The following is a 72,089-nucleotide window of genomic DNA, read 5'->3' on the forward strand; positions in this document are numbered from 1 at the left end:
GCGTATCTCAATCCCGCCGAGGATGCTAATGGATGCAAATGGGTCATTCGGCTACTCCAGGCCGGCGTGATTCTTTGGTCTTCTGGGCCTTGAATCACGTGGGAGGATCACGACTGGTATTTACCAGCATGGCCCTGTTGTGGTGGAGCTCGCAGTAGGCCAAGAGGGTAACTCCTTAAGGAGGTTGCCCCAGAGACCATCCAAGGGCCACCCTTCCACCCCCCCCACAATGCACAACCTGCCCACCTATCCTCTAGCAGATCCTCCCCACCACCTCCTCCCCAGAGACCTACTAAAATGGGAGACCACCCACAGAGACCCACTAACTAAAGGAACCCCCCCCCAGATACCCCCTAACTAAAGGAACACACGCACAGAGACCCCAGTCTGGAAGCTTGTGCACAGTGAAAACAATTACTGCTTTAACACTCACCTGGGTGTACAACTGCTGGCTCAGAAAGAGGGTGCACCACATGTCCATTTCTGGAAAGAAAAAATCAGTGACCTGTGTTCAAACCCCTCAGATCCTTTAGCTGCAGGCCATTCATTCATTTCTCTTTGTGGGCTGTGATTGACAGTTTCCACAAACACAGCTGTCAGCCTTGCTTCATTCAACTCCCTTCATGAATGGGTAACTGGCATCTATCCAGCAATGTGCAAAATTGCCCAGAAATGTCCTGTACACAAGAAACAGGACAAATCCAACCTGGCCAATTACCGCCCCATCAGTCTACACTTGATCATCAGTTAAGTGATGGAAGGGGTCAACAAAACCCACTTAGAAATAACCTGCTCATTAATGCTTAGCTTGTGTTCTGCCAGGGTCAATCAGCCTCTAACCTCATTACAGCCTTATTCAAACATGGACAAAAGAGCTGAACTCCAGAGGTGAGGTGAGAATAACTGCCCTTGACAGTGCCGTTGATTACACTTGATGGCAGCATTTAGACGAGTGTGACATCACTGCAGGAGTTCCTCAGGGTCGTATCCTAGGTCCAACTATCTTCAGCTACCACCTCCTGTGGTAGTGTCACCTCTGTGTGTATCGTGACTGCCCATTGGTCGTGTCCTATCTTACTGACCTATTGGTTGACTGTCTGTGTGTCATGTCTCTGGTGTTCCCTCTAGTGACTAGCTAGGTGTAGTGTACGTACATTAACCCTTTGTGTACTTACAGTGATGTATATCACCACAGATAGCAGGTTAAAGATGAGGTGGGAAGGGGCATATGACAGTAATGTTGGCTGGTACAGACTCTGCCTCAACATTATCCTTGTTGTGTAGCGCCATCTCCTCCAATGAGCTCAGGTGATGAAGGTGGACCAGTCCTGCAACAGCTCTGCTTTTCCCCTTTCTATTGTGGGAAACATTACCCCACAAGAGGGATGCCAAAATGCCAATTATTTGTTGCACTGTGTTAGATCGATTCATCGGCCATAGCTGCATATCTGGAGGAATGTGGAGGGAGCAAAAGATGGATGTGATATTGGAATCATTTGAATTGGTGTGAGGGTGAAGTGAACAATGTGAATATTAGTTGTGAGTCCAGACTGATGAGGTGTGTACCTAAGAGGCTGCCAGTGTGGTTAATTTAAGATTCCCTGTGAAGATGCATTCCCTGATCCTGACTGCTTAGGAGAACTCAGTAAACTTCTCATAGCACTGTTACCAGGTCTTTGGGGCCAGATTTGTTTGCTACCAGTTCTCATTCCCTATGGAGTATGTTCTTTGAGGATCTGTTGGCCGCAGGTGGAAACATGGCAACCCTCCTCCGCTCAACCTCTATACCGAAGGCCTCTGGCAATGCATCCTATCTCTGCCCTAGTGCTACAGTTCCCTTCTATCCAATTACAGCACCGCCAATCAGTAGCAGCCTCCTCCCATTCAATGCAACTGCCTTTTAACGGGACAGACTGCATTTAAGGACTGGAGGTTAGCTAGAACATGGGCTAGCCTTGCACACTGTGAGAAACATAGAAACATGTAAATAGGTGCAGGGATAGGCCATTCGGTCCTTCAAGCCTGCACCACCATTCAATATGATCATGGCTAATCATGCAAATTCAGTATCCCACTCCCACTTTCTTTCCATACCCCTTGATCGCTTTAGCCACAAGGGCCACGTCCAGCTCCCTCTTGAATATATCCAATGCATTGACCCCACATGCTTTCTGTTGTAGAGAATTCCACATGTTCACAACTCTCATCTCAGTCCCTTATTCTTAGGCTGTGAGCCCTAGTTCTGGACATCCCCTACATCAGGAACATTCTTCCCCACATCTAGCCTGTCCAGTCCCATTAGAATTTTATATGTTTCTATGAGATCAACCCTCATTCTTCCAAACTCCAGTTAGTACAAGCCGTTGATTCAGTCTTTCTTCATATGTTAGGTACCCTGTTGATCATGCAGCCAGTCAGCAGCATGAATTGCACTGGTCTGCACCCTAAAATCATTTAAATGATTACTCAGTACAAAGTTTATATGCTGCCTGCCATACAGGAACAGCCATAGGCAGACTGCAAATAACAACCCCACACCCCCCACCACCATTGTATCTGAAACACCTTGTGCGGATGCACATCTGGCCCTTAGACTATTTTCCTTTGGACAATATCATTGTAGCCTCCATTCTGTGATTAGGCATCATAACTCTGCCAACAATGCACTTCTAGCCTTGCTTTGCTATTGATGCACGCTCAATTACTGCAAAGACGAAGTTAAAGCATAACTGAAGGCTTTAATAGACTAGAACTGTTCCCCAGCAGCTCAGGTACAGAATGAGGGCTGCTGGGAAGGCACCGACTCTTATACCCCGCCTATCTGGGTGGAGCTACATACTATGCAGCTAATGGTAAACCCCCAGGTTTGACCAATGGACTTCAGCCTCTCGGGTGCTGCAATACCTGATAATACCACATTCACCCCCTGTTAAAAAGAGTCCGGCGGGGTTGGTGGCCAGCGGCTACAACTGTATTCAACATGGTATGATCAGATATGGAGGTACCGTGATACCTCCTGACAGTGTTTAGAGGATATTTACAGTCATGGCAGATATATACAGTCAGTGTTTATTATTTACAGTTACAGATCGGTTAAGGTGAAGCAATCAGTCGGTCGGGTGCCCTGGTCGTCCTCTGGGATCGTCTGGGCCTCGGTGGTGATTCCGGTGGGGGTCCAGCCATCTGCGTCTCCGGGAGCGTGGCTTCGGCCTCCATGGCATCTTCGTCACCCCTAGACGGCGCAGGTGGGGAGAGCGGTTGACCTGGGAGGGGGGCGCCTGTAGGGGGCGTCGGTGGGTGGGTGGGCCCAGGCAGGAGTGGCGGGAGGGCTGACCGTCCTGTGAGGTGCTGCGGAGGGAGGGGGTGGGGGTGATGGTTGGAGTGCGCATGGGGTTCCGGCGGGCGCCAGGTCCCGTAGGGAGACCGTATCTTGTCGGCCGTCAGGGAACGCCACGTAGGCGTACTGGGGGTTAACCCTCTCGACCAACAGGCCCGACTTGTGCGCCCGCACGTGTTTTCGGAGCAGGATGGGTCCGGGTGTCGCTGGCCAGGTCGGGAGCGTGGTCCCGGAGGAGGACTTCCTGGGGAAGACAAGGAGACGTTCATGAGGTATCTGATTGGTGGTCGTACAGAGCAATGACCAGATGGAGTGGAGGGCTTCCTGGAGGACTTATTGCCAGTGGGCGACTGGGAGGTTCCTGGACCGAAGGGCAGTAGGACGGTCTTCCAGACCGTTCCGTTCTCCCTCTCTACCTGTCCGTTACCCCGGGGGTTATAACTGGTCGTCCTGCTTGAGGCGATGCCCTTGCTAAGCAGGAATTGACGCAGTTCGTCGCTCATAAAGGAGGACCCCCTATCACTGTGTATGTAAGCGGGGAACCCAAACAGTGCAAAGATGCTATGGAGGGCCTTGATGACGGTGGTGGCGGTCATGTCGGGGCAGGGAATGGAGAAGGGGAACCGGGAGTACTCGTCAATCATGTTCAGGAAATACGTGTTGCGGTCGGTGGAGGGGAGGGGGCATTTAAAGTCCATGCTGAGGCGTTCAAAGGGACGGGAAGCCTTTACCAGGTGCACCCTCTCTGGCCGGTAGAAGTGCCGTTTGCACTCCGCGCAGATTTGGCAGTCCCTGGTGGCTGTCCTGACCTCCTCGATGGAGTAGGGCAGGTTGCGGGTCTGAACAAAGTGGAAAAGCGAGTGACCCCCGGGTGGCAGAGGTCCTCGATGAGGGCTCGGAGGCGGTCCACTTGTGCGTTGGCACATGTGCCGCGGGACAGGGCGCAGGAGGCTCGTTTAGCTACCCGGGACGATACAAGATCTCGTAGTTGTAGGTGGAGAGCTCGATCCTCCACCGCAAGATCTTGTCGTTTTTTATCTTGCCAAGTTGTGCATTATCGAATATGAAAGCTACCGACCGTTGGTCAGTGAGGAGAGTGAATCTCCTGCCGGCCAGGTAACGCCTCCAATGTCGCACAGCTTCCACTATGGCTTGGGCCTCCTTTTCGACTGAGGAGTGGCGGATTTCGGAAGCATGGAGGGTACGGGAGAAGAAGACCACGGGTCTGCCCGCTTGGTTGAGGGTGGCCGCCAGAGCTACGTCGGATGCATCGCTCTCGACCTGGAAGGTGAGGGACTCGTCGATGGCGCGCATCATGGCCTTTGCAATGTCTGCTTTGATGCGGCTGAAGGCCTGACGGGCCTCTGTCGACAGGGGGAATGTTGTGGACTGCATCAGGGGACGGGCTTTGTCTGCATAGTTCGGAACCACTGGGCGTAGTAACTAAAAAACCCGAGGCAGCGCTTCAGGGCCTTGGGGCAGTGAGGGAGGGAGAACTTCATGAGGGGGCGCATGCGTTCAGGGTCGGGGCCTATAACTCCATTTCACACTACGTAGCCGAGAATGGCTAGACGGTCGGTGCTAAATACACATTTATCCTTATTATACGTTAAGTTAAGGATTTTAACGGCCTGGAGGAATTTTCGGAGGTTGGTGTCGTGGTCCTGCAGGTCATGGCCGCAGATAGTGACGTTATCGAGATACGGAAACGTTGCGCGCAAGCCGTACCGGTCAACCATTCGGTCCATCTCGCATTGGAAGACCGAGACCTCGTTAGTGACATCGAAGGGAACCCTTAAAAAATGATAGAGCCGCCCATCTGCCTCAAAGGCAGTGTATTTGCAGTCGCTCGTGCGGAGGGGTAGCTGGTGGTAGGCGTACTTGAGATCCACCATGGAGGTGACCTTATAATGTGTGATCCTGTTTGCCAGGTCGGATATGCGGGGGAGAGGGTACGCTTCCAGCTGCGTAAACCTGCTGATTGTCTGACTGTAGTCAATGACCATCCTATGTTTCTCCCCGGTCTTTACCACCACTACTTGGGCTCTCAAGGGACTGTTGCTAGCTTCAATGACCCCTTCCCTCAGTAGCCTTTGGACCTCCGACCTAATGAAGGTCTGGTCCTGGGCACTGTAGATTCTGCTCCTGGTGGTGATGGGTTTGCAATCCGGGGTGAGGTTCGCAAACAGGGAAGGCGGGTCGACCTTAAGGGTCGCGAGGCCGCAGACAGTAAGGGGGGTTATAGGGCCGCCGAATTTGAAGGTCAGGCTTTGCAGGTTACACTGGAAGTCCAACCCCAGGAGTGTAGCCGCGCAGAGGTGCGGAAGGACATAAAGGCGTAAATTGTTGACTTTCCTTCCTTGGACTGTGAGGTTTGCTAGGCAGAACCCCTTTATCTCCACTGAGTGGGAACCGGAGGCCAGGGAGATTCTTTGATTTACAGGGTGGGTAAAAAGTGAACAGCGCCTTACCGTGTCAGGGTATATAAAGCTCTCCGTGCTCCCAGAGTCGATCAGGCAGGACGTCTCGTGGCTGTTGATGAAGACCGTCGTCGATGCAATTGAGAGTGTCCGATGTCGAGTTTGGTCCAGAGTCACTGAGGCCAGACGCAGTAGCTGTGAATTTTGATCGGGCAATGTATAGTCGGCCGGGCTGGGGTCCTGAGGCCCCATCCAAGATGGCGTCTCCCATGGGTCGCACATGGTGGTCGGAGGTGGACAAAATGGTGGCGCCCATCCGTCCAGCGCGGAGTCCGGGGAAAAAGATGGCGGCTCCCGTGAGCTGCATGTGGCCCTAGGATACGGGGGTGGCGGTGATTGCTGGCCGCCTGGGGCCCGAGGGGAAGTTCGCTGTGGCAGCCCGGAGTCGCTGCTGGAGACCGCGGCCACCGCTCGTGCCTGGAAGGCCCCCACAAAATGGCCCTTCTTGCCGCACCCTTTGCAGGTGGATGTGCGGGCTGGGCAGCGACGGCGGGGGTGCTTTTCTTGCCCCCAGAAGAAACAGCGGGGCCCATCGGAGTTGGTGGGCCACCTTACAGCGCAGGCCTGCGGGGACAGGGGGAAGGTCTGTGGGGCTGCCACTGCGAGATTCCACGCTGCCCAGGGGGCCGCCGCGTGGTCGGGCATGTAGGATTGTGCGTTCCTGGAGGCAACGTCCATGGACCCTGCCAGTGCCAGGGCCTCCCTAAGTCCCAAGGTGTCTTTCTCTAAAAGACGCTGGCGGATCTCTGAGGAGCTCATACCTGCTACGAAGGCATCCCGGATTAGGAGTTCCGTGTGGTCGCTCGCTGAAACTTGCAGGCAGCCACAGCTTCTGCCCAGCACCAGTAGTGTGCGGTAGAACTCCTCCAACGATTCCCCGGGGCTTTGTCGTCTTGTTGCAAGCAGGTGACGTGCGTAGACCTGGTTTACTGGGTGGATATAATGTCCTTTTAAAAGTTCGATTGCTGCATCAAAGTCTTCCACCTCCTCGATGAGGGTGTAGATCCCAGGGCTTACCCTTGAGTGCAGGAGATGCAGTTTCTGCTCCCCTGTGGTTGTGCCTCCAGCCGTCTCAAAGTAGCCTTTGAAACACGCCAGCCAGTGTTTGAAAATTGCCGCTGAGTTTGCCGCGTGGGGACTGAGTTGCAGACACTCCGGCTTGATTCGGAGACCCGTCTTCTCTGCTTAAGTGTAGTCTATTAAATTGATGCACGATCAATTACTGCAAAGACGAGGTTAAAGCATAACTGAAGGCTTTAATAAACTAGAACTGTTCTCCAGCAGCTCAGGTACAGAATGAGGGCTGCTGGGACGGCACCGACTCTTATACCCCGCCTATCTGGGCAGAGCTACATACTATCCAGCCAATGGTAAACCCTCAGGTTTGACCAATAGACTTCAGCCTCTCGGGTGCTGCAAGACCTGATAATACCACAGCTATTTCCTGCCTGATCCAATTTTTATAAGGATATGAACTGAGCCCAGTTAAGTGCTGTACTGCATACCGATGGGAATTTTTCAATATTTACTAATGAGACTGATTTCAAATTAAAGTTTACTTTAAAATCACATTGTATATGCCCAGCTTCAGGCCTTTGAATTCAAAAATTAGATTATCTGTGACACTGATGCATGACTCTTTGGTGTATTTGTCAGGCACATTGTCTACAGGGGGTATATTAACCTCTTTACTTATTATTACAGTTTAAGGACGTTATAAAACTATTTGCTCTTTCAAAGTCTCATTGCAGCATCTATAAGCAAACCGTGTCCCTAGATTCCAGAAGCTGCACATCTTTCTATTCTCTGAACTAACTATCCCCCTGAAAAGAGATCCAGTTCTAGTCATCTGTTTAGTTCAAAAATCATCTTATCCTACAGCTATCAAATTCTCTTTGAAAAGACAGATGTTACCATACAGACCAGGTGATTTGTGTGTTGGTAGCACTCTCATTTCTGAGTAAGAGGGTTGGGGATACAAGTCCCACTCTAGAGACTTAGGCACGCAATCCAGACAGACACGTAAGTGTCACACTGAGCGAGTTACTGTTAGTGCTGCTGTCTTTGAGATGAGACATTAAGCTGGAGTCCATTCTACCCTCTCAGACAAACAGAAAAGATATCACAGTATTACATAAAGAAGAGCAGTGGAGTTCTCCTGGTCAATAGAACATAGAACGATACAGCGCAGTACAGGCCCTTCGGCCCACGATGTTGCACCAAAACAAAAGCCATCTAACCTACACTATGCCATTATCATCCATATGTTTATCCAATAAACCTTTAAATGCCCTCAATGTTGGCGAGTTCACTACTGTAGCAGGTAGGGCATTCCACGGCCTCACTACTCTTTGCGTAAAGAACCTACCTCTGACCTCTGTCCTATATCTATTACCCCTCAGTTTAAAGTTATGTCCCCTCGTGCCAGCCATATCCATCCGCGGGAGAAGGCTCTCACTGTCCACCCTATCCAACCCCCTGATCATTTTGTATGCCTCTATTAAGTCTCCTCTTAACCTTCTTCTCTCCAAAGAAAACAACCTCAAGTCCATCAGCCTTTCCTCATAAGATTTTCCCTCCATACCAGGCAACATCCTGGTAAATCTCCTCTGCACCCGCTCCAAAGCCTCCACGTCCTTCCTATAATGCGGTGACCAGAACTGTACGCAATACTCCAAATGCGGCCGTACCAGAGTTTTGTACAACTGCAACATGACCTCATGACTCCGGAACTCAATCCCTCCACCAATAAAGGCCAACACTCCATAGGCCTTCTTCACAACCCTATCAACCTGGGTGGCAACTTTCAGGGATCTATGTACATGGACACCTAGATCCCTCTGCTCATCCACACTTCCAAGAACTTTACCATTAGCCAAATATTCCGCATTCCTGTTATTCCTTCCAAAGTGAATCACCTCACACTTCTCTACATTAAACTCCATTTGCCGCCTCTCAGCCCAGCTCTGCAGCTTATCTATATCCCTCTGTAACCTGCTACATCCTTCCACACTATCGACAACACCACCGACTTTAGTATCGTCTGCAAATTTACTCACCCACCCTTCTGCGCCTTCCTCTAGGTCATTGATAAAAATGACAAACAGCAACGGCCCCAGAACAGATCCTTGTGGTACGCCACTTGTAACTGAACTCCATTCTGAACATTTCCCATCAACCACCACCCTCTGTCTTCTTTCAGCTATCCAATTTCTGATCCACATCTCTAAATCACCCTCAATCCCCAGCCTCCGTATTTTTTGCAATAGCCTACCATGGGGAACCTTATCAAACGCTTTGCTGAAATCCATATACACCACATCAACTGCTCTACCCTCGTCTACCTGTTCAGTCACCTTCTCAAAGAACTCAATAAGGTTTGTGAAGCATGACCTACCCTTCACAAAGCCATGCTGACTATACCTGATCATATTATTCCTATCTAGATGATTATAAATCTTGTCTCTTATAATCCCCTCCAAGACTTTACCCACAACAGACGTGAGGCTCACCGGTCTATAGTTGCCGGGGTTGTCTCTACTCCCCTTTTTGAACAAAGGGACCATATTTGCTATCCTCCAGTCCTCTGGCACTATTCCTGTAGCCAATGATGACATAAAAATCAAAGCCAAAGGCCCAGCAATCTCTTCCCTGGCCTCCCAGAGAATCCTAGGATAAATCCCATCAGGCCCCGGGGACTTATCTATTTTCAGCCTGTGCAGAATTGCCAACACCTCTTCCCTACGTACCTCAATGCCATCTATTCTAATAACCTGGGTCTCAGCATTCTCCTCCACAACATTATCTTTTTCCTGAGTGAATACTGACGAAAATTATTCATTTAGTATCTCGCCTATCTCTTCAGACTCCACACACAACTTCCCATCCCTGTCCTTGACTAGCCCTACTCTTACCCTAGTCATTCGCTTACTCCTGACATACCTATAGAAAGCTTTTGGGTTTTCCTTGATCCTACCTGCCAAATACTTCTCATGTCCCCTCCTTGCTCGTCTTAGCTCTCTCTTTAGATCCTTCCTCGCTACCTTGTAACTATCCATCGCCCCAACTGAAACTTCACACCTCATCTTCACATAGGCCTCCTTCTTCCTCTTAACAAGAGATTCCACTTCTTTGGTAAACCACGGTTCCCTCGCTCTACGCCTTCCTCCCTGCCTGACCGGTACATACTTATCAAGAACACGCAGTAGCTGTTCCTTGAACAAGCTCCACTTATCCAGTGTGCCCAACACTTGCAGCCTACTTCTCCAACCTATCCCCCCCAAGTCACGTCTAATGGCATCATAATTGCCCTCCCCCCAGCTATAACTCTTGCCCTGCGGTGTATACTTATCCCTTTCCATCACTAACGTAAACGTCACCGAATTGTGGTCACTGTCCCCAAAGTGCTCTCCTACCTCCAAATCCAACACCTGGCCTGGTTCCTTACCCAAAACCAAATCCAACGTGGCCTCGCCTCTTGTTGGCCTGTCAACATATTGTGTCAGGAAACCCTCCTGCACACATTGTACAAAAAAACGACCCATCTAATGTACTCGAACTATATCTTTTCCAGTCAATATTTGGAAAGTTAAAGTCTCCCATAATAACTACCCTGTTACTTTCGCTCTTATCCAGGATCATCCTCGCCATCCTTTCCTCTACATCCCTAGAACTATTTGGAGGCCTTTAGAAAACTCCCAACAGGGTGACCTCTCCTTTCCTGTTTCTAACCTCAGCCCATACTACCTCGGAAGATGAGTCCCCATCTAGTATCCACTCCGCCACCGTAATACTGCTCTTGACTAGCAGCGCCACACCTCCCCCTCTTTTGCCTCCTTCTCTGAGCTTACTAAAACACCTAAACCCCGGAACCTGCAACATCCATTCCTGTCCCTGCTCTATCCATGTCTCCGAAATGGCCACAACATCGAAGTCCCAGGTACCAACCCATGCTGCCAGTTCCCCTACCTTATTTCGTATACTCCTGGCATTGAAGTAGACACACTTCAAACCACCTACCTGAACACTGGCCCCCTCCTGCGACGTCAAATCTGTGCTCCTGACCTCTATAGTCTCATTCTCCCGTACCCTAAAACTACAATCCAGGTTCCCATGCCCCTGCTGCATTAGTTTAAACCCCCCCAAAGAGCACTAACAAATCTCCCCCCCAGGATATTTGTGCCCCTCAGGTTCAGATGTAGACCATCCTGTCTGTAGAAGTCCCACCTTCCCCAGAAAGAGCCCCAGTTATCCAGAAATCTGAATCCCTCCCGCCTGCACCATCCCTGTAGCCACGTGTTTAATTGCTCTCTCTCCCTATTCCTCATCTCATTATCACGTGGCATGGGCAACAACCCAGAGATAACAACTCTGTTTGTTCTAGTTCTGAGTTTCCATCCTAGCTCCCTGAAAGCCTGCCTGACATCCTTGTCCCCTTTCCTACCTATGTCGTTAGTGCCAATGTGGACCACGACTTGGGGCTGCTCCCCCTCCCCCTGAAGGACCCGGAAAACACGATCCGAGACATCACGTACCCTTGCACCTGGGAGGCAACATACCAAACGTGAGTCTCTCTCGCTCCCACAAAATCTCTTATCTGTGCCCCTGACTATCGAGTCCCCAATTACTAATGCTCTGCTCCTCTCCCCCCTTCCCTTCTGAGCAACAGGGACAGACTCCGTGCCAGAGGCCCGTACTCCATGGCTTACCCCTGGTAAGTCCCCCCCCCCCACAAGTATCCAAAGCGGTATACTTGTTTCTCAGGGGAACGACTGCAGGGGATCCCTGCACTGACTGCTTCTTCCCAGTCCCTCTTACTGTTACCCATCTATCTCCAATCTTTGGTGTAACTAATTCCCTGAAGCTGCTATCTATGACCCCCTCTGCCTCCCGAATGATCCGAAGTTCTTCCAACTCCAGCTCCAGTTCCCGAACTCGGTCTTGGAGGAGCTGGAGATGGCTGCACTTCCTGCAGGTAAAATCAGCAGGGACACTAACGGCATCCCTCACCTCAAACATCCTGTAGGAGGAACATTGCACTCCCTTCCCTGCCATCCCTCTAACTTTCAACCAAGATCAGGCTAACAAATACATTTTTTAAAAAAAAAATAATAATATAATATGGTACTTACCTCACACCAATGGGTTTTACTATTAGGTTAGAGGAGGAGGGCGGGTGGGAGACACTACATGTGTAGTGTCTCGGGTTTCCTCTCCACCAGAATTTATTGGTGAGGGGAGGGGGGGGAAAACCTTCCCAGATGTCCGCGGGTCAAACTTCCGGTTCCCACCTTAAAAAAAAATTAAAAAAAAAAAAAATACAACAGCAAAGAGGAACAGAAACGGGACCAGGTAAGTGTTTCAAACCTAAATACTCACCTACCGGCAGCCCCTGCACTCCGCTCCCGCCAAAACTCCAAGTGCTGCTCCTGCAAGGTAAGTTATTTTAAACTCAAATACACATCCACCAGCATCCCCTGCACTCCGCTCCCGCTGAAACTCCAAGTGCTGCTCCTGCAAGGTAAGTTATTTTAAACTTAAATACTCACCCACCGGCAGCCCCTGCACTCCGCTCCCGCCGAAACTCCAATAGTTACCCTTTAACCAAAGCCAGGGTGGCACAGTGGTTAGCACTGCTGCCTCACAGCGCCAGGGTTCAATTGCGGCATTGGGTGACTGGCTGTGTGAAGTTTGCACTTTCTCCCTCGTGTCTGTGTGGGTTTACTCCGACTGCTCCGGTTTCCTCCCACAGTCCAAAAATTTGCAGGTTAGGTGGATTGGCCATGTTAATTGCCCGTTAGTATCCAAAAGGTTAGATCGGTTACTGGGTTTATGGGGATAGAGTGGAGGTGTAGGATTAAGTAGGGTGCTCTTTCCAAGGGCCGGTATAGATTAGATGGGCCGATTGGCCTCTTTCTGCACTGTAAATTGTGTGAAAACAGATAGTGATGTAGTGGGAATGTGACGGGACCAGAAGCCAAGGCCAATGTTCTGGGGTCAGGAGTTCACATCTCACCGTGGCAGCTGGTGGAATTTAAATTCAATTAATAAATCTGGAATATAAATGTTAGTCTCACCACATGGCAACTCTCATCAATTCTCGTAAAAACTCCATTTGACACAGATTGCCCTGAGGGTAGGAAATCTGCATCCTTGTCTGGGCTGGCCTACATGTGACCCACAGCAACAATCTGCCTCCTGAAAGAGCCGAGCAAGGCATTCAGTTCAAGGACAATGAGGGACAGGCAACAAATGCTGGTCTTGCCAGTGACACCCACATCCCGTGAAAGAATTTCTGTTTGTGGAGGTTTACTGTGTGGAAATTGTCAGTTGTGTCTCATAAGAACATAAGAACTAGGAGCAGGAGTAGGCCACCTGGCCCCTTGAGCCTGCTCCGCCATTCAATGAGATCATGGCTGATCTTTTGTGGATCCAGCTCCGCTTACCCGCCCACTCAGCATAACCCTCAATTTCTTTACTGTTCAAAAATCTATCTATCTTTGTCTTTAAAATATCCAACGAGGTAGTGTCAACTGCTTCACTGAGCAGGGAATTCCACTGATTCACAACACTTTGGGTGAAGACGTTCCTACTCAAGTCAATCCTAAATCTGCTCCCCCTTATTTTGAAGCTATGCCCCCTAGTTCCAGTTTCACCTCCCAGTGGAAACAATCTCCCTGCTTTTATCCAATCTAGTCCCTTCATAATTTTATATGTTTCTATCAGATCACCCCCCCCCCCCCTCCATCATCTTCTAAATTCCAATGAGTATATTCCCAGGCTATTCAGTCTCTCCTCACATGCTATTCCTCTCAACTCCAGAATTAACCTAGTGAATCTCCTCTGCACACCCTCAGTGCCAGTACATCATTTGTCAAGTAACAAGACTAAAACTGTGCACTGTACTCTAGGTGTGGCCTCACCAGCACCTTATATAGCTGCAAAATGGGCTGGTTTAGCACAGGTCTAAAGAGCTGGCTTTTAAAGCAGACCAAGGCAGGCTAGCAGCACGGTTCAATTCCCGTACCAGCCTCCCTGAACAGGCGCCGGCATGTGGCGACTAGGGGCTTTTCACAGTAACTTCATTGAAGCCTACTTGTGACAATAAGCGCTTTTCATTTCATTTCATTTAATTTCACATGGCATCCCTGGCCGGAATTCTCCTGCCATTCTCTGTTTCTGCCGGCAACGCGGCCCCGCCATGGGTTTCCGATAGCGTGGGGTGGCTTGACAGTTGCGGGAGCAGCAAATTGCGGCGCCAGAGAACGGCGTGTCGTCTCCATCTGCCGAGACACACGCGGCTGGGAGGCCAAAGGATCCCGCCCCCTGTTTTTAAACTCCATCCCTCTAGCAATGAAGAACAAAATTCCATTTGCCTTAATTACCTGCTGCACCTGCAAACCAAAGTTTCGCGATTCATGCACAAGCACACCCAGGTCCCTTTGCACAGCAGCTGCTACATTTTTTACCATTTATATAATAGTCCATTTTGCTGTTATTCCTACCAAAATGGATGACCTCACATTTACCAACATTGTATTCCATCTGCCAGACCCTTGCCCACTCACTTAAACCATCTATATCCCTCTTCAGACTTTCTGTGTCCTCTGCACACTTTAATTTACCGCTCATCTTAGTGTCATCTGCAATCTTTGACACATCACATGGTCCCCAACTCCAAATCATCTATGTAAATTTGTAAACAATTGTGATCCCAAAACTGATCGCTGAGGCCCACCACTGATCGCCAACCAGAAAAACACCCATTTATAATAATAATCTTTATTGTGACAAGCAGGCTTACATTAACACTGCAATGAAGTTAGTGTGAAAAGCTCCTAGTTGCCACACTCCGGCGACTGTTCGGGTACACTGAGGGTGAATTCAGAATGTCCAATTCACCTAACAGCACGTCTTTCGGGACTTGTGGGAGGAAACTGGAGCGCTCGGAGGAAACCCACGCAAACACAGGAAGAACGTGCAGGCTCCGCACAGATAGTGACCCAAGCTGGGAATCGAACCTGGGACCCTGGTGCTGTGAATCAACAGTGCTAACCACTATGCTACCGTGCCGCCCACTCTTTGCTTTCTGTTAGTTAACCAATCCTCTTTACATGCTAATACATTACCCATAACGCCATGCACCCTTATCTTATGCAACAGCCTTTTGTGCAGAACCTTGTCGAATACCACTGCTGCTTCACCCTAATTATAGAATTGCCCACAACAACCACTTGTCTTTTTGCTCCCCCTGCTTGAATGGCCTTTTGTATCACGCTGCAGTGGTCAGCTAGCTTATCCTCCCTACAACCCTTTTCCTCATCCCCACAGAGAACAGGTACCTCATACCTGTTGGACAAGGTCTAGAGCTGAGGCTCCTCCATTTCTGAATTCAGGATCGCTCTACATAGAACATAGAACATAGAAAATACAGCACAGAACAGGCCCTTCGGCCCACGATGTTGTGCCGAACCTTTGTCCTAGATTAATCATAGATTATCATTGAATCTACAGTGCAGAAGGAGGCCATTCGGCCCCCTGAGTCTGCACCAGCTCTTGGAAAGAGCACCCTTCCCAAACTCAACACCTCCACCCAACACCAAGGGCAATTTGGACATTAAGGGCAATTTATCATTGGCCAATTCACCTAACCCGCACATCTTTGGACTGTGGGAGGAAACCGGAGCACCCGGAGGAAACCCACGCAGACACGGGGAGGACGTGCAGACTCCACACAGACAATGACCCAAGCCGAAATCAAACCTGGGACCATGGATCTGTGAAGCAATTGTGCTATCCACAATGCTACCGTGCTGCCCTTAAGAACAAATAAATCTACACTATATAATTTTCCCGTAATCCATGTACCTATCCAACAGCTGCTTGAAGGTCACTAATGTTTCTGACTCAACTACTTCCACAGGCAGTGCATTCCATGCCCCCACTACTCTCTGGGTAAAGAACCTACCTCTGATATCCCTCCTATATCTTCCACCTTGCACCTTAAATTTATGTCCCCTTGTAATGGTGTGTTCCACCTGGGGAAAAAGTCTCTGACTGTCTACTCTATCTATTCCCCTGATCATCTTATAAACCTCTATCAAGTCGCCCCTCATCCTTCTCCGCTCTAATGAGAAAAGGCCTAGCACCCTCAACCTTTCCTCGTAAGACCTACTCTCCATTCCAGGCAACATCCTGGTAAATCTTCTTTGCACCTTTTCCAGAGCTTCCACATCCTTCCTAAAATGAGGCGACCAGAACTGTACACAGTACTCCAAATGTGGCCTTACCAAAGTTTTGTACAGCTGCATCATCACCTCACGGCTCTTAAATTCAATCCCTCTGTTAATGAACGCGAGCACACCATAGGCCTTCTTCACAGCTCTATCCACTTGAGTGGCAACTTTCAAAGATGTATGAACATAGACCCCAAGGTCTCTCTGCTCCTCCACAATGCCAAGAACTCTACCGTTAACCCTGTATTCCGCATTCATATTTGTCCTTCCAAAATGGACAACCTCACACTTTTCAGGGTTAAACTCCATCTGCCACTTCTCAGCCCAGCTCTGCATCCTATCGATAGCTCTACCTGCCTCACTCGCAGTTACACCCTGCTGTCCCTGACCACTGACCAAATTTGAGATACTTAATCCACGAGGTGTGACCACCTCCTGAAATAAAGTGTCCAGGTAACTCTCCCCCTCCTGGATGTGCCGCAGTGTCCGAAGCTCAGATTCCAGTTCATCAATTCTGAGCCGAAATTCCTCGAGCAACCAGTACTTGCTGCGGATGTGGTCACTGCAGCTCGCAATGGGATCTGCCAGTTCCCACATCAAACACATCACCTGCCCAGCCATCTCTACCTGGTTAATTAATTTATTAATAAGTTTTGCAGTGTTCTCCTTCTAATCCTGCAGATTAATCTCCACCCCTCCGATCCAGACCGTGTGATCGCCAGGGAGAGGCGATAAAACCAGAGTTAAAAACCCAGGGCCAACATGGGAATGAAGTCTAGGAAAACTTCTCTCTGACCCCGAATGACAATCGAAACGAGTCCAAGAGATCAGGTTAGGCTGAGAAAGGGATGGGTAGGGCAGGTCTTTCATTCAGGGCTGGATGCGAAGAACAGAGGGGTTGCAATACTGGTGGGGAAGCGGGTGTCGTTCGAGGCACTGAATATTGCAGCGGATAATGGAGCTCGATATGTGATGGTGAGTGGTAGGTGCAGGGGGTGCGGGTGGTACTGGTGAACGTATATGCCCCGAATTGGGATGATGCCGGATTTATGAAACGCATGCTGGGTCGGATTCCGGATCTGGAGATAGGAAGCTTGATAATGGGGGGGACTTCAACACGGTGCTGGACCCAGCATTGGACCGTTCTAGGTCCAGGATGGGTAAGAGGCCGGCTGTGGCCAAGGTGCTCAGGGGGTTTATGGACCAGATGGGGGGAGTGGATCCATGGAGGTTTGCCAGGCCGCAGGCCACGGAAATTTCCTTTTTTCCCCACGTCCATACAGCCTACTCCCGGATAGATTTTTTCATTTTGAGTAGGGCGCTAATCCCGAAAGTGGAGGGAACGGAATATTCGGCCATAGCCATCTCGGACCACGCCCCGCATTGGGTGGAACTGGAGTTGGGGGAGGAGAGGGACCAGCGCCCGCTGTGGCACCTCGATGTGGGACTGTTGGCGGATGAGGGGGTGTGCGGGCGGGTGCGGGGGTGTATTGAAAGATACTTGGAGGCCAACGACAACGGGGAGGTGCAGGTGGGGGTAGTCTGGGAGGCGTTGAAGGCGGTGGTCAGGGGCGAGCTAATCTCCATTAGGGCCCACAGGGAGAAGAGAGAGAGGAGGGAGAGGGAGAGGTCGGTGGGGGTGATTTTAAGGGTGGACAGGAGTTATGCAGAGGCCCCCGAGGAGGGGCTACTTAGGCAGCGACAGAACCTCCAGACGGAATACGACCTGTTGACCACGGGGAAAGCAGAGGCACAGTGAAGGAAAGCGCAGGGGGCGACGTATGAGTATGGGGAGAAGGCGAGTCGGATGCTGGCACATCAGCTTCGTAAGAGGGAGGCAGCGAGGGAGATTGGTGGAGTTAGGGATAGAGGGGGGAATACAGTGCGGAGTGCGGTGAGAATAAACAAGGTATTTAGGGATATCTATGGGGATCTGTACAGGTCTGAGCACCCAGCGGGGGAGGAGGGTATGCGACGATTCCTAGATCAGCTGAGGTTCCCGAGGGTGGAGGAGGAGCAGGTGGCTGGTTTGGGGGTGCCGATTGGGCTGGAGGAGCTGGTTAAAGGATTGGGGAGCATGCCGGCGGGGAAGGCCCTGGGGCCAGATGGGTTCCCGGTTGAATTTTACAGGAAATGTGTGGATCTGCTGGGCCCGTTGCTAGTGAGGGCTTTTAATAAGGCGAGGGAGGAGGGGACCTTGCCCCCGACAATGTCCAGGGCGCTGATTTCTTTGATCCTGAAGCGGGACAAGGATCCACTGCAATGTGGGTCGCATAGACCGATCTCGCTCCTCAATGTTGACGCTAAGTTGCTGGCGAAGGTGCTGGCTACGAGAATTGAGGACTGTGTTCCGGGGGTGATTCATGAGGACCAGATGGGATTTGTGAAGGGTAGGCAGCTGAATACTAATGTGCGGAGGCTCCTCAGTGTGATTATGATGCCCTCGGTGGAGAGGGAAGCGGAGGTAGTGGCAGCTATGGACGCGGAGAAGGCCTTTGATCGGGTGGAGTGGGAGTATCTTTGGGAAGTGTTGCGGAGGTTTGGGTTCAGAGAGGGGTTCATCAGTTGGGTCAGGCTGCTATATAGAGCCCCTGTGGTGAGTGTGGCTATGAACCGGCGGAGGTCGGAGTACTTTCGGCTGTACCGGGGGATGAGGCAGGGGTGTCCCTTATCCCCCTTGTTGTTTGCACTGGCAATTGAGCCACTGGCCATGGCACTGAGGGAGTCCAGGAAATGGAGGGGATTGGTTCTGGGGGGAGAGGAACACCGGGTGTCGTTGAATGCCGATGACCTGTTGTTGTATGTTGCGGATCCAGTGGAGGGGATGGCGGAGGTCATGCAGATCCTCAGGGAGTTTGGGGACTTTTCGGGGTATAAACTCAACATAGGGAAGAGTGAGCTCTTTGTGCTGCATTCAGGGGACCAGGGAAGGGGGATAGACGAGCTACCGCTGAAGAGAGCGGAAAGGAGCTTTCGGTACCTGGGGATCCAGGTAGCTAGGAGTTGGGGGGCCTTGCACAAGCTCAATTTGACGCGGTTGGTGGAGCAGATGGAGGAGGAGTTTAAAAGATGGGATATGCTGCCACTCTCACTGGCGGGTAGGGTGCAGTCGATCAAAATGACGGTCCTCCCGAGGTTCCTCTTTGTGTTCCAGTGCCTTCCCATTTTGATCCCCAAGGCCTTTTTCAAACGGGGAAGCAGGAGCATAATGGGATTTGTGTGGGCGAATAAGACCCCGAGGGTGAAGAGGGTGTTTCTGGAGCGTAGCAGGGACAGGGGGGGTTGGCGCTGCCAAATTTATGTGGCTACTATTGGGCAGCCAATGTGGCGATGATCCGTAAGTGGGTAATGGAGGGAGAGGGGGCGGCATGGAAGAGGCTAGAGATGGCGTCCTGTGTGGGCACGAGCCTGAGGGCGCTGGTGACGGCACCGTTGCTGCTCTTGCCGACAAGGTGCACCACGAGTCCGGTGGTGGCGGCGACGTTGAAGATCTGGGGGCAGTGGAGGCGACACAGGGGCGAGGTGCGAGCCTCGGTTTGGTCCCCGATTCGGGAGAACCATCGGTTCATCCAGGGAAGGATGGATGGGGGGTTCCGGAGCTGGCATCGGGCAGGGATTAGAAGAATGGGGGACCTGTTCATCGATGGGACGTTTGCGAGCCTAGGGGCGCTGGAGGAGAAGTTTGGGCTACCCCCAGGAAACGCTTTCAGGTAGATGCAAGTGAGGGCGTTTGTGACGCGGCAGGTGAGGGAATTCCCGCTGCTTCCGGCACGTAGGATTCAGGATAGGGTGATTTCGGGTGTATGGGTTGGAGAAGGCAACGTTTTGGCGATTTACCAGGAGCTGCAGGAAGAGGAGGTGGCCTCGGTGGAGGAGTTAAAGGGCAAGTGGGAGGAGGAGCGTGGGGAGGAGATAGGTGAGGGTCTGTGGGCTGATGCCCTGAGTAGGGTTACCCTACTCAGCCTAATACAGTTTAAAGTTACTCACAGAGCGCATATGACAGGGGCGAGGTTGAGTAGGTTCTTTGGGGTGGAGGACAGATGTGGGAGGTGTTCGGGGAGCCCAGCAAATCACGTCCATATGTTCTGGTCGTGCCCGGCGCTGGATGAGTTTTGGAGGGGTTTTGCGAGGACTATGTCCAAGGTGGTGAACGCCCGGGTCAAGTTGAGCTGGGGGTTGGCACTATTTGGGGTAACGGACGAGCCGGGAGTGCAGGAGGCGAAAGAGGCCGGTATTCTGGCCTTTGCGTTCCTGGTAGCCCGGCGGAGGATTTTTTTACTGTGGAAAGATGCAAAGTACCCTAGTGTGGAAGCTTGGATCAATGACATGGCAGGGTTCATCAAGCTGGAGAGGATAAAGTTTGCCTTGCGAGGGTCTGTGCAAGGGTTCTTCAGGCAGTGGCAACCGTTCATAGACTATCTCGCGGAGGAAGTCAGCAGCAGCAGCCCAGGGACAGGGGTGGGGGTGGGGGGGGGGGGGCAGGGAGGGGGGGGAGATGGGGGTTTCTTTTGGGGTGGCGTTTGGGTTAAGGTGGGGGGTTTCCCTATTTGTGTTTTTTACTGTTATATGAGAGGTTATTGTATATGAGGGAAATCCAATGTATAATTTTTGCTTGTTGTGTTCTTGTTTCTTTTTTCTTGTTGGGGGGGGGGGTTTATTGAAAATTTGTTGAAAAATTTGAATAAATATATTTTCCAAAAAAAAGTATTTAATTGAGGGGAACATACTTTGGGCACATCCTGATGTCATGAAAGATATTATATAATTTCCTCTCGTAAGGCCTAGGGTGGGATTCTCCATTCTGGGACGCTCGGACGCGTTCCAATATGGGACTGAGAATCAGGCGTCAGGGAAAAATCAAGATCGATGCCAGGCACTGACCCAATCGTGATGCTCTGTCCCCTCACTGGCGGTAGGTTCAAGGTCCACATCCGCGTGCCTGCAGGAGTATGTAAATGAATGAAAATGGGTTTTAATGACTCACTTGTATCCATCTAGTGGGCCTATCCCCCTGTGCTCCAGTCCTCCATGATTCTCCCGTTCCCACAGCCGGGAATCATGTGGGAGCGGATCACTTGTGGTCTCCACCAGTGTGGCCCTGGCAATCAAGGGGTAAGTGATATAGCATCAATGAACACACGACGAGTGGTGAACGTAGCTGAGGCTTTAATAAACTAAACGGAAAGCCCCCTGGCCTCTGATCCCTACTGAGGCAGTGGCGGAGACTAGCCACCTTTATACCGAGCCCAAGGGAGGCGTTGTCGTCTCGTGGCAAGGTGCCCAGCATACACTTCGTTTACCGACTTTACATAGTGTCCCTTCAGCAGCATTATCGCCCCCGTATATGAGGGGGCATCCCTGATGAGAAGAAAGACTTGCGGGTTCACCGTGCGTGGAGGATCTGCTTCTTTCGGAGGTCGGTGAAGTCTTCGGTGAAAGATCCGAGGTACACTTCGAAGCAGCTTAGCCAGTGCACGAATGTTGCAGTGGCGTTGGCTGCCTGTGGGTCCAGCTCCAGGCGATCAGGCTTGAGTGATGAATTTATCTTAGATGCTTAGTTTATTAAATTGATATGCCATCAATGAACACACGACGAGTGGTGAATGTAACTGAGGCTTTAATAAACTAAACGGAAAGCCTCCTGACCTTGGTCCCGAACTGAGGCAGCGGCGGAGACCAGCCACCTTTATACCGAGCCGGAGGGAGGCGGAGCCAGCAGGCAGTGGTTTACCACACTACATAGAATACAGTGGCAGTTTACCACAATACACATATTATATACTACAGTGGTTCGGACCCAGCAGGGACAAGCCCAGGCATGTAATAGTACAACAATACAATACAGTAGTTTACCACAGTAACGTCCCAAAGGAATTACCTCTTGGCCCCCAGAGAGGTCCATCACGCCAGGGCCACCCTGTTAGAGACCATCAAGTCCAAACAAGGGCCACCCCCCACAATGCACTGCCTGCCAACCCCTCCTCTACCAGACCACCCCCACTCCCCCACCCTCCCAGGGATCCCTGGTAATAGGAGGACCCCCTCACACAGAGTCTACAATAGGCAGGCCTCCCTGTGAGAAGTCTCCCTATTACTGGGGTCCCTGGGGTTCTCCCTACTATAAGGTTTCCTGGAGGGGATGGGTGAAGTCACGCCCGAATTTGAGGGGGCACCCAGGCAAACCGGAGGTGGGGGAACTTCTGTGTGGGGCTGGGTTTCATGGCCGGCCGCGGTACCTTGCTATCAGGCCACCTACTCAAAATGGTGGCCTGATAGCGGGATTCCCTCGGGAATCCCTCATATTCTATGCCATGCATAAATTTGCATGGCGAACAACACCGAATTGCTTACCGGTTTGAGCTCCTAGTGGGATCATAAATCGATTGCAATTCACCTGTTGGGAGAACAGTGGAGAATCCAGTCCCTAGTGTTTTATTTACAGCTAATTTTGATACGTTTAAACTCACCACTTTGGGAAATATTTTCCTTGGCTCTGGTGTGCAGAAGTGGTGCAGTAGTGTCCTGAAAATGACAGAGGAAAGTTTGTCCGCTGCATGCCTGCTCCCTCGGGTCCTACGACCAGCACTGAAGCCTGATTTGTATTTGGAAGCAGCATCCTGGCTGTTTCACACAGCACATGCTGAATGTCTGTCACAAGCTTGCTTAACAACTGCATCAGGCAAGCTATAGATAGTCTCTGTTTTTCTCCCATTTTAAATGACTTGACATCTCATTAACAGGGCAGGGAGTTGAAAACTCCCACACCTTTTCCAAACAGTTATTGAGGCAGAGATCTGTCACACAGCCCTTTGGTTTTCACAGCTGGAAGCCTGTCAATGATTTTCACTAGAAGGATGGGAATGGCAGCTGCTGTTTTTCCACTTATTGACCATAATTAATGATTACACAGAATTAATAATCTGCGAGCTCAGTATGGAAAAGGAACCGAGGCTGTTGTATGTTTCTATTTCAGGATGCAGGGATCAACATGTAGCTCACTGGTGAGCCATACTCAATTCACACAGATTGTTACAGTTTCTAGAAGAACCATTATCTTTCACAAGGATTTCTTGACCTTCTTTACACATTATAAGCTAACAAATGGAGCACGACAAATGGAGTTTTCCATACCCAGGTTTCAGCAGGAAAGTTAATCAGAACATTTGAGCACGCCAAGATTAGATCAAAATAGTTTGCTGCAACATCATTACCTGGTATGAATGACAGGCAGTCTCAAAACATGGATGGATGAATATTGCTAACTCAAGAACTACAACATTCGATAGGGTGAAATTGTGCACTTATTTTTGTGGAGGGTGAGACTGAGAAGTCACCATTGTAAGGATCTTTCCCAAAAGAACATTGACTACCAAATTGGGATGGGATCGGGTTGGACATTAAAATATTTTAAATCTCAAACCGGACCCATCTCCAACACATCCATTTCTGGTTTTCGCAGAGGCAGGATGTGCGCAGGCAATCAACTCAATCCCAGTAGGTGGGTTTAAATGGTACAGGGAGTCTGGATGTCTCATATTTCAGATACCTGGAAATGGAAAATGCTTTGACAGCACTGCTTGTGGACCAGGAGGAGCAGGAGTGTTTCCTTGCAGCCCCACCACGTTTACCTGCTTCCCTGTACAGTATCAGATAGTTCCCACAATCAGACCTCTTCCCCCTCCCAGAGGTCAGTGTTTGACCAATATAATGAATCATAGAGTCATAGAGGTTTACAGCATGGAAACAGGCCCTTTGGCCCAACTTGTCCATGCTGCTATGTTTTTACCACTAAGCTAGTCCCAATTGCCTGCATTTGGCCCATATCCCTCGAAACCCATTTTACCCAGATAATGTCCAAATGCTTTTTAACAGTCAAAATTGTACCCATCTCTACTACTGCCTCTGGCAGCTCGTTCCAGGCACTCATCACCTTCTGTGTGAAACAATTGCCCCTCTGGACCCTTTTGTATCTCTCCCCTCTTACCTTAAACCTATGCCCTCTAGTTTTAGACTGCCCTGCCTTTGGGAAAAGATGCTGACTATCTACCTTGTCTAAGCCCCTCATTGTTTTACAGACCTCTATAAGATCACCCCTAAACCTCCTACGCTCCAAGGAAAAAAGTCCCAGTCTATCCAGCCTCTCCTTATAACTCAGACCATCAAGTCCCGGTAGCATCCTAGTAAATCTTTTCGGCACTCTGCAGGATTGGACACCTCAAGGATCAGGGAGACGGCCCCTCCCCACACTGGCAAATTAAACTCTCTTTGCGGTCTCACCCTGCAAGCGTTCAACCAACAACAAAGGTGGCTAGAGGTCAAGCTATGTGGGAAAGCTATCCCGGTTTGCCCAGGTTGGGCTGCCTGCTAACAACAAATTATAGGGGGATGGGGAGGTCCTTCCTGCTCAGGCACCCAGTGTTCACTGGAGTAAACTGTTAATGGCAAGGATTCCATGGAAAGCAATCCCTGCCCTTTAAACTAGTACCCCCCCCCCCCCCCCCCCCCCCGCCTCCCTGCTTCCCTGCTTCACTGAGGTCTATCTGACTGGCCCTGCCCTAATGAGGCCTACTCACGTACTGGTTTTCTGAGGCTCCATGGCGGCTCCTCCTCCTGGCAACAGAGTGCAGTACTAGCAGTGGCCATTGGCGCAGCTGGTGCGAAGATTAGCCAGTCTTTGATGGGACGGCAGCTCATTCGGGGGTGTTCATTCGGACCAGAAAACCCTGACACTGACCAGAGCACCCTGGAATGGTCACAGAAGGGTTGTCACCAGCATTCAAGCTGGCATGTGCCCATCACTGTGATCATTTAATCCAGCCACCTGAGGGGAAATCCGAAATTCCAGTTTTATGGCCAAAACACCTCCCTATCATCTGTTGGCTCACAAGACCCATCCTACTGAATATCAATGCCTTAAATCCAGGTTGTTCTATTCCACAAACGCATTTACAGTGTTACACATTGCAAGCAAACACCTCCTAATCCACCACTCACAGGTTTAGTAGTGTCGATTTACAGCAAATCCCCAGTTAATGTTTATCACCTACATACAATTGAATGCAATTCGCAGTCATTGCTGTCGGCTGCCCCTCAGTTCAAGGATGACATGTTCTCGGGGTCACATGTTTTTGCCAGGGGTCTTCATGTGATTGAACAGGCCGATTCTCGACCCACAAGTGTTTGGGCACACAATGCAGCATGATGGATAAATTGTCACCATTTGATTTTGATTTTGATTTGATTTGATTTATTGTCACGTACCGAAGTACAGTGAAAAGTACTTTTCTGCAGCCGAGGGAACGTACACAGTACATACATAGTAGACAAAAGAATAATCAACAGAGAACATTGACAAATGGTACAAATGAAGGATTTGTAGCCTCCCATGCTGCCAAGGGCAGCTTCAGTGTCTTTGTCCTCCCCTGGAACACTGGTCATTTGAGAGTTGTTATTGTCGTGTTATTCACCCTGGGGTAACACAGACTGCAATTGGATGCAGTTGTACTGGAAAGTAGACACCAAACTTAGACGTTGGTTCAATACGATTTATTGAACTTCTGTAACAGTGCACACAGCTTGCTGTGGGTTGACACTTGCCTAATCTAAGTGTGCTAACTCTAACTAACTAGACCAGACTAGCTCTGAGCCACGTGTAGAAGGTGCTAACTGATATATACACCCTGACTGTCACTACAGTTGTCACGAGTGGAAAGAGGCAGAGTGCTGATGCCTCGTGTGTTTTATAGTGGGAAACCCCCACCTAGTCTTCCATCTGGTGATTGGTTGTGTTCTGTCCTGTGTGTTGATTGGCTGTACTGAGTGTCTGTATCTCATTGTGTGCAGGAGTGCATATTTTGACAGTTATCATCATGCTCCAGTGCTGCAGTGAGACCTGAGCTGGATATCAGCGACACAAAAGAGCGCTATAGAGAAATTCCAGCAGCAATGTCGCTGCCCCATCTTCCAAATTCAATTTGAGGAACGCTGAACAAACGCCTATGTCTTTCTTTCCACAAGCATGCAGGCAAAACTCTTCAAAATAAACAACAATGGGTTCAACACTGTCTGGATGGCCGAAAAGATTCTCACACCAGGTCCTGTTTTCTGAACTCTGAAATGCAATTCATATATAATTAACACAAGTATTCCATTTGAAACAGGAGTTAGTTCCCTTCAATAAGTCAATCAGAGTTTGATAAGGTGCCACACAAAAGGGTACTTAATAAGATACTATTGGGGGTAGTAAATAGTAAATTAGCATAGATAGTGGATTGACTAATTGATAGAAGACAGAGAGTTGGGATAAGAGGGGCATTTTCAGTGTGACAACCTGTAGTGAGTGGAGTGCCACAGGGATCAGTGCTCCAGCCACAATTATTTACGATAAATATTAATGACTAGGACAAGGGTAATGAATGTACATTTGCCAAGTTTACAGATTACACAAAATGGGGTGAAAGGCAAGTGGTGAGGGTGTCATGTGGGCCTAGATTCTCCCACCCCGCCTGCCGCAAGAATGCCACGGGCGAGCCGCACACAATGGAGAACTCCATTGACCTCAGGCGGTATTCTCTTGTCGCCGAGTGGACACCGTCGGAGAATCCCACCCATCGAGTCTACAGTTGGATATTGACAGGTTAGATGAGTGTGCAAAACTTTGCAGATGGAATATAATGTGGGAAAATGTGAAGTTATGCACTTTGGTAGGCAGAATAAAGGAGCTGAATATTATGTAAATGGAGAAAGACCGCAGAAAGCTGAAGTACAGGGAGATTTGGGGGTCCTCGTGCATAAATCAGAAAAAGCTACCATGCAAGTTCAGCAGGTAATAGTGATGGCAAATGGAATTCTGGACTTTATTTCAAAGAGAATGGAGTATAAAAATAGGGAAGTCTTGCTAAAACTATACAAGGCACCAGTTAGACAATACCTGGAATACTGTGAAGAGTTTTGGCCTCTTATCTAAGGAAAAATATACTGGCATTGGAGGCAGCCCAGAGAATGTTTGTTAGGTTGATGCCAGATATGAAGGGATTTTCTTATGAGGAGAGGTTGAGTTGGTTGGGTTTGTACTCATTGAAATTTAGAAAAATGACAGTCGAGCTCATTGAGACATGTAGGATTCTCAGGTGGTTTAAAAAGGTAGATGCTGAGAGGATGTTTCCTCTTGTGGGAGAGTCGAGGACCAGAAGGTATAATCTCAGAGTAGGGGGTCACCCATTCAAGACAACGATTAGGAGGAATTTCTTCTCTCAGACGGTAGTGATTCTGCGGAACTCTTTACTGCAGAGAACTGCAGACGTTGGGCCATTAAGTATGTTCCAGGCTGAGACAGACAGATTTTTAAGCAGTAATGAAATCAAAGGTTATGGGGGTAAGGCAGGAAAGTGGAGTTGAGGATTATATCAGATCAGTCATTATCTCATTGAATGGCGGAGCAGAGTCAAAGGGCTGACTGACCTAATTCTGTTCCTTTGTCTTACGGTCCTATGGTTTTACAGGTTACCAATGTTTCTCCCAAATGCATGGACCACTTTTTCTTTAAATGGATTACAGAAGGTTACCATGAGAAGTAACGTTGAGCTGTTAATATTGATGTTTATGGGCTTCTATTCCTGAGTTTGCCACAATACTGCAGGCTGCTGTCAGAAGGGGATCAAACCCCCAGTTTGAACACTCACTCTTCCGCCCCTTCAGCCTTGAGCTTACCAGCTAGCTGCTTGGTTCTGAATGAGATTAATATCCCTGTGTCCCAGCTTGCAAGCTGGATTGTCCTGTCCGATTGATGTCTGCAGTTGGCCAGTTTTCTGGAAATAAGACCCGAGGCATAGTTTCCAGGCAGCCGGAGGTCTACAATGTTGGGCAGACTTTCTGGGCACAATGCCCATGTCTGCTGGTCGAATTTCCCGAGCACTCTAATGTGTCGCTGAAACACATTCCAGTCTCACTGTCGCAGCGTGGTGATGCCAAGACTCAAAGTAAACACTACAAAGGCACTGATGCTCTCCTCGAAGTGTGGCACCGTGTGTATAGGTCGATAAGAATTTCTCAATTTATTCTTGGGGTCCTGGGAAAGAATGAGTTAAAAATAGGAGCTGGTGCTTTATTTCAACACAAGAAAGATACAAGGAAGAAGAATAGCACATAAACAGAATAAATCAGCTCAGGAGAAAGAAGTGAGGAAAGCTCAGAAGACAAATAACATAAATGGCATCAATAAAAATAGTCATGAAAAATTATGATGGAGAGAGCTATGAGACTAGTGATAATAGAAGATAGCCTGCTAGATAATGGAATTTTCTTGTTTTTTATCCCGGTTACAAAACTGTCAGGCTTGTAGATTATTTCAAGACATTGGCCGGGATTCTCCGACCCTGCCCTGGGTCAGAGAATCCCCGGGGGGAGGCGCGAATCCTGTCCCGCCGGCCCGACGCCGGCTTCCGTATTCTCCGACACCGTTTATCGGGCGGTGGTGGGATTCCTGCCACGCCTATCGGGGGCCGTTGACAGCGGCCCCCTGGCGATTCTCCGGGCCCCGATGGGCTGAGTGACCGACAAGTTTTGTCCAGTCCCGCCAGTGAGAATTACTCACCTCACACACAGCGGGACCTGGCAGATAAGTGTGCGGGGGCCATCCTGGGGGGGGGGGGGGGGGGGGGGGGGCGGAGATCCAACCCCAGGGGGCCCCCACAGTGGTCTGGCCCGCTATCGGGGCCTACCGATCGGCGGGTGGGCTGGTTCCGTGGTGGCCTACTTTCCTCCGTGCCGAGCCCCTGTAGGGCTCCGCCATATTGCCCGGGGGCCGGCGCGGAGAAGGGAACCCTCGCGCATGCGCAGAAGTATGCCGCATGTTCCGCGCATGCACGGAAATAAGCCGCCCGTTCCGCGCATGCGCGAACTCACGCCGGCTGGAGCTTCGGGAACCACTCCGGCGTCAACCTAGCCCCCTAGAAAGTGGAGAATTCCTCACTTCCACGGGCCGGTGACGCCGGAGTGGTTTGCGCAAGTTTTCATGCCGATGTGGGGACATAGCCCCATTATTGGAGAATCCCGCCAGTATGTTTTGCCTTCCTTCTACAATTAAGGAATTTGATTACTCAGTTCTTCTTGATATTTTTTGATTTTCTGCCTCTTTTCAACCTTGTTGATGTCTTGCATCAAATAGTTAGACTGTCCCAAGGCAGTGGCATTATGAAAACTCCCAGTAAAATCAGTATTGATATGCAAGATTTTGGGTGCGATTATCCACTACCCACTGTTAGTAGCGGGGTTTCTGATCCGGCGGAGAATCAAACAACGGGACCAGTGCTGTTCCAATCCGCCGGTCCCCCGACGGCGGTGGCAGTGAGCTACACGCCCTGCGCCAGTGAGACGATGCAAATTGGTAATTCGCACCAATTTGCGTCTGATTAATGTGCTGGAAATCTGATTCCCCAGGCCCTCATAAGGCTCTAGGCCTCTGAGTAGGGATTCACGCCGGCGTGAATTGGTGCAGATATTTCCAAGTGTGGTGTTGGTGTGGTGGACCTGGAGTGGGTCAAGGGGTTAAGTGTGTAATGTTAGTGCTTCCCAAAGTCCATCGGAGGGCCCTGTGTCCGCACAATGCAAATCCTGTGCTCCCAGTCCTCCCTTCAGATCCCCAGATCAGACCCCCAACAGAGATCTCCCCCCATCAGGACCCCCATCAGAGTGCCCCATCACAGAGCCCCAACAGAGACCCCCTCACCACATCAGAGACCCCTGTCTGAAAACCAAAGAGCAGTCCGGTCAGCAGATTGAAAAATCACTGTATTTCACTTACCCTTTTCTAACATCTGCTGCCTCAAACAGAAATGTTCAAAGCAGCAGCTGTTACAAGTGTCAGAGGCTTTTTGGAAAGCCCAGTACACTTCAAAGGGCTTGAAATCCCATGACAGCCTTTAAAATGCAGATCTTCTATTCAATTTCACACAGCAGCAATACATTGCATTCGCCAGTGATTGACAGTTTTATTACTCCAGAGACAGTTGCTTGGTGGATTGTTCATTGATCTTTGCCTTCACGTTTAAATACTACCATTACCCTGCTTTGATGTGGATCACGATGGTCATAACCACTCTTGCTATGATTGACATCCCCTCACCATGTCAAAGGCAGCTAAGTGCTTTGACTTCCACTTTTTCACAGCTCCCAGCATAAGAGGCGACCCAGAGTGATTCTATTCTGGTGGGAGAACCTAGTCTCCCGAATGGCGAATCCTGCCCTACATTTCTGGTATTACATAGGAACATAGAAAATAGAAGCAGAAGGAGGCCATTCGGCCCTTCGAGCCTGCTCCGCTATTCATTATGATTTCAATTGACCATCCAGCTCAATAGCCTGATCCTACCTTCCCCCCATATCCTATGGTCCCATTCACCCCAAGTGCTGTATCTAACTGCTTCATGAAAACATACACAGAAACATTCATTGCTGTGGTAATGAATTCCATAGGCAGACCACTCTCTGGATGAAGACATCTCTCCTCATCTCAGCCCTAAATGGTCTACCCCATATCCACGGACTGTGACCCCTGCTTCTGGACACCCCCACCATCAGGAACATCCTTCTTACATCTACCCTGTCTAGTCCTGTTAGAACTCCAGCGAATACAAACCTAACCTCACTGCCTGTGCAGAGTCTACATGTTCTCCCCGTATCTGCGTGGATTTCCTCCGGGTGCTCCGGTTTCCTCCCACAAGTCCCGAAAGCGTGCTTGTTCGGAGAATTGGACATTCTGAATTCTCCCGAAAAGGCGCTGTAGTGTGGTGACTATGGCATTTTCACAGTAACTTCAGTGAAGCATTAGTGTAAGTCTATTTGTGACACTAATAAAGATTACTGGATTATTATTATTAAGTCATTAATATGTATTGAGAATGATGTGGAGATGCCGGCATTGGACTGGGATGGGCACAGTAAGAAGTCTTACAGCACCAGGTTAAAGTCCAACAGATTTGTTTCGAATCACTAGCTTTCGGAGCTCAGATCCTTCCTCAGGTGAATGAAGAGGCGGGTATTGTGAATAGCTGGGATCCCAGCACCAATCGCTGCGGTACCCCACTAGTCACTGCCTGCCACTTGGAAAAAACGTGTTTATTCCAACTCTTTGTTTCCTGTCTCCCACCCAGTTTTCTATCCATCTCAATACACCACCCCTAACCCATGCGCTTTAATTTCAAATGCTAACCTCTTAGGTGGGATTCTGTTGAAAGTCTTCGGAAAGTCCAAATAAACCACATCCACTGGCTCCCCCTTATCAACTCTACTAATTACATCCTTGAAGAATTCCAGTAGATTTGTCAAGCATGATTTCCCCTTCATTAATCCATGCTGGCTCTACCTGATCCTGTCACTGTTTTCCAAGCGCTCTGCTATAACATCCTTGATAATGGATTCTAAAATTTTCCCGACAACCAAAATCACACTTAGTATTCTACAATTCCCTGTTTTCTCTCCGCCTCCCTTTTTAAATAGCGGGGTTGCATTTGTCACCCTCTGTTATATTACGATATTGTAATATATATATTACTCTTTTTGTCTAGCCGAGTTGTTGAAATATAGCCATAGTCTTCCAGTGATGATAAAGTAATTTAATGAGTAATATAAAATAATCTTGTGAGTTCTTTTTACTTAATACTATACTAGCAAACAAACAAATAACTGTAGATCAAACTATTAAATCAGATAAAGATAATTATTGATATCTACTAACTTCTTCTCTCTAGCTCTGTACTCTCTGCACTCCAGACACACACTCCTCCAGGAAAGAGCGGGAAAATATTTATATAGGTCCTGATAGTGCGGCCATCTCATGTTCAGTTGCCTGTACTAGCTTAACATAGTCTGATCATGTATTACTACATACAGAGATCACTCCACCCTCCAATCTGTAGGAACTGTTCCGCAGTCTATAGAATCCCAGAAGATGACCACCAAAGCATCCACTATTTCTCGAGTCACTTCCTTGAGGGGCTGTTTAGCACAGGGCTAAAACACTGGCTTTGAAAGCAGACCAAGGCAGGCCAGCAGCACGGTTCAATTCCCGTAACAGCCTCCCCGAACAGGCGCCGGAATGTGGCGACTAGGGGCTTTTCACAGTAACTTCATTGAAGCCTACTTGTGACAATAAGCGATTTTCATTTTCATTAAGTACTCCTGGATGTAGATTATCAGGCCCTTGGGATTTACCGACCTTTAATCCCAACAATTTCCCCAACACCATTTCTGTAATAACACTGATCTCACTCATTTCCTCCCTCTCACTCTTCCCCAACATAGCTGCTGAATACCAATGGTCATTTTCTGGTGCTAGCCCACAAACTACATAGTTTATTGAATTCTGCCTCATGGGCAGAACTTTACAGGCCCTCCATGGGCAGGAAAACTGGCAGGTGGACCCAAAGATTGTGGCACCATGCAATCACCACCAGTCCATCCACCTCTGCTCTATCACGATTTTATGGATGATGGGGTGAGGCGGTGGTGTAGTGATCTGTATAATCTGCTGGTATGTAAAGGGTTAACAACTGTATCATAGTGTTAGACAACCACTAGATGGCAGCACCAGATCCATGTATATAAACTGTCTCAGAGAATATTCCCACATCTTCGTATCAGGAGTGACTAGATAGCAGAGTGTTAGAGAGATATAGCTTAGTTGGCACGTGTAGTTAAACATTATTTATACTTCGTACTTACTTAATCATCAGTTATAGTTGTAGAAGAGTGAACAAATTCATAGATATTTATATTCGCTATTCATTAAATGTTATTTGCTTAATTTAAAGACTGATAGTTTCATTGAACTGCAACCATCAGACCATTCTGGAAGTAAGCTGAAGAGTAACGACGTATTACAATCATGTAATATAACAGTTGGGTGAGTCACCTGTCCGTGGCCTAATTAAGGTCCTTAAGTGGAAAAATAATGCCCAATTAAGGACCTCATCCTGCTGCCACTCCAATATAACAGGTGGCAGGAGAGGCCAGTGCCCGACATGTAGCCCAGCACGTTTAACCCTGCAGGCTGCAGGTCTCTGAAAGGGGGCTTTCTCCTTCCTGGGCCCCAGTGCACACTGAAGTCCCCCCCTCCACAGATTTGCCTCCCCATGTCTATCCTCCTCTTCCACCCCACCCTGTCTACATGCCATGTGTCACACACCGCACCTACCCCTTTCCTGAGGAGATCTTCCTTCCTGGCACATGGGACTATAAAGGTTGGTGGTTTTGTGCCAGTTGTAGTTACAATTGGTAACTATATGGCTTTTGCAGCTTTTGCTACCGAAACATATGCAACCTTTCAGCACACCAGTTTGGTTTATTCTTTCACCTGTAATTCTGCCTTACCCTGGGCCCATACTGCAATTCTAACCTCTGTCTCTCTAATCACAGAATCATGGAAGGTTACAGCACAGAATGAGGCCATTTAGCCCATTGTGTCTGTACTGCCTCCTAAAAAGAGCCAACCAATTAGACCCACTTCCCAACTGTTTCACTATAGCACTACACTTTTTTTCGAGGATATATCTGTCTGAATATCAATCAGAGCAAAGGGAAACAGAAGAGGAAGATGAAGATGAACCCACTGTCTCGATGAACAGTGGTGTCATTCACCCTATCTTTCCAACTATAGCTCAGAGACATTCACCCAAGGGAAGAAAGGATGTAGGGGTTGAGGACTTAGCACTGAGTCGATAATGAGATAGGGGAGCCAGAACAGTGAAAATGGTGAGAGGGTCCTGCCTGTTGTATGCAAAAGGTTCAAGAGGTAGAAGTTCTTAATTCAAGATCCTGTGGTATCAGATACCATGGACCATCGGCTGAAACAAAAGATGTGCAATGGGCAGCATATCTATGTGTAGGCACTGAGGACAATCTCGCAGGTCATTCAACAGATGTCAAGGAACATGGTGAACTCCGCTGCTAACTTATGTACCAATATCAAGGAGACATTTTACTATTTGGCTAGCCATCTGACCCAATCAGTGCCCAGCCAGAACAAATATTAGTGACACTGTAGAAGACCTTACTGTGCTGAGCAAATTAGGCTGAGATTCTCAGGCGTTTAGAAGAATGTGAGGCAATCTCATTGAAGCAGACTAGGGCTTGATAGGGTGGATGCTGAGAGATTGATTCCACTGGTCGGGGCGACTACGACATGGGGGCACAATCTTAGGTTACAGGGTTGATAATTTAGGACTGGGATGAGGATAAATTATTTCACTCAAAGGGCCATGAGTCTTTGGAGTTCTCTACCACGGAGGGTTGTGGATGATCCATTGTCGAACACATTTAAGGCTGGGATAGACTGATTTTTGGACTCTGAGGAAATCAAGCAACATGGTGAGGAGCTGGAAAGCGGAGTTGAAACCCAAGATCAGCATTGACCATATTGAATGGCAGTGAAGCCTCAGCGGGCCTTTTCTGCTCCCACATTTCTTGCGTTCTTATGATGCTTTAGTCTCAGGATCCTCCCACTCCTTCGGGTACCATATCCTAAGATGGCAATGGTGACCATGGGCTTTCATTGGATTGGTCCATGGTTATGCCTTACAATGTACAGTCGTAGTTTACCCTTGTCTTCTGAGGTACAGCCGACCAGGAAACCCTCCCCCTGTTACCACCTGCTGTCAGGCATATTAGAAGGATTTACAAGCTGATAATAAACCTGTTTGTCAACATTACATATACACCTTCCTTGGCCATCAGGTCCAACACCTCTGGGTCCAGAGGTAGTGTTCCTACCTGTGGACCACAAGACCTCCTGTCTGAGGAAAGCAATATGGTTGAGATCTCAAGTCAGCCACCTCAGATGCTTACAATGTTAGTAGAAAGTAGAAAGGATTGGCTATCCAGGCAGCAGTAATAGGGGCACAACTGTTGTTATGAGACAAGAGCCACCTCAGTGCCAAGATACCCTTGGTCCATGTCTGCAACTTAACTACCTCTCACAGCATTGGTCCACAAGTCTCCTGAGTGGATATTTTGGTTGCTTACTGTGCCCTGCACAACTGTGGAATTCCAAAAGTAAAGGATCACTGGCATACCTGGAGGAAGAAGTCATCATGATGAACTCAATAAGGAGTCTTCCTCCCAGCTGTCAGATAAGCAACTTAATGGATTCCCAGAAACAAATTAAATATCAACAATGGTCTCATTCTTCTTCTTCAGGGGCAGCATGGTGGCGCAGTGGTTAGCACTGCTGCCTCACGGTACCGAGGTCCCAGGTTCGATCATGGCTCTGGGTCACTGTCCGCGTGGAGTTTGCACATTCTCCCCGTGTTTGCGTGGGTTTCGCCCCACAACCCAAAGTTGTGCAGGGTCGGTGGATTGGGCACGCTAAATTGCCCCTAATTGGAAAAAATGAATTGGGCACCACAAATTTAGAAAAAAACCATTCTTCTTCTTTAGGGGGAAATCTAAAACAATCCTCTCTTTCATAGTCCCATGCTTCCTCTGGGTGTCTTGCAGTATGATCCTCTGACTTCATGTCAATCTTCTACCTGCAAATGGCAGTATTGGAAAAGGTGATTGGCTACACACATGGGCCAAGTATCCCCTGAGACTGGAGTAGTCCTTGATCATGAAAACCGAATCATGGGAAAGTTCTCATTCAGTGCAAAATGGTGATGGGAAAAAGCTGATAATTGGTTCACCCCTGCTGGCAAGGGAGAGAAACCGAGTTCAGTCACCAAACTCAAAATACCTTTCAGTTTATGAATGTGACAGCCATAAAGAGCAACAGCACTAGATATCAGAATACTTTACTAACAAATGGAATGGTCAGAATCATAGAATGATTATAGCCCAGGAGGAGGCCATTTAGCGCATCATGTCTATGCTGACTCTCTGTGACAGCAACTCAACCAATCCCATTCCCCCACTTTTCCCTGTAACCATACGAATCGTTTCTCTCGTGAAGGGTCCAATCCCGGGGCATTGAGAACTTGAAACCCCATAAAACGGTGCAAACTCTATACACAAAGAATTCTGTGGCAATTGGTGTAATAAGCACAAGCCAATGAACTGCCACACAAGCAGGAGGAGGTTTAATTAACTCACAAGATTGGCTGAGATAACTACAGGCACTGTTTCCATGTATATCCTGGAGGATTGATAGAGGTGTGACTTACTTCCTCACCTCTCATGCATTTTGGTACTGTAGCCAGTTAAAATGGCTAACTCCCGATTTAGAATGGCTAACCCCGATTTAAAATGGCAAACGGAAAAGGCTGATGGGAAAATCAGACAACAGAACTAAAACAAGCAGCTGCAGGTAAAACTGTGTATTCGCCTCTGGGAAGGCCAGACAAGATCGATACCTGCAGCCATCAGCACAACAAAACACCAGCCATCTGAATATTAATGAGCAATCCCCAGGAACAATGTGCAACAATTTAGACACACTAAGACAACCCAGACTTTTTGGCGCCAACAGGAGCCTACACAAAGAGAGGTGAATGATCACCCCAAGACCGCCCATCGATCAAGGAATCGCTCCAGCATTGGAGAATATCGAACCAAGTGATTGGGACGAAGTCCAATCACTTGGAACCAGGTACAGGGTCCGCCCCGAAAGGCGGGAAGCCCCTGGGAACTATAAGAATAGAGTCCAAGTTCAAATCGACCCTTCTGCCACCCTTTTGCAACCCCTTCTGCCTCCTGCACCCTTCTGCTGACCTTCTGCAACAGCCGCTCAAATCATAAGTCTTACTTCAACGCTCGCTACGAGATAGGCGCTCCTAGCTATCGATCTGTACCAGTTTCGAATCCCGCAGACTCAGAACCCAAACGAAAGGCCATTTGTTTCCCTGACCTGGTGGGCCATTTCCAAGTTAAGTATTGGCCTGTTAGTTGTAGGAAGTAGCTTAGAAGTAGAATTTATGCATGAGTATTGATTACTGTATATAATAAATTTTCGTTGATTTAACTCTTACTGAGCGGTGTGTTGGATTATTGATCATTACTCGGACTTGAACCACGTGGCGGTATCAGAAAGATACCTGGCAACTCAAGAGCAAAGGTGATAGAACAGAGCAATTAAACTAAGGCTAAAGTTAGCAGCAACAGTACCATTAGGTGCATGACAGAAAGATTGAACAATTCATAGAAAATTTCTGGAATCCATAATGTTCACAGAAAACTATTGTGGACAAACATTGCTACAATGAGGTTTGCTTGTCTTGAAGGAAAGATGTTTAAAGGGAACCTGCACCTGCAGATTTTCAGTAACAATAGTATGCACAGAAACATGGTGATGCTAACCATCTGTCATGCTCCTATAACTGTTATTTAAAGCTAAAATTTTAACTTTTATTCCATCAACATGGAAGTCTTCACAGTAATCGAGTGTTTCTCCGTCCTGCCAGCAGTGGGATTCTCCGTTCCCACAGTCGGCCAATGGATTTTCCCATTGTGACCACCCCACGCCGTCGGGAAACCCGCGGACGTGTGTGCATTGCCGGTGAAGCGGAGAATCCCGCCCACGAAGAATCGTGCAGGTTATCTACTTGAAATAATTGAGGGTGACTTGAAAGGAGATGTCAGCCACTTGACTGAACAGTTGGGCTCTTCAAGATTCATAATTCCTGAACATGTAACCATCAGTCAGATGACTCACTTTTTCTATTGTACAGTGTACCATCTATTATCACCAAAAATCTAAAGATTCATCAAGTAAGCTCCTGAGTTTGTGATGAAGTGTAGAGTTGACTAATGGCTGGCCCAAAGCAAGTGTATAATTTGGAAGAGAAGTAGGATAAACTGCATAACCAGGAGTGTTAGATTGAATTGACTCAAAAAAGGTAACACACAAATGGCCTGTAACTTCCCCAGGGATGATCTGCGTCGGACTGCCACTCTCGCTGGTCTTACCAAAAAATGAATAAGACACTCTAAATTTTAAATAAAAGATGGATCAGGGTACTTTCTAGATGGTATGAAGCTAAATTGAGTTGATGTCCGCTTTGGAGGGGGCAGAGCATCGTGGAAGTGGCACCTCCCCCAGTTCGGTCGCGAAATGTGATTCTCTGGCCGTTCGCCGAACGTTGGCGACCGGAGAATCCAACCCTTTGTCTTTTGAGGTGCTCCTAATTATTTTAGAATCTTCCCAATTCATTGTTGGGTTTCAATTTTTGTATTCACATTCTCTCTTCCTATTTGTTTTTTTAAAATAAATTTAGAGTACTCAATTATTTTTTTCCAATTAAGGGGCAATTTAGTGTGACCAATCCACCTACCCTGTACATCTTTGGGTTGGGGGGTGAAACCCACACAGACACGGGGAGAATGTGCAAACGCCACACAGACAGTGACCCAGGCCAGGATCGAATCCAGGTCCAGTGCTAACCACTGTGCCACAGAGCCGCCCCTACTCTCTTTCGATTTGGATCTGAAACCGCATCATATTGCCAGACATTCACTCTATGAAAGGCAATATACAGATGCAATTCACTCTTAGGTATATTTTAACAGAAGACAGGGCTGTAACCTGGCTGGCATGATATTATTCAAGCCTCCATATTGCCTGTTAATTGTTATGTTCATTTTTAACTGTCTCCCTGATTGTCTGTCTAAAATGAGGGATTTGAATTTGTTCCACAGTAATGTTTTTAACTTAAGGTATAGAGATTTGATTGGAGCCCTAGCACTTTACTGGCAGTAGAACAAGTGTCTGGTTCAATACCATTTGATACATGCAACCCCCAAGATAAATATCTATCTCAAAATAAATTAATCCAGATAAAAATTCATTTTAAATGTATTGAATAAGTTAATAGTTCAAAAGTTAGATTGGCTACATTTTGCTCTGGCAGGACATCTACCATTAGCTCGATTGACCTTTGCATGTTTAGGGTTTTCACTTTCTTTGCAGGGAGAGGTGTTGATAAGTTAGAATGAGCAAAACAACATCCAGCGTCTGAGTGGACGGGACTAATCACTATGACATTAACCGTAACCAATCAGATTGACGGTTTGTGGAATAAACAGAAGAAAAACAGAGAGGGAAGTGTAAGCGAGAAGAGGTGAATTTAATGTCAAATCTGGAAGAGAAAGGGAAATAAAGTGAACGAAAGAGAGATTGGATTGAGAGAGAGAAAAACAACGGGACAGAAGGAAAGTTAAAAATTAAATTTAAAATTCTCATTTATTAAATCCTGATCAACAATATAAACCTGAAGAAATAGGACTCCACATTTGCAATAGTTACCAAACCGTACCAGAAAGGTTGGTTGGCAATAATTAACACATATTATGTCATTAAAAAGTAGTTTTGCTTTAAACGTCAAGCCTTATCTTCCTTTGACAAGTTTTATCTGTTGTGCAAATACAACAGCTTCAATACATTTCAATGGTGAGGCAGAAAGCGAAATGGCATTTTCATGAAGCTAATGCCAGTGTGGCATATTTCAAACAGCAACATTTGTTTATTGGGATTTAATCATGCCCCCTGCCTTAAGTTGCTGTATCAATTATGCTTAAATTAAAGTGAGTGCCTTTAGTCTCATCGTTATTTTGACAACAAAATCTGGGCCAATAAGGTTTATTTAGAATGAATGTCTCAGCCAATATATTTCTGTTATCATTAGAGTTGCAGATTTTATGCCACAGGGGACATTGGCTATTTACTGAATATTCATTCTTCTCAAAAATCAATGTGATGCTTATTCAGTGCATCATTTATATAAATGTCATATTTTTGAATAAAAATAACTTGCATTTAATCCTCATGGTCATCTGAAGCTGCTTCCTACAAAGGTAATTTAATTAAAAGCTTCAGTTCTGTTTTACATCAGATATATATTTGCTTAGAGTGAATACTCTGGAGAATACATTTGTGACATATCACCTATTAAAACATCTGTAATGATCCACAGGAGGCAGGGGTTCCGTCACCACACCAGTATTTATTTGCAATAACTTATATACACGAGCAGCTCCAAACAGTGCTGCTAGCATTCCAATCAACTTAAGACAGCCTCACAAAGCGTACACAGGTGCTTATATGGGCCCCCTCAATGAGCTATCATTGAGGGAGCTCATACTCCAATTGGCCAACCAATAATGCCAATTGGAGGTCATTAAACATCCAAAACATTTGAAACAAGGGCTTGGAAACCATATAATAGAACAGGTAACATCGGGTGGAATTTTCCGCCCTGGAGACTAAGTGCAGTGTTGGGTGGATTGGTGGCGCGTTTCCTGCCAGTTGGTGTGGTGGGTTTCCACACCAGATCATCCGCTTTTCAGTTCATTATTTATGTCTGAATGTGAAGCACATCGTATCCAGTGTGAGAGGAGCTGGGATTTGTCCGCCCTTCCGTGACCTCATTGGGTCATATTTCTAGGCGCCATATTTAAACCGCTCCCACACAAATCATTCACTGCCTGTGGCCTAAGAATGGTTGTGGTGAGTGATAGTTATGAGAAGGAGGAAGACCACTGCCCTCAAGTTCAGCGGCAATGCAATGTGATTACTTCTTTATGCAGTGGAGGAATGCTGGGATATTCTTTACTCCCATGATGAGAGAAGGAAGTCCACAAATGTCACCATGCTGGCAACGGAGCAGATTGCCAAGATGGTCAATGCCAATGATCTTTCGAAGAGGACTGCCCATCCAGTGTATCATTTAATGTACTTTCTATGGATTCTTTATTTTACAGTGGTGGTGGCTCATTCATCTCTCTTTCGTTCTCTTTATTTCCCTTTCTGTTCCAGATTTGAGGCGTGTACGATTAAACATAAATATTTTTATTGATAGGCTTTAACTGTACAGTTCCAACAACAGTCTTGTATGGAGCTAATCCATGCAGACCTGCTGCTAACTGAGATCAGTTCTAGACTGTTTTATGACCATGTGACGACTTACATCACATTGTGGGCAGTGCCACTCTCCAGTCTCATATTAACCCTTGCCCTGTTGAGCACCTTACATTATAATACATGTGGCACATATCATCACATCCCCCTTTCTTTTTCAAAAAACATTCCTCCCTTCTAACAGAGAATACAACACAAAGGCTTACATCCCACCACAAAGCAACACAGACATTTGGCAATTCTTTCACAATCTTAGTCTGTCACGTGTGAAGGACTGGTCGTAATCCTCTGTTTCTAGGACTTAGGTTATGTGATAAAGTTTCTCCTCTCTCCAGCATTTCAATTCAGCATCTTTTTCATAGACCATTTTATCACATTGGTGCTTGTGCTATTCCATTAGCGTGGCCATTTCAGAAATCTGGGGCGTGATTCTCCGACCCCCCACCGGGTCGGAGAATCGCCGGGGGCCGGCGTGAACCCCGCCCCCACCGTAACCCGAATTCTCCGCCACCAGAGATTCGGCGGGGGCGGGAATCGCGCCGCGCCGGTTGGCGGAAATCCCCCGGCGATTCTCCGGTCCGCGATGGGCCGAAGTCCCGCCGCTGTCAACCCACGCCAGCCGGTGTGGATTGAATCACCTTTCAAACGGCGGGACAAGGTGGCGCGGGCGGGCTCCGGGGTCCTGGGGGGGGCGCGGGGCGATCTGGCACCGGGGGGTGCCCCCACGGTGGCCTGGCCCGCGATCGGGGCCCACCGATCCGCGGGCGGGCCTGTGCCGTGGGGGCTCTCTTTTCCTTCCTCCTTCGCCATGGTCTCCACTATGGCGGAGGCGGAAGAGACCCCCTCCATTGCACATGCGCGGGGATGCCGTGAGCGGCCGCTGACGCTCCCGCGCATGCGCCGACGGCAAAGTCATTTCCGCGCCAGCTGGCAGGGCACCAAAGGCCTTTCCCGCCAGCTGGCGGGGCGGAAATCAGTCCAGCGCGGGCCTAGCCCCTCAAGGTGAGGGCTCAGCCCCCCAAGATGCAGAAAATTCCGCACCTTTGGGGCGGCGCGATGCCGGACTGATTCGCGCCGTTTTTGGCACCGGTCAGCAGACATCGCGCCGATTGCGGAGAATCCCACCCCTTGTTCTGGCACAATCTCAGTTTCTTTCTGTGTCTGTATTGCTGATTCTGCTGTCAATAATAATATTTTTATCTCTCCAGTTAATTTTTCATTGTCAAGATTCCTTCTTTAAGCTCTTATTCTCTTGATTCAATTCTTCACTGGACTTCTTGGGCTGGATTCTCCGGTCGCCGACGCCAAAATCTCGTTCAGCGACCGGCCAGAGAATCCGAGTTCCCAATTTAATCAGGGGTGACGCCGCTTTTGCGATGCTCCGGCCCCTCCCAAACGACAAACTCTCCAATTCACCGCGCCACGTATCGACAGCCTCAGGACATTGCCTGAGGCCCGCCTCCCAATGCTCCACCCCCGACTGGCCGAGTTCCCGACTGCATGGGACACGTGTGGTCTCATCCGTCGGGAACTCGGCGTGGCGGCTGCAGACTCAGCCAAGCGCCGCCACAGTCAGGGGAGGGCTGATCCGTGGGCAGGGGGGTGGTCCGGGGCACTGCAGGCCGCCGTCGTGCGCATGCGCGGCCACGGATCCGGCAATTCTCTGGGGCATATCGGCAGCTAGAGCCGGGTTATCTATGCTGTCGTCCTACTGGTCCCCAGCAAAATGGGGAATCAGTGGCTGTTTTGCACCATATTTTGTGGCGTAAACCGTTCCCACGCCGGTGTGGGGACATAGTCCCAGAATCGGGGAATCCAGCACCTTATTTTCTAGTTGCTTTGCATGAAGTTCAGCTTATTCTCCATTATCTCATTAATTTCTCCTTTTCAACTTTTGTCTTCTCTGGAACTTTAATTTTTTTTACTGATTCCTCTTTATGTACAATAATTCCTCATTTCTTTTGGTATCTTTAATTACTGTAGTTCTCCCCAGGATATGTACATTTTACAAATTGAACCTTCATTTCCACTTGTCTGAACTTCAACCAAACCCTTTTAGCTTCACTGGTGGACAGGTCTGTCTCTGGTGAAGTGTTAACTTGTTTCCATTCTGCATTTCTCTCATTGCCCTTCATTTAGTTATTTGGTGAATTTTGTTGCCATCCTTCTGGGGTCTTCTATTGCCTCCCATCTGAGATCTTCATTGCCTCCTCTAAGGTCTTCTGTTACCTCTTCTTTGGAGTCTTTGCTGCCCATTTGGACGTTTGTTGAGAGTTGCCCTCTGCCTGGGGTCTTGCTCTAATTTTCCTGTCCACCTTTTGTTTCTTCTTGTGGTTGCCGCTTTAAGTGTATTTCATCTTTAAGGGTATTACTGTTTTAAGACTGTGAAGCTGAACTTCACAACCCACCATTTTCACTTACCTTTAATGTGCCAGGAGAGCCTGCTTGGTCCTCACGATCTCACTTGCTTTGTCATTCAATGTTACATTTCTCACCGGCGAACCATGTCCACATGTTTTGGAAATGTCCAAAGCATTGGGGATTTTGGCAGGGGTTTGCAGATGTCATGTCCACGGTGCAAAAAACAAGGGTGGTGCTGAGTCCAGAGGTGGCGATATTCAGGGTGTCGGAAGACCCGGGAATCCAGGAGGAGAAAGAGGCAGACGTTCTGGCCTTTGCTTCCCTGGTAGCCCGGAGAAGGATACTATTAGCTTGGAGGGACTCAAAGCCCCCAAAGTCGGAGACTCTCAGTTTGGAGAAAATCAAGTTCACCTTGAGAGGGTCACTGTTAGGGTTCACCCGGAGGTCGCAACTGTTCGTCGATTCTTTGCGGGAAATTAATCGTCAGCAGGGGAGGGAGGAGTACTTTAGATTAGAGTAGGGGGTCAATAAGGGTGGGACCTGTACGAGAGGTAAATGGCTTTTGCACTATGTTTATGGTTTCATGTATATTGTTTATTTTGTTGTTGTCACTATACCAAAAATACCTCAATAAAATGTTTATTTAAAAAAAAGTTACATTTCTGATAATGACTTCAGCTGATAAGTTAAGATCTCACTGCATTCGTTGAAAAAAATCAAGCGGTTTGTCCTCGAACTTGCCATGTTTAGTCTTCAAATATCTTTGAAGTTTTGAGGGTCATCTTCCCTTTGCAGATTTATTTTGCAATGAATGTACCAATGCAGATACAGAGCGTGATTTAATGACCATGTTGTGCTTAAGCGAGAGCGTGACAAGGCCATTAAATTGCGCGAGAGGCCAAGATCGAGAACTGCGCCGGACTCCAATCTGTTTGTGATCTAACCAGTCTTCTCCCGTTGGCATCAATAATCACCACTTGAGACCAATCTCCACACAATGAACAGGAGGCACCCCCCGAACACGGTCATTTTCAAACCCAGGGTCGCGACCCGCGAGTGGGTCACGGGCGGGTATTCGGGGTTTGCAGGGCCATGCATCATGGGATTCCCGATCGTGGGAAGTAGTGTCCAATTGCGTGACCGGCTTTTAAAAATGCCAGCCGTGACCAGCTTTCAGAATGCCAGCAATTCAAGCATGTGTACCCCCTCAGCAGTGTGCAGTCGCTGAGCCCAGCGCATCAGAACGCCTCCTCCTGACATCAGTGCGCTGGCCCAGGAGACAATTGTTTTTTAAAGGACCGCTGGCAGGTCACGCTGACGCAATGTGATCTGGGCACAAGAGAGATTTTCACCGCTTGGATGTCTGCTTCTGCCTGCTGTTCCTCGGGTTCCCTAACTGCGGGTTTGTTTTGTACAGACTGCTCCCAGGTGCGGGACAATCTTTTAAAAACCCATTTCTCATTGTGGGCTTCCTCTGAGGGGTCATAATTCGTACAGGCTGTTTGTCCTGCCTCTGTGGCATGGGAGATAAGGGTGCGGGTCCATTTGGCCATACCGTCTTGGGACAAATGGGCACGTTCTAAATTACCGAAAACTGCTGTGAAATTAATCCACAGGCGTCCAGCAAACGCTGTGGGGTGTTCCGTCTTTTTCTGCCTGCACTTATTCAGTCACCTCTGTTGTAGCCGATCGCGTCTAGGATCGCTGTGTGCATTTCTGCAAGGGTGCCTCCTCCTACATTCTGTGGGTCGGGAAGGGCTGCTACGACTGAAGAGTCTAAGCTCAAAACTGTGAGCTTCACGTGCTCTCGCTCGTCCAGGCCGTACATGGCCGCCTGCTGCTTTACTCTAGCAAAGAAGTGGTGGGGGTCTGAGGTGGGGAGGAACGGTGTGATTTTCTCGCACGCGTCCCGTAATTGGTTATGGGGGTGGTAGAAAGAAATTCTGTATCTCCGTCCAATGTGACTGTGCGGTGGGCGGTTACTGGGTTCATTGGTGCCTGAACTATCTGCTCTGTGGGGGGTTGGGGCGCTTTTCTCTTCTGGGGCTTTCCTTGCGCGCATGTTCCCTGAACATATCTATGCGCGGTCTCATTTAATTCTTCCCAATCCGGGCCGTCTTCTGTATCTAACTGGGATCCAAAGGTGCTGTGGAATCCATTCTGAACTGAAAGCAAAGACTGCAGTTCTGCAATCTGCTTCCGGCACTTTGCGTGATCTAATGAGCTTTGTCTCTGCTCGGTGGCAGCATGGAGTGCTCGTAATGCTGCTTTCAGGTTGCTACACTGCCTTTGCAATGCCTCTACCTGTTTCTCTGTTTCCTCTCTTACCAGGACTGAACGTTGTGTGTCCTGATAGGCCTTTTCGTACTGTGTCTGGGAGCTGCTTAGGTGCGCCAGACAAGACTGGTGTGCCCACTTGGCATCATCCACCTCTCCGTCCTTTGCTGCTAACTTCCTTCTTAATTCTAGGTTCTCTTTCTCAACCTCACTTACATCGACCTGACTCATTCGATGTACTCATTCTATCTCTTTACGGAGCGTCCGAATGACCTCCTCTGTGCCTCGCAATTGTGCCAAACAGGACACGATTGCCATCGGCTTGTGAGCTTTTCCCAAGCTTTTCTTATGAATTTCTGACAGGTTCTCCCACCAAGTATGTCCTATACTCCCGGGTCCTGTTTCCTCATTGTCACAGAATTCACTCCAAAGGGGCCATCCTTTCCCTTTGAGATATTTCCTGATTTCCTCTTCCCAAACGGGACACTGACCTACTCTACTGCTGGTCGCTGCGACCACGAATTCTTCGGGGTTCATGAGGCGTTGCATTGCCTGCATTGCCATCTTTCCTCTCTGAATACTTCTCTTAAAATTTGGAATGAGGGGTATTAAGGCGGTGCTGTAATTACGGGTACGGCTTTCGCTATTTTCCGGAATACAAACTCCCGACAGTTTTTTGCAACAAAAATCTATCAGTGTTACCTTATAGCCCTGTTAGTTACGCATGCATTAACTCACTTCCGAATTATGAGGATTGATCAGAACTGTTTGAACACTTGTGGTTTTTCTGTTCTCAATTGGATTTCTAATTCAAATTTTGGGTTCTCCCGGGGTGGTTAAGCCACTTCTAGATAGGTTCCCGGTGGAGTTGCCAATAATATGTTGCTAACTGTTCGTTGGCTCTTAATTCGTAATTTGCTCTGTTTGTTTAACCTTTGCTCTAGAGTCGCCGGGTATCTTTATGATACCGCCATGAGGTTAAAGTTCAAGTAATGATCAATAACTCAACACACCAATTAGTAAGATTCAAATCAAAACACATTTATGAGACAGAGTAAATCACTACTCATGCATAAACTCTACTTTCTAGACTATTCCTATCACTAAAAGGCCAATACTTAGCTTCGGACTGGCCCACCAGGCCAGGGGAACAAATGGTCTTTCGTTCAGGTCCTGAGTCTGCAGGATTCAAAATCTGGTATGGACTGGTAACTAGGAGCGCCTATCTCATAGCGAGCGTTGACTTGAGACTTACTTGGTTGGCGGCCGCTGGACAGTTCACTCTCAGGGGTTGCTTCGCATTGCTGAGTGACCCTGCCAAGAAGGACGATTTGAACTTGGGGGCTTTACTTTATAGTCCCTAGGGGCTTCCCGCCCTTCAGGGTGGACCCCGTACCTGGTTCCAAGTGATTGGACTGCGTGAATTCAGTCCACGCAGAAGTGATTCGCAGAAGTAAGAAATTGTTTGTCGTTAGGCTGGAATAAACAGAAAAGCTACTCTGGCCCCTAGTGGTAGGGCCCGGGAGAAGGGGGTGCAGACAATGCCAAACCTTGGGACCCAGGAGCTGGGGCTGGCCCAGGATCCTTGTTGGAAACAGAGTTTCTCATCATCCACTCTGAGCAACCAGAGCTGCAGACCTGACAGACTGGACCCCTAACCACCTGGCAAAACCTGTTCCCCTGACTACCAATCTACAGCGGCGTGTGCTGTAAAAAGGGTGTGTGGCTTGTCTTTCCCTAACGATCCAACTCTACAAAGTAGGGACTCCAGGAGCAGGTACACTCCACTTTTCTCAAGGGGGCCCGGGACAGAAGACTGGGAGAGAAATGTGGAGCTCCAGTGCAAGGTAAGTAAATAGGAGAGGATTGGAATGGAATGGCAATCCAACAGTGATTGCGACTTCTCGGAATATTCGGCCAATGGTTTCAAACAAATACCAGTATGGACTTTACAAATAGAGGCATAGAAGGTGAAAACCAGATAGTAATGCCAAACCTCTATGGAATATTAGTTTGGTCCCAGCTGAAATATGGCATCCAATACTGGGCACCACAATTAAAAAATGATGTGAAGACTTTGAAAAGAATATGGAAGAGGTTTACGGAACAGGTTCCAGGAATGCAGAAATAGTTACATGGATAGAATGCAGAGGCTGGGGTAATTCTTCTTGAAGCAGAGAAGGTCATGAGGGGATTTCATAGAGGTGTTTAGAATTATGAAGGATGGAGTAAATAAAGAGATGCTGGCCTAGACTTTTGTCCCCTGCGCAGTGTCAGGAGATTTCTCAGCTGGCAAACGCGACCTTTAAAAGTGTTCTCCAATAGGTCGGCGAACAGGCGACAACAGGAGTCAGGATGGGCAACCCAGGAACTAATGCACAGACTGCTGGGTGGTAGGCTGGATGCAAGGCCTGCATCTATACCCCAGCACTGAGTTTCAATAAATAAAATATAATAATTAAACAAAAAACATCCCTAAAACCTTTACCTCTCACCCCCCACATACTCCACATGACCATCCATGTCTATGTAAACCCATGCCCCCCAAACAAACCCATGGCCCCCATGCCAATTTAGTGACCCACTACCTATTCTACATTGTCTCCTTACCGCATACCAAGTTAGTATCACCTCGCCATCCACACCCACCACCCTTTGCTTTTATCCCTTCCATGAAAACTCACCTAGTATCCTTAGACAGTTCCCTTACCAGGTTTGACACTTCCTGGATAACTTTGACGGGTTTGTCATGGGAATGTCACTTTAAGAAATGTTTGTCTGCTCAAGTGGCTGCAGTGATGTCAGAGTGTGGGTGGAGCTGAGTTCTGGCTCTGCTTTTTAGTTTCGCTTTGAGGAAAAACTTGGGTGTGTCTGTATTTTTTTGATTTTGTTTTAGTGTTGGAGCTGAAGCCAGCCAAAGAAGATGTAATTTCAATCTCTCTGCAATCTAAAGACTATCTCTAGATCATTTGGTGAATTCAGAGTGATAACTGCTTTCATTAGAGAATTTAAACCTGATGTGCTTCTGTAAAAAGGATGTTTTGTCTTATGGATGTTAAAAGGAATGTTTAAGGATGAATTAGAGTGTTGTATTCTTTGGGGGTTGATTTGAATTGATGGTTGCTAAGATGTTCACTGTATGTTTTAAAAAGGTTGACTGAATTCATAGAATAAACATTGTTTTGCTTTAAAAATTACTTTTAGAGTTCTGCTGCACCACACTTGTAGAATGGGCTTTATATCTTTACTAGATATGGACTACCCACAGAAATACAATGTCTATTGGATGGGCTGAGTGAACTTAAAGTCAGTGAGGGGTGAGCATATTGTGGTTGCTTTTCAGGTGTGGTATTTCAGTTTAAGTAGGGAGTGTGTTGTGGACAATGGCTCTTTCAGAGGCTCTGAAGTTTTTGGGGGTGGACAGAGACTAAAAACAGAATGTGAGATTTGGCAAAAACATTGCAGTTAACATTACCTGACAAAATGCGAAACGATGAGGTAATTATGGCAGTGGCTCAGCATTTAAAGTTGCCTGAGATACAGTTTGACTCATTGGAAATGGCAAAAATTCAGTTACAAATTGAACAAATGGAACATGTGAAAAAATTAAAGCAGCTTGAATACGAAAGAGATAGAGGGAAAAAAGTAAGAGAGAGAGAGGAAAAAGAAAGAGAAAGGGGGATACAGATCAGGGAAAAAGATAAAGAGAGAGAGACTTGAACTTCAGAAAATGGCCATGAAACATGACAGTCAGTTAAAATTGGCAGGCGTAAAGGGAAACGTACAGTTGGTTGATAGTGATGAGGATAGTGAGAAAGAGCATCATAGTCGAAGGCTTGGTGGGGATCTATTTAAATATGTCATGCATTGTCAAGGTTTGATGAGAAGGAGGTAGAAGCCTTTTTCATTTCATTTCATGAGAAGGTAGCTAAACAAATGAAATGGTCACAGTACATGTGGGTATTACTGATTCAAACAAAGGTGGTAGGTAGGGCTAGTGAAGTGTTTGCATCACTATCAGAGGAGGTATCTGAGTCGTATGAGGAGGCGAAAAAATCCATCTTTGGTGCATATGAACTAGTGCCTGAAGCCTACAGACAAAGGTTTAGAAATTTAAGGAAAGAATTTGGTCAAACATACATGGAGTTTGAAAGGCTCATACAGAGTAATTTTGATAGGTGGATAAGGGCTTTGAAAATAGACCAAACGTATGAAGCTCTCAGAGAAATTATACTTTTGGAGCAGTTTAAAAATTGAATTCCTGATGTAGTGAGAACTCATGTGGAAGAGCAGAGGGTTAAAACTGCGAGATTAGCCGCAGAAATGGCAGATGATTATGAATTAGTTCAGAAATCAAAGTTTGGTTTCCAACATCAGTTTCAGCCTGTGAGGGTTAGAAACTGGGGACATGAGAAATACTCAAGTGTAAAGGTAAAGGTGATCTGATCGGAGATAATAAGGAGAGTGTACCTCAGATTAAAAAATGAATCCAGGAGAGTGGGAGAGTCATGAAAAGTTTTAAATGTTTTCACTGTCATAAACTAGGCCATGTAAAGTCACAGTGTTGGTGGTGGAAGAAAAGCACTGGGAAGGCTGATATGGTAAAACAGGATAAGACAGTGGGGTTTGTTGAAGTGGTAAAGGAAAGCCCAAGTGAAGCGAAGGAGGTGCAAAAGATTGTACACCCTGATCAAGAGGTGATTGATAAGAAGGTGCCAGATCTCTTTTAAAGAATTTACTTGTGTGGGTCAAGTTTACTCATGTGCATCAGGAGGAGCAGGTAAAGCAGTCACAATTTTAAGAGATACAGGAACTCATCAATCTTTGATTTTGTTTTAGTGTTGGAGCTGAAGCCAGCCATAGAAGGTGTAATTTCGATCTCTCTGCAATCTAAAGACTATATATAGATCATTTGGTGAATTCAGTAGAGAATTTAAACCTGATGTGCTTCTGTAAAAAGGATTTTTTGTCTTATGGATGTGAAAAGGAAAGTTTAAGGATTAATTAGAGTGCTGTATTCTTTTGGAGTTGTATTTGAATTGATGGTTACTATGATGTTCACTGTATGTTTTAAAAAGTATGAAGTCTTACAACACCAGGTTAAAGTCCAACAGGTTTGTTTCGATGTCACTAGCTTTCGGAGCGCAGCTCCTTCCTCAGGTGAATGAAAAGGTATGTTCCAGAAACACATATATAGACAAATTCAAAGATGCCAAACAATGCTTGGAATGCGACCATTATCACCTGCTAATGCTCGCATTCCAAGCATTGTTTGGCATCTTTGAATTTGTCTATATATGTGTTTCTGGAACAGACCTCTTCATTCACCTGAGGAAGGAGCAGTGCTCCGAAAGCTAGTGACATTGAAACAAACCTGTTGGACTTTAACCTGGTGTTGTAAGACTTCGTACTGTGCTCACCCCAGTCCAACGCCGGCATCTCCACATCATGTTTTAAAAAGGTTAACTGAGTTCATAGAATAAACATTGTTTTGCTTTAAAAATTACCTTTCGAGTTCTGCTGCACCACACCTGTAGAGTGGGCCGTATGCTCCCCATACCACAATCTAGTAAAAGTTGTGGGTCAGGTGATCTCCATGATATACTTTGGAGTTCTCTAAAGCCTGGCCCATAACAGGTTTGACAGCTAGACATCTCCTTAACAGTTCCTTGACTGCTGAACAGCTCTTTAATAGTTCTTTGATTTAAGGGGATTGGCAAAAAAAATGAAGGTGACATGTAGAAACTTGTTTTACACAAGTGGTCGAGGTTTACGATGAACTGCCTGAAAGGGTAATGAAGCATATTCAATTTATGCGTTCAAAATAGAATTGGATAAATATTTGAAGGAGAAAAAAAAATGCATGGATCATCATCATCTTTATTAGTGTCACAAGTAGGCTTACAGTAACACTTCAATGAAGTTACTGTGCAAATCTCCTAGTCGCCACATTCCGCCACCTGTTCGGGTACACTGAGGGAGAATTCAGATTGTCCAATTCACCTAACAGCACGACTTTCAGGACTTGTGGAAGGAAACCGGAGCACCTAGAGGAAACCCACGCAGCTACAGGGAGAACGTGCAGACTCCGCACGGACAGTGACCCAAGCCGGGAATCGAACCTGGGACCCTGGCGCTGTGAAGCAACAGTTCTGCTGACAGGATAAGGAGAAAGAGCAGTGAAGTGGCATAAGATGGTTTTCAGTTTAAAAGGGATGGCTCAGACTTGATGGGCCAACTGGCCTCTGTCTGAACTGTACAATTCTATTCTGGCCTGATCCAAATGTACGGCGTCTCTAAGCCCGATCCTCAGCCACCACTTCACACCCCCAACATGATTTTTCCTATTTTTTTTACATTCAAATGATAACATTCTAAAGATTGGAAAAATCCTGTGACTTTAAAACCAGTAATAAAAGAATATACATAAACGATGCTGAGTTACTTATAGAGTTTACATTGTGAACCCAGTTGGGCATTGAATGTCTCTGTGCTTAACTAATTTATTTGTTTCCAGGGAACTCTCCTGCTGTCTGAGAAATTTCTCTCAGCTGCCTCTGGCTGAACAGCTGCTGTTGGGTCCCTCCAGATGCAGTTTCACCTGTGTCTGCTCAACAAAAGGCCCTGCCAAAGCTAAGAAATGTTACTTTACTTAAATCACGGTATATTTTCACCGATCTGAGTTGAGTCTCATTTACAGGCAGTTGAATTGGCATCACGTTTGAGATATTGCAAAATAAAGTATGCTTTCACCAAATAGAACTCCAAGTTTTCTTTAGTAGAGGTTTATTATCCTTTCTTCCCTCTTTCATGGGATGTGGACACCTCTGGCAAAGCCAGCATTTGTTGCCCTTGAACATAATGGCTGCTAGGCCATTTCAGAGGGCAGTTAGGAGTCAGCCACATTATTGTGGCTCAGAAGCCACATGAACTTCAGGCCAGGTAAGGACAGCAGATTTCCTTCCCTGCAGGACATTAGTGAACTGTTTTTTTTTACAACACTTGATGATAATTGTCATGGTCACCATTACTGAGACCAGCTTTATAATTCTGGATTTATTGATTAAATTCAAATTCCACCAGCCAGTGATATTGCCTCAATGTCAATGTCTCCTCCATTAAATCCTGAGATTACAAATACCCTAAACAGCTTTTCATTCAAATAGCTGTGGATTTCTGCTTAAAGGCTTTCTGTGCAGCCCATCCCTCACAATAAACGAACTATGAATTCTTAAAATCTGCTACCCTCTCAAATTGCCCATGGCCTGAAGCAAGGCCCCGTACATCCAAAGAGTCACAAATACCCTAAGCATATTTTCCTTCAAATAGCTGTATGGCCTGGATTTCTGCTCAAAGGATTTCTGTACAGCCCAGTCCCCATGGTGTACTGCCTGTGAATTCTTACAATCTGCTACCTTCTCAAATTGCCCATGGCCTGAAGCAAGGCCCATCATCCAAAGAGTCATGCAGGAACATCCTGCCGATTAAGAATGCTCTGCAACCATTTCACGTTTGAATGGGCATTAAGTGGCTGCAGGTGGGAAGAAGTCCTGGAGAGTCTTGGAGAGCTGCCGACCAACCTGATTGCCCAGCACTGGAGTAGACAGAATGAAAACTGCACTGGGCCTTTGGAGCTTCAGTCCGGACACTGGAGACCCAAATAAATTTACGGCGGCCAAGATCGAGGAAGGTAGAGAAGGCTCGGGTGGGTGCGAAGGCAGCAAGCGGGGTGTTGGAGAGAGGTTGATGAGTGAGGGAGGTCTGGAGGTCACGGGACCTTAAAGAGTGGTGGGGCCCAATGGGGCACCTGACTTCAGAATAATTGGACACTTAAGGCCTTCAATTAGGACAATGGCAGGCTTCTTGTCCAAGGCTTTGCCCGCCCCAGCGTAAAATTGCTGCATGATCGGGGCGGGCGTGAACCCAGAGGGAATCCCATCCCTTCAATTTCACACTCCCTCCACCCCCACTTAAAAATACACCGGTGGGGTGTGTAAAATTTTAGCCCATATGTTACAAGCTCATTCTTTGGTCTTCATATGAGTCCCAAGTTTTAAGATAGCTTCACTAACAGTTGATCTCCTGGTCTTGAAGGTCATTGCCCTAACAAGTCAGTTTGTTTAAAAGATAGTCACAATAGTATCTTGTTTCTCATTAAGGTTTTCAACATTTCCTGCTGCTTTGTGCATTTGCAAAACTGAAAAAATTGAATTCTTAGAGTTCACAATGCCAGGACTTGGTGAACTTTTAAATTTGTTGTATTTTCGAATGTCCCGAACCTTTTCATTTTGAATTTACTTTCGGTCAAGCTCCATGGCCAGGATACTCCGAGCGCCCGCAGGGTCGGAGAATCCCCGGGGTGAGGCGCGAATCCCGCCCCGACACCCCGACGCCAGCTGCCCTATTCTCCGGCGCCGTTTCTCGGATGGCGGCGGGACTCCTGCCATGCCGGTCGGGGGCCGTTGATAGCGGCCCCCCAGGTGATTCTCCGGGCCCCGATGGGCCGATTGGCCATCCAGTTTTGGCCAGAACCGCCGGTGTGAATTATTCACCTCACGCACGGGGGGACCTGGCAGGTGAGTATGCGGGGGCGGTCCTGGGGGGGTGGGGCACGGGAGGATCCGACCCCGGGGGTGGCTCGACCATATTACCCGGGGGCCGGCGCAGAGAAGAGAACCCCCGCTCATGTGCGGAATCACGATCCGTTCCGAGCATGCGCGAACTCGTGCCAGCCCTTCGACACTGGCTGGAGCAGTAGGGACGACTCCGGCGGCAACCTAGCCCCCTAGAAATGTGAGAATTCCTCACCTTGGGGGGCCATTGACACCGGAGTCGTTGGCGCCGGTTTTCCCACCGGCGGGGGGACATAGACCCATTTTCAGAGAATCCCGCTCCATGGGCGAGATTCTCCGACCCCCCGCTGAGATTCTCCGGCACTGGATATTCGACGGGGGCGGGAATCGCGCCGCGCCGGTTGGCGGGCCCCCCCCCCGCGATTCTCCGGCCCGGATGGGCCCAGGTCCCGCTGCTAGAATGCCTGTCCCGCCGGCGTGGATTAAACCACCTACCTTACCGGCGGGACAAGGCAGCGTGGGCGGGCTCCGGGGTCCTGGGGGGGGCGCGGGGCGATCTGGCCCCGGGGGGTGCCCCCACGGTGGCCTGGCCCGCGATCGGGGCCCACCGATCCGCGGGCGGGCCTGGGCCGTGGGCGCACTCTTTTCCTTCCGCCTTCGCCACGGTCTCCACCATGGCGGAGGCGGAAGAGACTCCCTCCACAGCGCATGCGCGGGGATGCCGTGAGCGGTGTTGCTCTTATTAGCCTTAGTTTTATTAGCTCTAATTCTGTCACCTTTGCTCACAAGTCGCCAGGTATCTTTCTGATACCGCCACGTGGTTCAAGCTCAAGTAATGATTAATAATGCAGTACACCGCTTAGTAAAAGTTAAATCAACGATCATTTATTATATACAGCAATAAATACTTATACAATAATCCTACTTCTAGACTACTACCTACCACTAAAGGCCAATACTTAACTTTGGAAATGGCCCACCAGGTCAGGGAAACGAATGGTCTTTCGAATTGGGTCTGAGCCTGCGGGATTCAAAGGCTGGTACGAGTCGATAGTCAGGAGCACCTATTTGGTAGCGATCGCTGGAGTAAGACTTACTTGTTTTCTTTGTCGAAGGGTCTTGAAGGTTGCGAGCAGGAAGAGAAGGGTCGATCTGAACTTGGCCCCTATTCTTATAGTCCTCCGGGGCTTCCCGCCTCTCGGGGCGGACCTCGTACCTGGTTCCAAGTGATTGGACTTGGTCCCAATCACTTGATTCGATATGCTCCAATAATGGGGCGATTCCTTTGTCACAGCCACTGCTGGCGCCGAAAGGTCTGGATCGGCTTTATGTTGCTAATGTGTAGCAATTGTTCCCAGGGCTGGCTGCTTAATATGCAGATGGCTGGGTTGTTGTGATGTTAATGGCTGCAGGTATCGGTCTGTGCCAACTTCCCCAGAGGCAAATACACTGTTTTACCTGCAGCTGTCCGTTTGAGTCCAGTTGGCTGATTTTCCCATCAGCCTCTTTCGTTTGCCATTTTAGATCGGGGTTTGACCATTCTAATCGGGAATCAACCATTTTAGGTGGTTACAGCGGCCGCTAACACTCCCGCTCATGCGCTGCCCGGAGATGTCATTTCCGCGCCAGCTGGCGGGGCACCAAAGGTCTTTTCCGCCAGCTGGCGGGGCAGAAATTAGTCCGGCGCGGGCCTTGCCCCTTAAGGTTGGGGCTCGGCCCCCCAAGTTGCGGTGGATTCCGCACCTTTGGGGCGGTGCAATGCCCGACTGATTTGCGCCGTTTTGGGCGCCAGTCGGTGGACATCGCGCCGATACCGGAGAATTTCGCCCCATATCTTTTTATTAAAACAGCAAAAAATTTATACAAGGCCAAACGGTACAAACACTAATTTTACGTTGGAGAAACAGGATACCGCCCCCTCTGTACCAACATATGTCTTTCAAGCTCCATGATTAACTCCCCCAGAAGTTGACAGTGTTGATATTCTTTTCTATTTTACCATTGTTTCCAACTGCTCACCTTCTGAGGAAACATTTAGGGTTTTTGCCATCCACCTGGGCCATTCATCACCCCCCTCATCCTGAGCCACTCATCTGCCCCCCCGCCCCGCATTTGCACTTCTTAGGACTTTACGTACCACTCCATGACAAATAGTGAGTTTGTTCTTCTATGAATGTATGGTTATGGTGAATGTACACCAGTTTAAAAGGTGGTGTGAAATATTTGGTGGACCTTGTGACCAGTTGTGTCACTCGCAACCTGCTGGGCATGGAATTCCCTGCACATGGCAAAACTAGGCACAACCTTCAGAGTCCCGTCAATGTTCTTTTTTTGCTATATGTTGGTTATGAATCTAAACAAGATTAATTCGGGGAATCACATTACAACTTTAATTTAGACCCTCAAGCATGCCTACTGGAATGTTAACGTAACAAACGGTCCCACATTGCTATGGCTGATGAGGTTTTTATTATAGATTTAGTAAATATTGAAGATAAGTTTAACCATTTATGACCATGTAACAGATCACTCAACATCTGTCATGAGAAAAGGCACATTTTTAAATGGTGAAACACCACCTGGGTACTTGAGCACATTATGGGATTGACGTGTCAGTCCCGGTAATGAGGGTGTATGGCATTCAAAAACGTGCTGACTTTCAGATGAGATATCATACAGTGGCCATTCTACCATGTCAAGTGAGTATAAAATATCCACTGGTACAACTCAAAGTGCAACGATTGCTCCAAGTATTCTGGTCAATGCTTATGCATTAACCAATGTAAGTAAAAAACAGACTGAGGTAGGTTTTCCACTTTGGACACAATTGGTAATGCAGGTGGAAATTACACTCAAAGGGCAGTGTTTAGTGAGGCCATTAACAGTGGGAAACGTGGTGGGCAGGGGGTCTTAATTAGACGGCAACTGAAATCTTGATTTCCCGTCATTGGGTTAAGTTTGTGAGGTAAAGTGGGAGTTGTGTAAGCAACAGAGTGGCCAAAATACCACCAGGTGAACCTCTTTACCATTCAACTGTATGCCATGAATGCTCATTGGCTGGAACAGTGCGCCATTCCCAATATTATAACGGGAACTCTGTGGCACTTAGACCCAATCGTTGTTCCCTGTTTCCAAACCATTAAATTAATATTTCATGTTCCAGTGATGTGCTTGGAAAAAGTGTGTGATTGAGTGGGAAAGCTTTTCATTGGTGAAATTCGCCATCAGCTGGCAATGCTGCAGTTCTGATTTGGGCTGTAAAAAGCATCCTGATCAAACAGGGAAGCTCTGAATCATGGCCACAACTTTCCCGCCTAGCTACATTGACTGTCCTCACCACTACCCCTCACCACACCCTGAACCTCAGGCTTTTCCACTTCATTCCTCCATGCCCCCAACCCCACGTCCTGCCCCCACCCAGATCCCTCTTCCCCTCTGCTATGTTCCCGATCCCACTCCAGACCCCCTCACCACTTACTCAATCTTGCCAGTCCTGAGACTCCATGCAAGCTGCCATTTTCCTGCACTCCTCCCTCGTGCCGTAGAGTTAAACAAGGAACACCGCTGAACTCGGACACAACGGGACAAAGTCAATTGTTGCACACCACTTTTAAATAACCGTGAACCGGCAATCACAAGATTCCTTTCTCTTGAAAGGGGGACTTTAATGAAAACTGCTTCACATTAATGAATATTCATGGCTGCAAATATATTACAGATATGAACTTGCATAGGCCAGTGTAATTCTCGACACGCCACAAACACACTGCTTACTTTGTCTCAAACCACTGTCCAGAAATCGAAATTTCACATCCCATCTGGTGAAGTCCCCCAACAAGCCACATTATCCTCTCTGGCAGGCTCCATAAAACTCCTCCCATTAATTGTGAAGCATATCAAATTAAGTCCCACTTTCAAGATGTAGGGCGAGATTCTCAGGCCTCGTTGCGCTCTCCCTCGAGTGAAATGAGGCCGGTGAATAGCGGGAGAGGCCAGAAATTAGAACCGCCCCAGGCGTCAAACAGTTGCAATGCAACCGGCCCGCTCCCGTCGGCAAAATCGGGATCTCGCCGGAACGTGGCGAGAAGCCAATGATCACCACTTAAGCCCTATTTCCACACAATTAGCGGGAGCCACCCCATATCCAACGGCCTCCTGTCATTCACCAGCCTCCCCAGCAAGTGCTCACGCTGGCACCAATTGATGCACTATCAATTACGACGAGACGAGAGTAGAACGTAATCAAGGCTTTATTACACAGAGATGTGTGACCTCCTACAGCAGCTTACGAAATGGCTGCTGTTCGGAGTGGACGCACATTTATACTCCACCTCCTGGGCGGAGCCAGCAGGCAGGGATCTACCCCCGTACCTGTAGTACAGGGGCCTTACTGTAATACCCTTATATACAATATAATACAACAGTGGTGACTACCACACCGATTTGTACTCCTTTTTAAAAATGTGAACCTGACATAAGAGCTTCTGCAGAGAGCCCCCAAGGAGGTGATTGCCATCTTTGCTCACAGGCAAAGAACCCGGGGACACTGGGCTTGCCGCCCCAGTGCTCGGCGGGTGGTGGAGGTGCACCCTTGGCTGGGGTGGGCCACCATGGCAGGGAGCCGCTGGGGGGGGGGGGGGGGACCACGCGTTCCGGGGCAACCCTTGTCCCTGCCCATCTGCCCCACTGGCCAACCGACTGCTGAGGCCTCTGGCCGTGCGACTGAAGGCTTTTGCTGCATTGGCTATCATAGTTAAGTGGCAGTCATCCCAATCAGACTGCGATGCCTGGACATGATGCCTGAACACTGCAGCACGTAAGACACACAGCAGCTGAGATCTGAACACCCAGAGGACTGACCCCTGCATCTGGGATATGTCCACGGCTAGATGTGGGTGAGCGCTACGGGGAGGAGACCAGCGCCCAGTCCAGGTGAAGTTATGTGCAGGTGTCTGGGGTACAGGGTCTGGGGTCCGTTGAGGGTGGCCTGCTGTGCCCGGGAGGCGTGGGCAAGATGTGCCAGGTGTGTTGGAGAGGGGATCAATGGGGATGAAGGTTCCCGGGGTGGGAGCCACCACTGTTTGTCAGTCTAACACCCTCTCCCAATTCGTTACAGATATTGAACACTATGGATGGTATCGAGGACCCTGCAGAACAGGCCCTAGTGGTGTTGCTTGTAGGCCGGGCGGCCAGGCGCCAGAGACGGCGGCAGCAGCAGCATCTGCAAAGGGTCGAGGCGATGGTCCACATGCAGGGAGCCGGCCACACCCTGAGGAATGGGCTGCCCTTCAGCCTGGGTAAGACCCAGAGGGGAAGACTCAGGACGGCCCAGGGGGTACAGGCATCGTTGGTCATTTAAACAAATGACAGATTGGCACCACGTGGAGGAGGGCACCCGCTCTCTGTGGCCGCAACCACGGGATCATTCCAGGGCTCGAGCAGGGACCTGTGTGGCATCTCACAGGCCAGAGTCCACATGTGCATCTGACAGATCACGGGTGCCCTGTATGCCCAGGCGGAAAACTACATTAATTTTGACATGGACCAAGTCCAACAAGATTCCCGGGCAGTAGGATTTCTCGCCATCGCTGGGATGCCCCAGGTCCAGGGGCTGTGAGACTGCACGCATGTCTCCTTGCACTTGACGGGCCATCTGGGAGTGCCCTACATCAGCAGGAATGGTTCCATTCCCTGAATATACAGCTTGTGTGTGACCATCACCTGAAGATCATGAACATGTGTGCACGCTTCCCAGTGAGTGTGCACGACAGCTATATACTGGGGCAGTCTCTTCGAGGATCACTGCAAAATGGGTGGCTGGCTCTTGGGGGATAAGGGGTACCCGCTTAGGACCTAGCTAATGATGCCAGTACGGAAGCCGGAGACCAATGCGGAGACTCGATACAACGAGGCCCATGTGGCCACCCGGACTGTCATTGAGTGGTGCCCTGCCTGCTCAAAATGCAGTTTCAATGCCTTGACCGCTCCAGTGGTGCCCTGCAACACACCGCCCTGATGGTCGCCCACTTTGTAGTAGTCAGCTGCATCTTCCACAACCTGGCAACATGCTGGAGTTGTGGGAGGAGGAACATCTGAGGAGGAGGACAAGGAAGATGAGGAGACGCTGGACCAGCAGGGGCTGGAGGATGATCCCGGTGATGTGACCATCAATTCACTCAAAGACATGAGTAGAAGTAAACTGTGGTTTTAATCAGCTTACAACAGTGCCTGCCTGCGACTGGTACAATACTGTGAACCGCCTACAGGTCAACTGCTCTTTATACTTCCTTTCAAGGGGAGGAGCCATGGGCAGAGCCTGTACATGCCCCAACATATCTCCCTGTGGGTGAAGCCACACAAGGGCCCATAGGTGGAGCCCACAAGGTCAACAACATAACATAGCTGTAACACAATGGCAGAACATGATACTAATACACTGGTGAATTACTAGTACTATACATTCACCACACCCGGGGAGAAACAAGAGGACCAGCCAGATGCTGCAGGACAGGCAGCAGCGGCAAGGGTCTGTCAAGCCCAGAGGGCCAGGGAGGCCCTCATACCTGCCCGCTTCAGTTAGGATGTGGCCTGGTTGGTAATCGCTACCTTCTCCACCCTCCCCCCTCCCCGTTTCCCACCCTTTCAGGATATGTGTGACATCACTCCTGGGACTGTGTCAGCACTGTCTGCGGGACCCGCAGAGAGCTGAGCGGTGTTGCTCCTCAATCTATGCTATAGTCTGGCTCCTGCCTGTCTGCTGAGTATTCGCTCACAAGAGGTGTGACTGGAGGGGGGAAGGGGAGGGGTGGGTAGGGGGGGGGGGGGGGGGGGGGGGGGGGTGCCTGGAGAGATGGGCCAAGGATTCGGAAGTTGGCCCACATTGCAGAAGAAAGTGACAGAGGCATCATTCTGGTTGCAGTGAAGGGATTTTAATATGTCATAGCTGTCCAACAATGCCACACTCTCCTGATGATGCTGCCCCAATCTCCCCACCACCCCCTCACGCACTGCCTAACCCCCGACCTCTTCCCCCCCCTCTCCCAGTGCCTTCAGTGATCCTCAACGTGCTTTGCCTTCCTTGCTCTACCGCTACTTCTAGGTGTGTCCCCTTGATGCACATCAGAGTTCGAGGCAGCCAACTCCTACCATGTCCTATGGCCTTCGTTGCCTCTGACAGTACTCTAGGGTCTCTAGGGCTGGAGGGCCCAGGATCAATTCTCGGCAGCACATACACCGCCGTGCTGCCCTAAAACATGTGCTGACTGTGAGGCGCGGCCTCAGAGGGTGGAACACGCGGGAGCTGGTGGCCACCATCCCCACTCCATGGGATGGGTCCGGGTTGGCACCCAGCGCCCCCTCCTCCCAGTCAATGCCCATAGGGCCCTGGGACTCACCTTGGGACGGAGGGGCAGCTGATCTGAGCCCAGCTGTCGCTGCATCACATGGCTCTGCCAGCCCTGGCGGCTCCCCAATGCCTGCACCAAAGTGTCGACGCCCTCGGCGATGCTCCTCAGTGACTGGGACATGCTCTGCAGTGCCTCGGCAATGTCCACCTGCGACTGGGACAAGCTTCGCAGTCATTCACATCAGAGAGGGGGTCATGTCCCACAGCACCTCATCAAGGTCAACCTGGTACTGGGTCATGTCCTCCAGATATTTTGCCGAGGCTCTCAGCCATGGCCGTCACCAACTGCGCGATGCCTTGGACATCTTCACTCATCACCACCCTAGCAGTGTTGGTCTCGGTGCCACACATTGCCAGCAACATTTCCTGCACCCATAGCCTCTGGGACTCCACCAGCTACGGAACTGCTGGAGTGTTGCTGACATCTCCCTCTGAATGTCCCGTCCGCTCTCTAAAGTCTCCATCAGCTCTGGGATAACATGTTCCATAGGTTCAACATCTGGCTGGGAACCAGCTGGGTCCTGGGATCCAGCAGGCCGCCGACTGCTGTCTCGCCTGTGGGTTCCTGCCTCCACCTCGTATGCATCAGAAACTGTGTGGTGCTCACCAGATTGTGCCCCACAAGCCTGACCACTAACGTGTCCCACCGAGCTGTGTGTATCTGCACTGGTTGAGGTTGGGGATGGCAGCTGTGACACGTTGATTGTGGCAAGTGTTCTCCTTGGAGGCAGGGGATCGGGTCACCCAGGATGGGCCGGTGCCATTGGTTGAGGACCTGTGAGAGAATGGACATGTGGTCAGTGGGAAGGATGGGTCATTCAGTATGTCAATAACAACTCACGTTTGACAGGTCCTCCGGGTGGGGCCCATTGGTGCGGCATGTGTCAACCTCCGCATTGGTGACCGCTCTGTCCTCAGCCACCGCAGTAACCTCCTGGGCCCGTTCCTCAAAGGTCGTGAGGATTTTTATGCCTGGCACCTCTCCATCAGTCTGAGCCCTCACCCGGCAATTGTGGGAGAGCTTCTCCTGCAGAGACACAGAGAGGGCATCGTTAACCACACAGGTGGTTCACAGTGGTGGGGGAATGGGGGGTGAAGGAAGGGTTGGGGTAGGTTGAAGGGAGAGGGGGTGAAGGGAGGATTGGCAGGCGCATGGAGGGTTGGGGGGGAGGGGGTGGACGGGGGAACGGCATTGGTGTCGACTCACCAGTGCTGCCCGGTGTAGGTCGTTGACCTTCTTGTGGCACTGGAGGCCAGTCCTCCTGGTCACATGTCCTGAGCTGACGGCCACTGCCACTTCGTCCCAAGCAGCACTGGCTGCCTTGTGGATCACCCTCCGGGACCCTCAGGGAAACAGGATATCCTTCCTGGCCTCGGCCGCATTTAGGAGCCTCGCCAAGTCCGTGCCTGCAAATCTTGAGGCCAGTCGTCTCGGCGTCGTGGCTGCAAGATGAGTGGGGTTGGTTGTGCATGTGCAGTTCAAGTGCTACTTGACCTTGTTAGCAGGGGGCTGGCAAGTGTGATCCTGGTGAATCAGACTGCTCAAACTTCGGATCTACCAATAAAGCAGATTGAACCATGAAAGGATGGATGGTCCAGAGGCAAATAAAACAAGGCAGGGTGCTGGTCTTGTCCTGTGTGTCCAAGGGAGACAGCTGTATTACATATGGTGGGTCAACAGTCAGGGAAGGAACTTTTAGTTTGAAGAAGGGCTGGCCCAGCTGGCCCAGGAGGTCAATAGTCTCTGAAGGAGAATCAAAGAAAAGTGAAAGCAGGTGAAGGATGCTGGAGGAAGACTCCAAGATGAGGGTAGGGAGGTTGAGGGTGTGAGGGTTGATGGTGAGAAATAGAAAGTTAAGGGTCAATGATTCTGGGCCAAAGATGAAGGTTTGACGCTCCAGCATTATTGGATGAAGGAGAAGGATAATGTTGGGAGGGTCAATGGACATGGGAGGAAGATCAAGCGTGACAGAGAAAGAGTTGAGGCAGATGGGTTCCAGCTACGGGTTTGTGTCTATCGACATGACTGTTAAGAAACTGTTACCTTGCTGGAGACCAGGTGCTGCTCGGAAACGCTGACCTCGCAGGAGATCAGAGGCTGGATTCGCCGATTCTGAGACTATGTCCCCCACGCCGGCGTGGGAACGGTGGTGTTTAACGGCAGAATAAAATGGCATAAAACAGCCACCGATTCTCCGTTTGACTGGGGGCTAGCATGCCAGCAGCGTAGAGCACCCGGCTGTAGATGCCGATACAGGCCGGAGAATTGCCGGGCCCATGGCCACGCATGCGCACGGCAGCCTGCAGCGGCCGCGCTGTGCTACATGGCAGAGGCCGCTCGCAAACCCGGCCCATGAAATAGTGCCCCCCCCCCTTGGCCGGCTCACGCGCGCTGAACGCCCCCCCCCCCGACCCCACAGTACCCCCAGCCCCTGATAAAGCCCCCCCCCCTCCTGCCCACAGATTGGCCCTCCCCCGACTGTGGCGGCGCTGGACTGAGACCGCAGCCGCCAGGCTGAGTTCCCGACGGGTGAGACCATACATGTCGCACGCTGTCGGGAACTCGGCCAGTCAGGGACAGAGCATCGAGAGGTGAGCCTTAGGCAATGTCCTGAGGCCGTCGATAAGTTGGAGGGGGCGGAGAATCGCCAACGCAGCGCCGCCCCGATTCGGTCAGGACCTTTGGTTCTCCGGCCGATCGCCGAACGCAACTTCAGGATCAGCGACCGGTGAATCCAGCCCCAGGTTCCTGTGGAAAGAAGCCACTGTGGGATTGGAGGAGTTCTGGGAGGGTCAAGCATTCCCATTGGTCAACTTTAACTGCTCTAGGAATGAAGGCCATGTCAACAGAGGTGCTCATCTCTTTGCCTGTTTTCTTCACACAGTTTACTTTGTGGATTCACAATGGATCTTATACACCAAATTTATTTCCAACCTCGGATGGTGAAGGTGAGGATGCTCCAGAGGGTCACCTTGGTTGCAAAAGGCTATCAGTCAGCATCAGCCAATTGAGAGGGAGGTCAGGAGGAACCCAACCAGTGCCATCTTCATTGCCAAGAAGCATTGGCGCATCAGCACATGTTCAGAATGCACAGAAACTACCACCAGGTATCTGAAAGGCAATGTCAGGGATGGCTAAGGCTTTCTCAGGAGGTGGTCACTGACTTGTGTGTGTTCCTAAAGCAAAGACCAGTGGAACAGAAGCTTTTTTAGGGAGCCCCATACCAGTTGCCATCAAGATAACTGCAGTCCTAAACCTCTATGCCAGAGGTGCATTCCAGAGGAAAAGTGTCAATTCCCAGCCTGCAGCACATCGGTGCATACGACAGGTGAACAATGCCCAGTTCAGGAGAGCCAACAAATTCATCATATTCTCAACAGCTGCTGATAGCCAGGCCGCTGCAGCAGTTAGTTTCACAGCCATTGTGATTCTTTCACAGGTCGCAGGGTGTAATTGACTCCATACACGTGGCCATTTGAGCTTCCTGGGAACAGCCTGTTGCATTTGTAAATCAGAAGAGATTTCACTGCATGATGTTCAAGTTGTCTGTGACCACTGGAAAGGAATAATGCAGTTGTATGCTTGTTTCCAGGCAACTCTCATGGCTCATTTATTCCCAGTTGCCACAGCTATCTGAGGCCCCTGCCCAGGTCTAGGGTTGGATCCTGGGTGACAATAGCTATCCACTCAGAATGTAGCTCATGACACCAGTGTGACATCATCACAGGTAATTATAGAACAGACCATAGGATTTCTCAAAATGAGCTTCTGGCATCTTGCCCAGTCCAGCGGAGCTTTAAATATGCACCAGAGGGGGTGTCCAGGATTGTCTTTGTCCGCTGTGCCTTGCAAAGGGGAGAAGAGTCACCAATTGTGGACATGGAGGAACTGCTAACCTTCTCAAATAAGGGTGACAGAGAGGAATATGTGGAAGAGGTGAGAGATCTCACAGCAGCTCTCCCAGATGCCAGGGTCATGTAGAGGCCTGCAGGGCTGTCAGGGACAACCTCATCTTCAATTGTTTTGACCAAGAATGATGCACCTATATGACCATCATTTCTTTACCTGCAAACCATTCCGATTGTTTGCCCACCTCCGCCAGCCTGTATCTGAAGCTACCTCACTACAAACATCCTCTGGGCAGCACGGTGGTACAACAGTGGTGCCGCACAGCACCAGGGACCCGGGTTCAGTTTCGGCCTTTGGTTGCTCTCTGTGTGGAGTTGGCATTTTCTCCCCGCGTCTGCCTGGGTTTCCTCCAGGTGCTCCGGTTTCCTCCCACAGTCCAAGGATATGCAGGTTAGGTGGATTGGCCATGCTAAATTTCCCCTTATTGTCCAAAGATGTGCAGGTTAGGTGGATTGGCCATGATAAATTGCTTCTTATTGTCTAAAGATATGCAGGTTAGGTGGATTGGCCATGCTAAATTGCCCCTTATTGTCCAAAGATGTGCAGGTTAGGTGGTTTGGCCATGATAAATTGCCTCTTTGTGTCAAGAGATGTTCAGGTTAGGTGGATTGGCCATGATAAATTGCTTCTTATTGTCCAAAGATATGCAGGTTAGGTGGATGGCCATGCTAAGTTGGTCCTTAGTGTCCAAAGATGTGCGGGTTAGGTGGATTGGCCATTCTAAATTGCACCCTTACAGTCTGGAGATGTGCCGGTTGGGTGGGTTCCAGGGATAAGTTAGGGGAGCAGGCCTAGGTGAGGTGCCCTTTCAGGGGGTTGGTGCAGACTCAATGGGCTAAATGGCCTCTTTCTGTATTGTGGGGATTTTGTTCCATTCTATTCACTCAGAGACAAAACAGAGTGGACCATTCTCACATAGGATGAAAAGAGATGGACACCCCGGAGGATACAATCTTTGCACTAAATCTATGAAGCTATAATGAACCATCTATCCGCTCTTTGTCCACATTGTTAAGACCATGGTTGCACAAGCAGCAGATAGCGTCTCACACTTATCAGTGACCTTGGTCAATCTCTTAGGAAGTCATTTATGGGGAGGCCACAAGATGCTGCATATTCAGCCATGGTACATTGCCTTGAGAATATAAGCCAAGCAAAATATATTGCCCAGTAAAGACTGACATCAAACACACCATCACATTGTTGCCTACATTGGTGAGATGTCCCTCAGTCCCCTTCATTCAGCAATGACTGCCAAACATGAAACAACAGAGCAATATGCCCACCTGAGAAAGACATCCCAACAAATGGACATAGTGCATGCAAAAGTCAAGTGAACAAAACACATATCTATATACATGAACATAACAGTACCTCAGCAGTTGTGCCACTATTGTGCCCTCAATACTAGGTACTTTTTCATTCATCACCACTAGGCCTTATTGCAGCTGAGGAGGAAACAGGTTGCTGACAGCACACACCTGCCGTCTCACACAAACTATCGCACACAAAGTATAGAAAAAAGCAATACAATTATGCATTGAAATTATTTCAGTCACCTTCATAGGAGGCCTGTAGCCTCTTGGCTGAATTGATATTGCAGCTGGAGTGGAGTTTGTTTAAAACAGAGGATTCTCAGTAAGCTTCAAGTTTTCTTCTATTGTCAGGCCAGCTCTGAGGTAAATCTGAAGGTGAAGCTGCTTGAGTGGGGACATTCCTTCTCCTTCTTTTAAGGTATAGCTATTTTACATTGGCTGTATTGTTTTGTATCTAGTTCAATGGTTTTTCAGGTAGTTTTTCAGATGGAATGTCTCATGTTTTTTTCTGATCAGAATAGCTTCTGCTGCAACTTCTGAAAACATGACTGCTTTAACCATGTGACCTATACAAGTTCAAAGACCTTTCCCAAATATGCTCAGGTGTTGGGCTAATACTCATTGTCTCTGTGGCCTTTTACCTTTTGAGTGTTTTGAGACAGCAAGGGTCTTTATGTTTGAGATGAGGAACAATCACAGTCAGATCAATGACACTCATTTCAAATTCACCCAAGGAGTTTTGACATCTCTGCTGTCCATGGTAAGGCAGGAGGCCAAATCACCTGGTATGAATGTGCTGGTCAGGTATAATAGTTCACCCTTAACAAAAGAACTTCTGAGTTCCATAAATGGCTGAGTTTTAATGTAATATTTATATATTTTGCCAACGTCACATGATATGTTGTCAGTCATTTTACAAGCTGCTGTGTCCATTTTCAAAAATAAGCTTTACAATTTGTAATATCATCTGCACTGGGCATGCCAGTACCTAAAGTAAAAGGTTATAAAGCCTCCTCAAAAGCTGCAAATGGGTGCAATTTGATCTGGGGAGTGGTCAGGTATGTGGGCAAGACTAACATTCGTCATGGTGTTTTTTAAACGAGTGCAAAAGATTGTGAAATCTTGATTTGCGCTGGAGGTAATTTGAGGGTGATATTCCTTCATCCCTTGCACTGATTTGGCTGTAAATGGGCGTAACCTAATGTAACTCTCCCCAATAAGTGGTCTTTTATCCCATTACTATTTGTGGGATGCTGTGTGCAAATGGACTCGACGATATAGTAACTATGTATCGGAGCAGAATTTTGGTATGCGGATAGGGGTCATGGCCATGCTTTATTTTACCTGTTCTCCTGTACTCAAGGCCATTGCCCCACATTCTGAGTCAAATGCTGCCAGAAAACTGTTTCTCCCAGAATACAGACATCTAAATCACAGATATGTGCAAAGGCCCTCTCTCCCCATTTGGCCACACTTACAGTTATGAAGCCATTGCTGCTCTCACAGCCCTGGGAGTGCCTGCATTTCATTTTAACAAACCTCATTTCAGAGAGTCCCATGAGAGTTGGTGACTGGTTTTGGCTGACAGCTGAAGACTTTGAGATCATCCCTGTGATGCCTTTCTGGGAAGGCCTGTCAATATGACTTCCCAATCTGGCAGTTAACAGGCCAGCAGCAGGCCTTTGCCTGCAATCAACAATCACAGGGACGGAGGTTCCCCCTACCAAGAGATACCGGTCAATCAGAGGGTCTGGAGAAGGCAGTGGTAGTTGCCAGAACAACGCCCAGCCAAGGCCCAGGACCCGAGTCACAGCTGAGTGATAGTGGGAGGGCATTCGTGAGATGGGGATCATGGAGAAGGGACGGTACAGGAGCCACTGCCAAGGATGGAGGAATGGCTCTTAGCACCACCCCCTTCACAATGGCAGGTCCCTTGATCAGGCATTGAGTGAATTTCAATCAGGTATTCTCACCTGGGAACTGGTAAGCTAACACACCAGGGTTTGCTTGTCATGCATGCCTCATGGTGAGCCGCAGCACTAGCCAATGGGTTAATATCAACTGCAGGATGAGGCCCTTAATTGGGCATTAATTGCACACAAATGTCCTCAATTGGCAGAGGGGCAGGAAGGCTGAATCAGGGTAAAGGGGGAAAGATGCTGGGGTCGCCACCTGCCATCCGCCCACTTGATTAAATGCCCCTCACCACCAAACTCACCATAGAGGGGGGCACAAGATTTTGCCCTAAATCTAAAAGTACATTTCATTAGCTGCATTTTGGGCCATCAAGAGAATGTGAAAAACGATAAGTAAATGCAAGTTTTTCCATTATTTTAATGTTAACCTTTACGGTAGCATTGTGGATAGCACAATTGCTTCACAGCTCCAGGGTCCCAGGTTCGATTCCAGCTTAGAGTCTGCACATCCTTCCCGTGTGTGCGTGGGTTTCATCCGGGTACTCCGGTTTCCTCCCACAGTCCAAAGATGTGCAGGTTAGGTGGATTGGCCATGCTAAATTGTCCTTAGTGTCCAGAATTGCCCTTAGTATTGGGTGGGGTTACTGGGTTTGTGGGGATAGGGTGGAGGTGTTGACCTTGGGTAGGGTGCTCTTTCCAAGAGCCGGTGCAGACTCGATGGGCCGAATGGCCTCCTTCTGCACTGTAAATTCTACGAACAGGTGATAACCTTCATCAGAGCATTCTAACAAAGGCTTTCACCCAAATAGTAACCTTTTTTTCTGTTGACGTTTGCTCATCTGTATTTCCAGCATTTTCTGTTTCCGTTTCTGCGTCCCAGCACTTACAGAGGTGGGTGGAGGATTCGTTTTTATAAGAAATATTAAAAAGAGCTGGGTGTTTGGCGAAAAATTTAAATAATGTAGACATAGTGCGGAGAACTCAAATACCTATCTTTGGAGGGGGAGGGGGAGCTGGGTGTTGCCATGGTTACCAAATGCCTGTGGAAAATGCTAATGGTTCACTATTTTACAACCTCCGTTCTCAATGCGGCTGGAAAAACATGCTGATTTCTCAGCATTTTACAATGTCCCATAATGTATTGTATGTTATCTCAACTGTGCATATGCAGAAGAGCTAGTGCACAATGAATTATGGGTTGCATTCAGCAATCTTTCGTCCAGGTGGCCCTCACAATGGAGACATGCATAATCATCAGCTTTAAATGTTGCAGAAGATATGCCACAATGCGGATCATTATAGGAATTTTGGCAAACATCACCACATCTGAGTTCAACGGGACTTAAGCAAGATCACGTTAGGCGGGAGGAACATATTGACCTGATCTTTTCACTTGATGAATGTCTGCAATATTATAATATAAGGAATATATTAGAAAGCAAAGCACAAAGATTCCTCAAACCAACTAGGCAGGGACAGAAATACATTATAGCTTTACCTAAGCAAATAACAAAATAGTTCACCTACACACAAGTTACATCAGGTAATTTATTCTCCAGCTTTGATCAGATTATTTCTCTGAGTTGGTGACCCCTGCCTGGTGTGCTTTGGGGAGGGGAGGCAAGTAATAAAATGACAATTGGCTGGATCGCCATATTTCCGCCCACCGCAAGCAATTCCCCATAACACAGTGGGTGGGCAACGTGCCTGCTCGCCCGCCCACCCTTAAGCCTATTGAGGCCCTTAACCTCCCCTTAATTGGGCAGTTTATGGGCCTCAAGGGCCTAATTCTGCCTCCGTTGGGGGTGCTGTGTCCACATCCAAGATGATACCCGCCTTCTGTCCTCCCCTACCTTCTCCGCCCACTCCTCCCTGGGGTGCCTTTTTCTTCCCTGCCCAAATTCCCACACTTACCTTCGTCTGATGATCAGGTTGCCTTCTTCAGAGGACTGCTTGCAGTCCCAGCAGGGCCCACTACTTAGTTCTGGCACTGTAGGGACTGCAAGAACTGCCCTCGAGACACTCCATTTGCAAATGACTTTTCTACCAGAGGAGCCAGCAAAACATGAAGGCCCCGCCTCCTCAACTTTGCCCCTCACCTGAGGTATTAATTCACCACCAGTCAGCTCCCCCCTCAAAGGGCAAAGCAGCCGATTGTCATCTGTGACTCTGGCAACTTGACCTTACGTTACACCCCTCCCACACCCGTCTCACCCCCCCTGCCACACAGCTAGCCCCACTCGATAAAATCTATCACTTTATCTGCTGTCTTGTTGTATATTCATTTTACATATCAAATGGTGCTTTGATAATATCAGAGGTAGATTTTATCCATTTTTAGCATTTGTTTTTTTGAGGCAAAGTTCAATCAGGTATCTGATGAGTGAAAAGTTGATATATACTATTCACTAAGTTGAGTGATGTTTCTGTTATGTTCCTTGTTTTGTTCTCCAAGATAGCCAAAATCGTAGTGTTGACAAAGACATAAAGCTATATGTTTAAATCAAAACTAGTTTATTTTACACTACTGGTAGCATGTTATGAATTTCCACTACTTGAAATGGTTCACGCACTCTACTGAGTAACAGTTAACAAAATAATAGTATTGAATCTATGATACAGTAATTAATTATCTCTCCAATATATAACTTACACTCTAACTCAACTTCACACTATCCTTCTACATCAACTTCTCCAGCAGCGTCTCCCAGAATGCCTAGAGATGGAGCCTTTTATAAGACTACTCAGTGATGCCATCTAGTGTTGATATACATGAACATCATCTTGTTAACCCTTTACTCTCCTTAGATTATACATATCATTACAGTTTCAACATGTTTAAAGCCTGCAAAGAGAAGCGGCCAGTTTATGGTTAGTAAAAGCAGGCGGGGAGAAGAGAGGGACAAAATCCTGTCCTGGAGAGAAGTACAAAGACACCAAGAAATGGGAAATTAAAATAAAACCCCTTCATGCAGAATTAATATTCTTGAGAGTTGCTCTGCTCTACTCAATGCATGATGAAATTACTCCATTTGGCTTTGCAGACTAACTTTTCACATGAGGTCAACATTGTATTTATTAATTATATGCTGCATTGTACTTTCGCTTTCCCAATGAATATTTCACTTTTAAAGGAGGGCTGTATAAAACTGATTGGTAAATGTTTATGGCCTGAAAGATAACTTTGTTTACCATCAGCTGAATTGAGGCTGTAAACTGTATGCATCCAATTTAGATTATTTTAAAAAGGAAAATGAGTAGCTATCCCTCTGCCATGCCATCTTTTTGCTGCAGCTTGTAAGTTATTATGAAGGCAAAGGACAAATTACAGTTCCCACACTGTGATGGACCAGGAAATCTTGACCTTATTGCCAGCTGCTTATTGTAAACTTTACGGGACAAACTAAATAAAACCTTTTTTTATAGGCAATTTAGTCC

The sequence above is a fragment of the Scyliorhinus torazame genome, chromosome 3 (genome assembly GCF_047496885.1).
Source record: "Scyliorhinus torazame isolate Kashiwa2021f chromosome 3, sScyTor2.1, whole genome shotgun sequence".
Taxonomy (NCBI): Eukaryota; Metazoa; Chordata; class Chondrichthyes; order Carcharhiniformes; family Scyliorhinidae; genus Scyliorhinus; species Scyliorhinus torazame.